The 72,089-nt window shown below is 37.9% G+C and overlaps 3 protein-coding genes and 1 pseudogene across 3 annotated transcripts; 2 read left to right on the forward strand and 2 right to left on the reverse strand.

The window, feature by feature from the left end:
* The first annotated feature begins 38,379 nt into the window (after positions 1–38,379).
* LOC145120063 (large ribosomal subunit protein eL13z-like) lies at positions 38,380–40,186 on the forward strand. Its single transcript, XM_079055849.1, has 5 exons — positions 38,380–38,487; positions 39,070–39,185; positions 39,272–39,402; positions 39,501–39,659; positions 39,746–40,186. Exons 2-5 carry the CDS (start codon positions 39,077–39,079, stop codon positions 39,965–39,967), a joined length of 621 nt encoding a protein of 206 aa, XP_078911975.1. The 5' UTR covers positions 38,380–38,487; positions 39,070–39,076; the 3' UTR covers positions 39,968–40,186.
* Positions 40,187–42,744: 2,558 nt separating this feature from the next.
* Positions 42,745–44,464, reverse strand: LOC145119249 (tyrosine--tRNA ligase, chloroplastic/mitochondrial-like). Its single transcript, XM_079054873.1, has one exon. The coding sequence runs from the start codon at positions 44,370–44,372 to the stop codon at positions 42,882–42,884; it is 1,491 nt and encodes a 496-aa protein (XP_078910999.1). The 5' UTR covers positions 44,373–44,464; the 3' UTR covers positions 42,745–42,881.
* Positions 44,465–44,827: 363 nt separating this feature from the next.
* LOC145119250 (ATP-dependent Clp protease proteolytic subunit 4, chloroplastic pseudogene) lies at positions 44,828–45,768 on the forward strand (annotated as a pseudogene).
* Positions 45,769–46,121: 353 nt separating this feature from the next.
* On the reverse strand, positions 46,122–49,486 carry LOC145120664 (pollen receptor-like kinase 4). The gene is made up of 3 exons (XM_079056463.1): positions 48,678–49,486; positions 47,328–47,930; positions 46,122–47,007 (listed from the first exon to the last, which is right to left on the reverse strand). Exons 1-3 carry the CDS (start codon positions 49,315–49,317, stop codon positions 46,328–46,330), a joined length of 1,923 nt encoding a protein of 640 aa, XP_078912589.1. The 5' UTR covers positions 49,318–49,486; the 3' UTR covers positions 46,122–46,327.
* Positions 49,487–72,089: the final 22,603 nt, after the last annotated feature.

Consider the following 72,089-nt stretch of genomic DNA (forward strand, 5'->3'; position numbering starts at 1 on the left):
AGGCTCTCCCGCGAGCCTTCGGTGCCTCGGCCTTCACTGTCTGGGGCTTGGTGGCTCTAGTAGCAGCAGGTGCAGATCCCTGAGTTGATCCTTGAAGTAGCTGTGGACACTCGGCCTTCCGATGGCCAGTCTGGTTGCAGTGGAAGCAAACTGCAAACCCCTTGGGGCAATCCCTCTCTAAATGCCCCTCCTTGCCACACTTGTAGCACACCCCTTCTCTGCACACTCCCTCATGGCTCTTGCCGCACTTCCCGCAAGTGCGGCCCTTCGGACCTCCAGATCTCGAATCAGCGGGCTTTGCCCGCTTGGCTGCCGGCTGAGACTATGCCGGTCGCCTGTCCCTCATCTGAGACTCGGCCTCCTCCCTGGCCTAAGTCTCTAGCTCAATCTCCCTCTTCCGGGCATTTGACTGGATCTCGGAAAATGTCCGGTATGTCGAGTTCGCCACGAACTCACGGATGTTTATCCTCAGTATGCTCAGATATCGACTCATGCGTGCCTGCTCAGAAGACACATGTTCAGGGCAAAACAACGCCCTCTCGTGAAACATTCGTGTAATCACAGTCACGGACTTCGTCCCCTGCTTGAGGGACAAGAACTCCTGGGCTAGACGTTACCTCTCCACAGGGGGGACATACTCATCTCGGAACATGGTGGTGAACCTCTCCCAGGTCACCGCCGTAATCTCTGCAGGAGTAAAGTCAGCCGTCACAAACTTCCACCAATCCTTCGCTCCCAAGCGAAGCTGGTTCAGCGCGAACCGTACCCTCAGATGCTCCGGAGAGGAACATGTGTAGAAGCATCCCTCAATGTCATAGATCCATCTCATCGCGGCTATCGGATCCTCAGTCCCATCAAACTCTGGTGGCTTCGTGTTGCTGAACTCCCAGTACAGCAACGAGTCACCCCCTTGCGGCCTAGCAGCGGCAACGAATGTGGTGGCCGCAGCAACAGCAGCATCGGTAAGAGCAGCGTACCACTCGTCAAATGTCTCAATCAGCACGGTCTTGATAGACCCAAACATCTCCGGTATCTCAGCTCGAATGGCTGCAACCACCTCATCATGAATCATCCTGCGAATCTCATCATCGCTAACACCGTTGCTCTCTGGAGTGTGGCGCGTACCCACCATAATGTCTCTGAAATACAACACAAAAGAAATCAGAGACTCGCTCGACCATTCTAGTACTCTATCACTCAATCCTACTTGCTCCTTAGTACCCCTAAGGATTCTTACTTGGGGTGCTCGTTGATCCAGTGTTTCCAGTAGTACGGGCCCTTATATTACCTTCCACACCACATCGGTAATCACCCTAAGTCCTCCTCCTAGTATTCTAGTTCACAAGTACTCTATATCTCACTGAGCGCAAACTACCACCCAGTAGACCTCTCATAAGCTCCTCCCTGCTACCTACTCACACTCAAAGAAATTCACAGTAGCAGTAACTCCTAGGCTAAGGCATCACAAATCAGGCCTACTCTAGTCCTAAATATGAATACCTAGCCTACTCTAGCATGCATAACATATCACATAATATCTCATAACACATTATGCAAGGGTATTTTGGGAAATCGCCGTTCGGGCGCTGGCTGATCGTACACACTGCTCCGTTCTGCTTTCCTCAAAATCTTTTACTCTTTTTAGAAAAATTGTTTTTTTTATGAAAAATTCTCTCAAATCCTCAGTTTGAGTTCAGATACGCCCGAAGGTGCATCCAAATCCCTCAAACCAAGGCTCTGATACCAACTTGTAACAACGTAAATTTTAAAACAATGAACTCTTGACCTTCTTCTTCAAAGAAATGAACTCCAATTAGCCTCTTTCCTCTCTAGCTCACAATAACTCTAGGGTTTCTATCAAGGGACGAAGACACTGGTGGGAAGGGCCAAGGAGGCTATAAGTGCCTTTAAATAGGCCCAATCCTGAAATAATTAGGGTTTCTGCCAACAGCGCTGACTCGGCGAGTCAGCTTGTCGACTCGTCGAGTCCATTCATTTTCCACGTCACCAAGTCGCGATCCTACTCGACGAGTTAAGGCGCCAACTCGTCGAGTCACTCCTCATAACTTAGAAAATATTATTCATTTTAGCATACCTGGAAATCCGGATGTTACAATTAGCTCGGCATGGGGTGCCAATATCCATAGTGTCAGATCGGGATGTGTGATTTACTTCCAGATTCTGGAAGAAGTTCCATGAGGAGTTGGGTACGCGATTGCATTTTAGCACAACCAACCACCCACAGACAGACGGACAGAGTGAGCGGACGATTCAGACACTTGAGGACATGCTTCGAGCGTGTGTTATGGACTTCGGTGGAAGTTGGGACACATACCTACCCCTGGCTGAGTTTTCTTACAACAATAGCCACCATTCCAGTATCGTCACGCCTCCTTTTGAGCTCCTTTATGGGAGGAGGTGTCAGACCCCCATTTGTTGGGGAGAGGTAGGGCAGCGAGTGATGGGTGGCACTGAGATAGTGCTCAAGACGACTGAGCAGATTCAGCAGGTCAGACAGAGGTTACTGACGGCTCAGAGTCGCCAGAAGAGTTATCCGGACAGGCGACGATCCGAACTTGAGTTTCAGGTTGGAGATTTCGTTCTCCTGAGGGTATCCCCGTGGAAAGGGGTAATACGGTTCAGAAAGAGGGGCAAGTTGGGGCCCCGATACATCGGTCCTTTCAGGGTAATCGCTAGAGTGGGTAAGGTAACATACCGCTTGGAGCTACCTGCGGAGTTGAGCCAGATCCATGACACCTTCCATGTGTATCAGTTGAGGAAGTGTGTGGCCGATGAGACGGCAGTAGTGCCACTAGAGGACATTCAGGTGGATGCGAGCCTGAATTATATCGAGAGATCGATCGTGATTATGGACCGAAAGGTGAAAGTGTTAAGGAACAAAGAGGTGCCACTGGTTCAGGTTCAGTGGCAACATCGGAAGGGGTCTGAGACGACTTGGGAGCCGGAGTCCGAGATGCGGGAGCAGCATCCGGAGCTATTTGAGGAACATTACTTCGAGGGCGAAGTCTGATCCTAGTGGGGGAGAATTGTAACATCCGGATTTCCAGGTATACTATTTTAATTATTTATTTTTGAGGATCATTGATTTACTCGACGAGTTGGCTCTATGACTCGCCGAGTAGAAGCAGGTTTGACACGTGAGTTTAATGATCTACTCGACGAGTCCGAGAGTAGACGTGCCAAGTAGGCGCTGGAATGAGAAAACCCTAAATCCCCGGGTTTAGGACCTATTTAAAGGCACTTATAGCCTCCTTGGGCGGCCACACTTCACAGAGAGAAACCCTAACCTGCCCCTTTCGTTGTGTAGAGAGAGAGAGAGAGAGTCCATTTTGAGCATTCTTGTGCATTTTTGGAGGAGAGATTGGAAGAGCTTGGTGGATCTAATCAAGAGAAAGTTGTGGATCTTGCATTCTTCTGTCATTGGCTTCTCTTCTAAGGTAAAAAGCTCTTACCTTGACCACATACTCGTTAGTTCTTATTTTTGGGAGTTTCTAGGGTTTTCTCCCAACTCACCTTGTGTCCTTGAGTTATTTGAGCATGGTTGAGGTTAGAACCTCAGATATGGACTAGAGAAGGTCTTGAGAGCCCAAAGATTTGAGCTTTACTGAGCTGGAGGCAAGCTCATGAACATATTTATGGGTTTTAGACAAACAATCCTATGTGTGCATGCAACCCTAGAATTGGATCTATGTTTTGCTATTAGATATACAACATTATGAACACATGAAGAACCCTAGCAAGCTCCTAGTAATTTCGAAAAACATAAAGGAGAATGGAATACATACCTCTTGTTGTTATGTTGCAATAACAACTTGTATCTTGAATCTTCTTGTCTTTGAAAGCAAGTACCACAAGTGTAGTACCTCTAATGGTTTACAAACACCAAGAGCAAATGGAGAGGCAAGAGAGAGAGAGGAGAGGTATGAAATTCGGCTCTAGGAACCCTAGGTATCAAGTGGCCGAATTTCTTATGCCAAGGGGTCCTTATATAGGTGTAGGAATTAGGGTTTCAGTCCTTATCCTTATCTGGTTGCTTAGCCACCAAGCAACCCAAAGGATAACCCTAGAAACCTTATCATGTACGAATTCTAAGGCCTTATCCCCTTGAATTCGTCCACCCTATCATATAGGGCATCATTTGCCCTACTTTGCAACTATCACATAATTACAGTTCAGTCCCCCTAGTTCAATTAACTTCTTTTGATCACAAAATTAATTTTTAACTAATTCTTGACCAATGTTAACTAAATAAATATGATTTCTCTTTGAATATATTATTCTTATAATATATTAATAAACCATAATAACCTCTTTCTCTATTATTTCTCCAGTCAAGTTGCTTTGGTGAAGGCAACCCAAAAGGACCATGCACAACCGGGTCAAGTACTTACCAAATATGGTTACGGGCTTAGACACTAATCCAACAGTCTCCCACTTGGATAAATGCAAGTAGAATCCAATTAGCAATCGTAGCTCTCAAATACGTTGTCGAACTCTGATCTTATCAGCAACCTGTCCTTTAGATAAGGGATCATATATTCCTCCATTATAGATATCGTATAGACATGAGACATGGATTATAATCATTCTCTCAGTCTATGTGTTGTTTCCCGATTTCCGATTTATGACGACTGACAACAGACTACAGTTGAACACATCAACTTAGTCCCGGCTTGGCCAAGCGCTTAGGGTGTCATTATTAAATCATCGAGGGGCCCACAAATATCGCTTTTATCCACTTTGGGTAAAAGGAACGGATAAACTTCGACTCGAATGCTCGCTTGTACCTACTCATCAAATCACACACAAAAATATGTTTTATAACACCAAGTTACTGGTGCGTTTACATATTATCAATGTACAACCGACTTGCAGAATACAACTCACACATCTCGGTTTTAAGAATATATGATATTATCGTCTCACCAATCACTCGTGATAAAATCCATGAAGCGATCCAAGTGAGCGTGGGTTTAATCCAATACTCTAATCTTATAGCAGCACTCATGAACTCTGCAACAAACTTGTGCTATGTCTAAACGCTTTAGACAATCTACAGACGGATTCATGACAGTCTTCTTTCATACCTACTTCCAAAGTATGAGCGACTGTGGAGGATTTGAATAATCTTATTATTCGGGAAGTCAAAACATGCAAAGTGAAACACAAGAATAATACTAATCTCATATGGCCCCAAACTTTGGGTATAAATAAAATACCTTTTATTTAATCACCATATTGATTACTCATTATTTGTTGTTTCGGGTAATCAACTTATTACTTGAATTATAACAACAGTTGTCCCATGCACCAAGCATGCACACTATGTTTACCTATGGTCCTAACTCTGTAAAATAGATCAAATGAACACATTTCCAATGATGCTCATTTCATAATTCTCAATCTTAATCAATTAGTGTAAGAATACAAATTCTCGCCACTACTAGAATATGTTAGATTCTAACATTTTATGCAACGGTCCTTTCGTAATATCACAGCGCCAAAGTCACCAAGACTTTGCCAATGAAATTACAAAGTGCTCTATTGGATATTGTTCCAAGACAATTCCATAGTCATGAAGTCTCATATTCAATGTACATTCCTTTGAACATCCTTCTTGAATAGAATTTTCTAATCTAGACATAGATTCTTAACGTCCAACTCCCAATAATGAAACATTTCCATATTTGTCATACGACAACTCATTCCAAATAGAATCTTATCTATTCATAATAATGCCAATATGGTCCATCCATGACTATACTTCCAATTGTCCGCAAGCGACCAATCCTTGGCGAACCTCAGATTGTCTTTGACGGTTGTTTAATTATTTTAGTCAAACCGGTTCTAGTCCCTTTTCCCTCTTAATGCCCTAGGCATTTGAAAATTTTAGAACGGTCGAATATTACAGCATATGCAATCGATCCTATACCCGAAGCGTGTGGGATACGATTCATAATGAAAAACGTGATACTTTACCAGTTTCTTGCTATAATATTGCCATAATATTTTTTATTTGCCGTGTTCTCAAAATTCGAACTATCAAGAGGGGTGCCGTAATCATAATCGAACTTTGAGAATGCAAATAATAAAAGTATATCCTTGACTAAATTCAATTAAAATTTCTCGATCTAAGCTTTTAGATTGGAAACGAAGTACAACATTCTCTCCCTTAATTATAGCAAAAACAACTTTTCAACCCCTGCAACTTTGCCAAGTGAATTTTTTGTTTTTTTTCTATAATTAATATTGCCAACTTGCAATACTTAAAATAATAATCATGCTCCCAATAACATGATGATTATATCCATTCCAGCATAACATTTATACTCCCACTAACTTTGACACGTATTCAGAAAACAATTGGACTTCTAGAAGACAATACTTATTGACTTCCAAAGTTCATATTTCCAATACGATGTGCTTCGATAAGCCTTTTACCTAAGCTTCTCAAACTCACACACCTTTCCTTAGACAGCTCACATGTGTGTCTAAACTAATTCAGAACTTATATTACTAAGTCCCAAATGTTCAGACTAATTGCCAAATCTCATAATTCGAACAATGAAGAGGGATGCCGTAATCATAATCGAATTTGAGAATGCAATTTACATAATCGCTATCTCCTTAAAATCTATCTTAGTGAAAGCGTTTCCTCACAATCGTTTTCATGAAGGAGAGAAACCTTATGACACTTAGATTTTATGGTGCATGTGTTCCTATCCATGCAAATTTGTCATAAGCATAATTATAAGATAATGTTTGTGACAAATTCAAACTTTTATGGACATAACTTGTTCATTCTTAATTTCTTGCCATCAAGGGTCCCACCATTGCTTCCAAGTTATTTAGCAGCTTACCTATGCTAGTCAATGTACTTTCATTGAACAAGGTGTTTGCCCTTATGCAGTCAATTGAGAACTCGTAGAACTCATATGCATAAGTGACTTAACTGGAATGGCATAGAAATAAAATTTTGTCAACACGATAGGTTATAAACCTCAAGTCGTGTGCTAGCGTTTAATAGGTTTACTTCTTGATTTGTTCTTGAAACTTTTCAAGATCTTTAGACTCCCACTGACCTCTTGACATATTAGATTCTCTTATCAAGAAACATTTCTTGACAAAACAAATATCCAAGAGTTAGTGTGTGTCTATATCAAGACAAAACCTATACACAAGTTGGTACTAGTTGGTCTTTGTCTTATTCAAGACATCACAACTTACCAAAACGTGCAAGTGTAAGAACATTCCTACTTAAGATTATGTCACTCAAGTCACAATCTTGGAGTATAACTCTAAGACTTGATTTTGGAACGAAGTACGATACATCTTATTGACTTAACCACTTCAACAATTCTCAATTCCTCTTTTTAGCCATACTAGTGCACTAAGGCGTCCTTAGAGGATGAATTGTGATATGGTTCTTAATCATTAAGATGATCATAAACATGATACAAAAGTACTCTCCCTTTTTCTTAGATTGGAGAAACTTTTTATCTTTTTGCCTTCATTGATTCTACTTATTCGTTCTGCCATTCATTGAAACTTTTCAATGATTCAGAATTACACTTAATCTTGTAAGTATAATCACCTTTACTAGACTTTTAGTAAATCATGACGAATAATGTTATTGTTCTTTGTGGTGGATTTGACTAGTTCACAACATTGTGTACTAGTTCTCCTAGTCCTTTACTTGACTCTTTGTCAAAGAATTAGTCTTAATTTTCCAAATATGAAGGTTCTCATTCATCATACAATACAATTTCTATGATTCCAAGTTTCTGTCCAATTGAAACTCGGGCGACAAGAATCTTTCCTTATTTGGTAATTCTTGACATTTCCACAAATAACATAACTAAGAATCACATCCATTTCAACATTGCTAAAACTAGAAATACACAAACGTCAATTTTTCATACATGCCATTGCAAGGAAATAAATAAATAAGACAAAAACAAAATTTTATTTTATTTATAAAAGATGCGGAAAAACTTGTCCTTACAATGCAATTCAAATGAAAAACTACACTATTACATATTCCTAAGCAATCTATCATAACTCTAAAAGTAGCCGCTAAAAAATCTGATCTTCGAATCCATGCGATCGAAATCCATTTTTTCGCGATCAGACTCAGCTCACTTCTTCCTTTAAGCTTCCTTTCTTTTCTTCGATTCTACAAAACATCAAAAATGTAATCTTATCACATAATGTATCAAGAATCAAAAATAGGAACTTATAGAGTTAGTTAATGGATTTTACCTGAAGTAGAGCAATACGTCTTGACTCTCCCATCTCTTAGATCTCTCAGGTAGACATGGAAGTTTCGTCTCCAATGCCCATTCTCTTGGCAATAAAAGCAAATTGACTCTTTTGGAACAGCACGCGAAACTACCTCAGACTTTGCCTTTCTCTTATGATCAAACTTTTCGACCATAGCATGCCTTTTGTTGCCATTGCCTATGTCCATAGAGGTTTGGAAGGCAAATCCACCAATCAACTTTGCTTCTCTAGTGCGCCAAATCATTGATGATTCAACAGCAACAAGCAAATAGGTGAGATCGATGAGGGTCACGTCGTGGTCTATCATATAGTACTCTCTTACGAACTCACTATATGAGTCAGGAAGCGACTGAAGAACCCAGTCAACAGCCAGCTTCTCACAGACAACGACTCCCAACATTCTTAACCTATCAATGTGTGACTTCATCTCTAAGACGTGTGCACACATTGACTTGCCTTCTTCATGTTTACTTGCCAAAAGGGCTTGAGTGAGCTTGAACTTTTCAAGCCTTTGAACTTGTGGGTTAGGGAGAATAATAGGAGGAGGTGGAGGAAGTGAAGCATGATCTCTTGTTCCTTGATTGAATCGTGGAATATCATCTTCATGTGGAAAGCTTGTTCCAAGGGATTTGGGAAGACCATAGTTAGAATCAGACATCTACAAAACGGGAGAAAATTCAAGTTAGTTGATTGATTGAGTCCTTAATAAAACACCCAAATGAGATATTAAGGCTAGGACCCAACACAATAATCTACAACTTGGAAGAGGGATGTCGTAACCCAAATTGCAGAACATTTGAAGGTAAGTGAATGACGATTCACTAATTTTACACCATGAAAAACGAAAAAGAGATTAAGTTTTAAATGTATTGAAAACTCCTAGATCCTTTGAGATCCATTGAACTTTTCAATGGCATGTTTAAATCTAGATATGCCCCTCGATTTGTGACTGGGATGCCGAGGATCACAAAACAGGGTGTGAATAACCATGCAAACTTACATGGTGCCCCAATGTTACAGTCATCTATTCGATGTGCCGGTTAACCACACACGCTCCACCGAACTATGACAAACATCGAGTCACCCTTTGCTACCTTTGCTTAGAACCCATTTACTGTGTCGGTTAACCACACACGCTCCACTAACGTCTTAGCAAGGGTACAAAGTGTAATTTCATGGAATTGCATCAAATTCACTTTTGCCTAAAGTAACTAAGATTTGGGAATTTTATAAAACATTTAGTTACTTTATAATTCATTATACTTTTAATGGGAAGGGTTTGCCCTATCCTACCCGTTCGGCTAACGACCCTCCACCAATCAAGGAAGCGGTAGGTGAGAGTGGACACCCATTAAACAACCATTTTATAGGCCATAACCTTATACCCCCCTTATAGATCAGCTTCATGAATGAGGCCTACTAACGGTAAGACTAGCATTAAGTTATACATATATAATATTAGACTTTTAATGATATATATAGTATAAGGGTGCATTTTACACTTTTAAAATACTATGTGGTCTAATTTAATAAATTACACTTTTAATTTAATTAAATACAAACCATATCATTATGGATTTAATAACTTTATTTTAATTATACACTTAATTAATTTAATAAAACCATAAGGGTGTAATTTGAACTTTTTAAAAAAACTAGGGTTTTGATCAAATTTAAAATTTCTAAAATTTAAACCTTTTAATTTAAAATTTTAAATATTAAAACTTTGATTTAATAATTATTCCAAAATTAAACAATTAATTTGAATTATTAAATCTTGAAGGATTATCTTATTAAATTAAATAATTAATTTAACCTAATCCCTTAGATCCCCTAAAATATGGGATGAGATAATTCAAAATCTTTAATTACCAAATTAAACTATTAAAGAGATAATCAAAAGATATGGCAATATCCAAATCCCTAAAATTTAGGAATCTTATCTTGGGGAGGAGGCAAATTCCGAAACCCTAGGGTTGGATAACCTTAGAATTCGAAATCTTGGAGGCTAAGCAAAGGGTTTGGGAAACCCTTATCAATTTCGAAATTTAGGGTTCAAGAACCCTAATTTCGAAATCTTGCCTCCTAGGGTTTATTGGCCATAAACCCTAAAGTGTCCAATTCATACTTTTGTATAAACTAATTGAAAACAATAAAACCAATGGCTCTGATACCACTGATGGGTTTTAGACAAACAATCCTATGTGTGCATGCAACCCTAGAATTGGATCTATGTTTTACTATTAGATATACAACATTATGAACACATGAAGAACCCTAGCAAGCTCCTAGTAATTTCGAAAAACATAAAGGAGAATGGAATACATACCTCTTGTTGTTATGTTGCAATAACAACTTGTATCTTGAATCTTCTTGTCTTTAAAAGCAAGTACCACAAGTGTAGTACCTCTAATGGTTCACAAACACCAAGAGCAAATGGAGAGGCAAGAGAGAGAGAGGAGAGGTATGAAATTCGGCTCTAGGAACCCAAGGTATCAAGTGGCAAAATTTCTTATGCCAAGGCGTCCTTATATAGGTGTAGGAATTAGGGTTTCAGTCCTTATCCTTATCTGGTTGCTTAGCCACCAAGCAGCCCAAAGGATAACCCTAGAAACCTTATCACGGACGAATTCTAAGGCCTTATCCCCTTGAATTCGTCCACCCTATCATATAGGGCACCCTTTGCCCTACTTTGCAACTATCACATAATTACAGTTCAGTCCCCCTAGTTCAATTAACTTCTTTTGATCACAAAATTAATTCTTGACCCTGTGCCAGACGCCGCCTCTGGCTTCCTCTTCTTCTCCATCTACAAATCTATCTCTCTCTCTCGAGCCCTCGCAATCATGTCATCCAGCGTTTTACAGCTGGACCGGCTCACAAACTGGCGGATATCACTCCGCAACATCTCATTATAACGGACCTTCTTCATTTCCTCATCAGTCGCGTACTGAGGAACGAGAAGAGCCCTCTCTCTGAACTTGGCGATAATCTATGCCACTGTCTCTGTAGTCTGGGTGAGATCCTGAAACTCCCTATCTAACTGTTGTACCTCAATAACCGGTGCAAACTCGGCTCTGAACCTGGTAGTAAAATCAGCCCAAGTCATCGCATCAAGTGCTGCGTCATCCCCTATGACATGCCCGATCTCCTCCCACCAATCTCGTGCCCTATCCTTCAGAAGACAGGATGCTAGTCTGACTTTGTCCCCCTCGGGACATCTGCTGGTGCGGAATGTATTGGCGACATCTGCCAACCACCTAGTACTCGCTATGGGGTCCCGCGCCCCATGATAGTTTGGAGCTCCATAAGCCCGGAACTCCCTCAAGGTGAGTGTGCGCGACCCCATCATGGCCGCCACCTCAGCACGAAATGTGCTCAACCTCTCATCCATCAGCTCTAGAATACCCTCCTTGATCGAACCGAAGATCACAGGAGTCTGCTCGAGTATAGTGCGAGTAACCTCTGATGTGAGGAACTCTCTGGTCTGCTCCTCTAGATGCTCGGCCCCCGAGCCTGATTCTGATCCCTCGTCGGCTCCTAAACTGCCGACTGTTGGCCTAGGGCGTAAAACCACCGTTCTGAAAACACATCATCATAAACGTTAGAAACACTGATATATCTCGAGGGATCGCTACTACTTACAAATTTCCTGGTCTCATCTCAGCCTTCCTTGGTTCAAGTACGGATCCTCTGCTTTCAGTAGTACGGGCCCATACTACCTTCCACATCTATCCGTACTTTCCTCAAGAACTGCCTCGACTCCACCAAGTCACTTCTACTGTTACTGATCTCAGTTACTCTCATCCTAGGCTCGCCCTAGGGAAATCTCTGACTCCACCCAACCCAGTCCTCAGCTGCTGAAGGCCTCCTCGTAATGCCAATTAGCCATCACCTGAATACCATCACATGTGACGAGGCTCAAATAATCCTTCAAGTACAAGACTCGTCCCTACAACGGTTAGACTCAAACAAGAGCTGCGCAATAGGGCCAAATCCATCACTCTGAGATTATTCAACCCTGATCATATGTGACGTGACGTATTCACCTAATGGCTAACTCCCATCGCTCAGAGTTCCACAAAGCACAAAGCAAGCAGCATTCAGACACAGAAACTACTCAAGCAATTCTATCCTCCTAACGAGAAATTGTACTAGCATACAATGCTAAGCTCATACTATCAGGCATAACCTAAACAGGCTATCCTACTACTGTCTACTCAATACTAGCATGCAATTCTCGTGAAGCTGAAACACATATAACAGGCACATAAGGCATCCCCCTAGATCCTTAGTCCTATTCTAGCATGCTGTTCTACTGAAACTGAAACTGATAATCATAACATAAACTTGTATGGGTAATTTGGGAGTACTTACTTGAGCTCGGCTGATCGCATGCACCACACCCTTTTCTCTTTTTCAAAAACTCTTTTCTTTTTAAGTTTTCTTTTTCAAAAAATTTCTTTAGGAAACATTTTTCTTTTGAAAATCTTTTTACCATTTCTTTAGTTTGAGTCCAGTCACACCCGAAAGTGTGCCTGAATCCCTCAAACCAAGGCTCTGATACCAACTTGAAACATCCCAAAAATGCAACCAAAAAAATTTTGTTTTAATATTACTAAAACCCACAATATCAAATGCCATACAATAAAACCATGAATCGTATGTCTCAAAACGCCATAGTAAAAGTATCAAATCAAACTAATGTCACTATCATATCAAACATCTGAACAAACTCCCAGGATAAGAACTGTGGTGTGTGCCATGCCATCATCCCGAGCTCTTTCCCTTGCTAGCGGAAGTACCTGAAACCAAAAACTGAAACTGTAAGCACGAAGCTTAGTGAGCTCCCCCAAACTACCACATACCATACAAGCATATACACACATATTGGGCCTTGCCCACTGCATCGGACCGAAGTTCAGAAACTGCATCGGACCGAAGTCCAGAACTAACCAGGGCCTTGCCCTCTACATCGGACCGAAGTCCGGAAACTGCATCGGACCGAAGTCCGGAACTAACCAGGGCCTTGCCCTCTGCATCGGACCGAAGTCCGGAAACTGTATCGGACCGAAGTCCGGAACTAACCAGGACCTTGCCCTCTGCATCGGACCGAAGTCAGGAAACTGACTGAACATAGCATAGCATAATCGTAACTACTAGCATGAACACATATACTGCATACTACATCGGACCGAAGTCCGGAACACATAACACAAAGACATGCTTGAATCACAAAGACCTCAAGCACACTGAACTACTGCATCGGTCCGAAGTCCGGAACTACTGCTAACTAAACGGGTCGGCATTGTGGCCGTAGACCCGTTCCTACTAGAAAGGAAACTCACCTCGTAACGCTGGCTGCTGAGATGCTAAATCTGAAACTGGCTGACTGCTGCTCCGGAACTCCCCGGCTACAAATTTCCATAAACACTAAATCAGATACTGATAACTGTTCTCAGGGTAAAATGACTAATTTACCCTTGGTCCAAGTCAACCTCCTGGTCAGAGTCAACTTTCAGTTGACCGGACTCGCCGAGTTGGGCCGCCAACTCGCCGAGTCCCTAACACATTTTCTAATCCTCTACTCGCTTCAATTCGTCGAGTTTGGCAACAACTCGACGAGTTCTTCTCCCGCTCTATCGTCGAATCTAACTTCATCCGACTCGCTGAGTTGTATGAACAACTCGTCGAGTCCTCCTTCATATATGAAAACGTCCAGACTGTGACTCGCCGAGTTGTATGAACAAATAGTCGAGTCTGTTCTTGAGGCAAGAAGATTGCCTTGGACTCACCGAGTCACGACATGGACTTGCCGAGTCTCTTGCATGCATTCTCATACAGTCGATACTAGTCGATTTCAGTGCATCCAATTCATAGATCTGGGCTTCTAGGGCTGGTTTTGCACGTAAAGTTTCCAACTTTACATGCATGCACACGAGAATGGGGCTAAAACACCAAAATCATCCTACACTAAGCACTTAGGGTTTGGAACAAGGCTATAATTGCATAAAGGTAGCTATATTGAGTTCCTAGAGCTCAATAACATCCAGATCTATGGTCTCCATCCTAAGGAGAGCTCAAATCTCGAGTTGAATCATATAAAGCTCCAAAAGAGACATAGACAAGCATAAAAGAGGGTTTAATGGAAGAACAAGCAAGGTAATAACTTTATTACCAGAATATGAAGCAGATGGAAACTAGCTCTTGGATCTCCTTTCTCTTCTATTGATCTTCTTTCCTTCCTTCTCTTCTACAACTCCCAAGCTATCACAAAACACTCAAGCTCAACAATGGGGACTAGGGTTTTACAGAGAAATGCTCTAAAGGTGTTGGAGGCTGGGGTGGGAGGCTATAATGACGTTTAAATAGGGTACAAACCCTGGGATTTAGGGTTTCATCCAGACTCGCGGACTCGCCGAGTCGGGAATAACCGACTCGTCGAGTCGGCACGCCCAAACCACGTGCAGACCCGCTGCTACTCGACGAGTTAGGGCTACTGACTCGTCGAGTAGCTTCTAAAACAAGAAGAATAATAATTAAAAATGCGAACCAGGAACAGGGCGTTACAATTCTCCCCCACTTATCCTAGACTTCGTCCTCGAAGTCTGCTGCTTCTGAATCCAAAAATAAGTCCGGATAATGCTCCCTCATCTCCTCCTCGGTCTCCCATGTCCATTCTGAACCTTTCCGACGCTGCCACTGCACTTTCACTAGCTGAACCACCTTGTTCCTAAAGGTCTTCATCTTCTGATCCAAGATCGCAACTGGCCTCTCAATGTAATTCAGGCTGCTATCAACCTGAATATCCTCCAATGGTACCACTGCTGACTCATCCACCAAACACTTCCACAACTGAGAGACGTGGAAAGTGTTGTGAATCTGGCTAAGCTCTGCTGGAAGATCCAAACGGTAGGCAACCCGACCCACCCGGGTCAAAACCCTAAAGGGACCAATGAACCTAGGGCCCAACTTGCCCCTCTTCCGGAACCTGATGACACCCTTCCAGGGTGACACTTTCAGGAGGACCATATCGCCTACCTGAAACACCAAATCAGAACGCCTCCTATCGGCGTAACTCTTCCGCCGACTCTGAGCAGTCTGGAGCCGGCTACGAACCTGCTGAATCAACTCTATGGTCTTACGCACCACCTCTGTGCTCCCCATGACTCTCTGACCGACCTCGCCCCAATAGATCGGGGTCCTACACTTCCTCCCGTAAAGCATCTCGAAAGGAGGGCGGTCAATACTGGCGTGGTAACTGTTGTTATACGAAAATTCCGCTAATGGAAGATACGTATCCCAACTGCCACCAAAATCTAGAACACATGCCCGAAGCATGTCCTCGAGAGTCTGAATCGTTCTCTCGTTATGCCCGTCCGTCTGAGGGTGGAAAGCGGTGCTGAAGTGAAGACGAGTCCCCATCTCGTCATGGAACCGCTTCCAAAACCTGGAAGTGAACCGGACGTCTCGATCTGATACTACTGATACAGGCACTCCATGCCGTGCCACTACCTTGCGCACATAAATATCGGCTAGCTTCTCAGCCGATATGCACTCCTGAATTGGTATGAAATGCGCGCTCTTGGTCAGCCGATCCACTATAACCCAAATCGAATCAACTCCGCGTGCGGTCCTGGGAAGCTTGGTGATGAAATCCATAGAGATATCCTCCCATTTCCACACGGGAATGTCTAACGGCTGCATCTTGCCGTGGGGTCTCTGGTGTTCCGCCTTGACCTTCCTGCAGGTCAGGCATCTCTCCACATACCAAGCTACGTCCCGCTTCATGCAGGGCCACCAATAATCGGGTCGAAGATCTCTATACATCTTTGTCGCCCCTGGGTGGATGGAGAACCGAGACTTGTGGGCCTCATCCATCAGCACCTGCCGTACCCCTCCCCAGTACGCTACCCAAACTCTCCCATGAAGGGTCAACAATCCTCGACTGTCATAGTCAAAGGAAGCTACTCGGCCAACAATCCTCTCACACTCCTGCCTCTCCTCCTTCAGGCCCTTAACCTGTGCCTCTCTAATCTGCTCCAACAATGGAGTAATCACTATCATTCTCAGACATATATCCCTGATCGGGGCTGCTACCGCCTTGCGGCTCAGGGCGTCGGCCACTACGTTGGCCTTGCCCGGATGATAAAGAATCTCACAATCATAATCCTTTACCACGTCTAACCATCGGCGCTGCCTCATGTTCAGATTCGGCTGATCCATGAGGTACCTCAAACTCTTGTGGTCCGTGTAAATGGTACAACGGACCCCATAGAGGTAATGTCGCCAAATCTTGAGGGCAAACACTACTGCCCCCAACTCCAAATCGTGTGTAGGATAGTTAGCCTCGTGAGGCTTCAACTGTCTAGAGGCGTAAGCTATCACATGGCCTCGCTGCATCAAAACCGCTCCCATACATGTGATCGAAGCGTCACAGTAAACTACAAAATCCTCTACTCCCTCTGGCAGGGTAAGAATCGGCGCCTCACACAATCTCTGCCTGAGGGTCTCAAATGCCGCCTGATGCTCAGGCCCCCAGCGAAACACCACCGACTTCTTGGTCAGTCTGGTGAGCGGAACTGCTATCTTGGAGAAATCCTGGATGAATATCCTGTAGTACCCTGCTAGTCCTAGGAAGCTCTGAATCTCAGATGGAGATCTCGGGACCTCCCACTGCATCACGGCCTCTATCTTGGCCGGATCCACTAGTATACCCTTCTGGTTGACGAGGTGTCCAAGGAACTACACCTCGCGCAACCAGAACTCGCACTTGGAGAACTTTGCTAAAAGTCTCTCCCTCCTCAGCGTCTCTAGCACCTCTCTCAGGTGCTCCTCGTGCTGCAACTGAGTCTTAGAATAAACCAAGATGTCATCAATGAACACTATCACTGACCGATACAGCATCGGTCTGCATACGCGGTTCATGAAATCCATGAACGCGGTCTTCTGCCCGAACGACATCACCACAAACTCATAATGACCATAGCGGGTCCTAAAAGCGGTCTTCTGCACATCCTCATTCCTGACCCGCATCTGGTGATATCCTAACCGTAGATCAATCTTGGAGAACCAAGATGCTCCCTGAAGCTGGTCAAACAAATCGTCTATCCTCGGAAGTGGGTAACGGTTCTTCACCGTTACCTTGTTTAGCTCCCGGTAATCTATGCACATACGGTGCGACCCATCCTTCTTCCTTACGAACAGGATCGGGGCTCCCCAGGGTGAACTACTCGGCCTGATGAAACCCTTGTCTAGCAGCTCCTTCAGCTGCGTAGACAACTCCTGCATCTCTGGAGGAGCCAGCCGATATGGTGCCTTGGCTATCGGATGATGGGTTTTTACGCATTCTAACACTCCTAAGTGTACATGCAACCCTAAATACCTTGGATCTATGTTTTCTCTATTATACATGCAATTATGAACTTTCCAAGGTATTACCCTATCTAGCATACAATATTTGATACTTGGGTAATCAAATGGATATAATACATACCTTTGTTTGATGTAGCTTGTCTCCATGAAGCTTGAGTGCCTAGTGCCCCAAGTGTGACACCTCAAATGGTTCACACAACACCAAATGCACATGGAATGACTTGAGAGAAATGGAACACTCCTTGAAATCGTCTAGCCCTCATATTCACACATTAGTGTACGATTTCTTGAGCCATGAGATTCTTTTATATGGTGGCTATTAGGGTTACACCATGTAACTCATAACTTTACCCATTCCTTATGCTCCATGGATTTTAACCTCCATGGAGTATCCATGGGTCACCCCATGGACTTAGTCCAACATAAGGAATCTTGGATCACAAGCCCACATATATAAGAATGAATGATTTACACAATCAACCCATATATTTAATTAGTCTCCTTTTGATCACTTAATTAGTTCCAAATTAATTCTTGATCAATACTAATTAAATAACCTTATTAATATATTAAAACTTATAATATATTAACCAACCTTAAGTGTTATTTCTCTCATTATAGTATATCCAAATGCATGATGCCATGCAACCCAAATGGACCATGCCGGGTCGGGTCAAGTCTTACCAATTATAGTTATGGACTTAGACATTAATCCAACAGTCTCCCACTTGGATAAGTCTAAAACTATTATTGCGTATGACTTCAGGAACCGATCAGCAATCGTAGCTCTCAAAAGCTTCTGTCGAACTCTGACCTTGTCGATGAACTCTGACCTTTGTCAATGACTTGTCCATTAGATAAGGGATCATATATTCCTCCATTCTAGATATCATATGGACTGAGACATGGATTATCAATCATTCTCTCTGTCCATTTGTTGTTTCCCGATTTCCGATTCATGATGACTGACTGATTGAACAAATCAAATCAGTCTTGGCTTGGCCAAGCACTCACATGTATCATCTTTAAATCATCGAGGGGCCCACAGATATCGCTTTTATCCCGAAGGTAAAAGGAATGGATAAACTTCGACTCATATGGCTTGTTCTACTACTTGTTGAATCATACACAAAGGCATGTTTTATAACATCGAGTTACCGAATGCGTTTTCGTGCAATCAATGTACAACCAACTCATAGTAACAACTCATATCTCTAGGTTTGAAGAATATAAGATATTATCGTCTCATGATCACTCGTGATAAAATCCATGAAGTGATTCAAATGAGCGCGGGTTGAATCCAATACTCAGAACTTATGAGCACTCATGAGTGTTGTAGCACCACTTTGTCCACCAACTTGGACCTCTACAAACCAACCCATGACAGTCTTGATTCATATCTACTTCCAACATATAACCGACTGTGGATGGTTTGAATAACTTAATCATTCAGGAAGAGCGACTTAGTTATTCTGGAAGTCAAAACATGCAAAGTGAAACACAAGAATAAATGAATCAAATATGGTATCAAACCCTATGAATATAAATAAACACTTTTATTTATCACCATACTGATTACTCATTATTCATTGTTTCGGTTTTATCAACTTTATACTTGAATTAAAAACACTAGTTGTCCCATGCTCCAAGCATGTACACTATGTTTTTCTTAAACAATAGTTTTGCCATACACCAAGTATGCACTCTATGTTTGTATATGATCCTTACTTTGTGAAATAAACCAATTGAACATAATTTCAATGATTCTAATTTCACACTCCCAAATCCTTATCGAAAAATGTGAGAATTTCAAATTCCTATCATTTATCGAAATCTGTTTAGATTTTAAACTTATATGCACTGACCCTCCTGTAATGAATATGTACAAAGTCACAAAGACTTGTCAACAGTCATTATAAGGTATTCCAATGGAGATCAACTCCATGGAAACTAAGTCTCATATTCAAAGTACATTGCTTTGGACATGCTTCTTGCATTAAGTTTTCTAATCTTACACAGATAACTTCCACCTATGGAGACAACTCCATATTCTCATTTTGACTATCACTTCTGAATAAGAGATGCCGCTTTTCAGAATATGTCAATATGGTCCTTCCAAAATTAGCACTATACTTCCAACTGTCCCTGAGCAACCAATCTTTGGTAAACCTCAGATTGTCCTCGACAATTGCTTAATCATTTTAGTCATATCCAATTCTAGACCTTTTCCCTTCTTAATGCCTCTGGGCATTTGGAAAAATTTAGAAATGACAAATATTATAGCACATGCAATCGATCCTGTACCCAAAGCAAATGGTACACGATTCATGATGTCTCACATAAAGACATGATTCTAGACCAGTCTTTTGCTACAATATTTTTATTTGCCATGTTTTCAAAATTTGACTATGAAGAGCGATGTCGTAATCATAATCGAATTTTGAGAACGCAATATATAGAATTTCCTTAAGTTGAACCAATCCAACATGAAATTCATATATATATTCTTGACTAATGATGATTAAGGTCTCAATCTAATCCTTTAGAACTGAAATGAAGTATATCCTCTCCCTTAATTATAGCAAAACAACTTTTTCAATCCCTGCGGCCTCACGAATTGAAACTTTTGTTTTCTATAATTAACATTGCTAACTTGCAACACTAACAATAATTATCATGCTCCCACTAACATGATGATTATTAGCATAACACTTATGCTCCTACTAGCTTTGACATGTACTCAGAAATCAGCTGGACTTCTAGAAATCAATACTTTATTGACTTTCTTACCAAAGTTCAGATTTCTGATACGAGATGCTTTGATAAAACTTTATCAAAATCATACACCTTTCCTTAGATAGCATGCATGTGTGTCTAAACAATTTCAGAACTATGAAAAGGGATGTCGTAATCATAGTCTCAATTGTTTAGACCTTTTGCCATCTGCTTCAAATCTACTTGGTGGAAGTGTTTCCTCACCATCATTTTCATGAATCGGAGAGAAACCTTATGACCCTTAGATTTTATGGTGTATGTGTTCTTATCCATGTGAATCGTCAAAACCATAGTCACAAGACAAGGATAATGACAAATCCAAACTCATATGGACTGAACTTATGCAATCTTAACTTCTTGCCACCTGGCAGTACAGGGCCTGCCATTGCTTCCAAGTTGTTATGCAACCAATTGAGAACTTTCAGAACTCCTATGCAAAGCCAACTTTAACTGGTATGGGCACAGAATATGTCAACATGATAGGTTATAAACCTCAAGTCGTGTGCTAGTGAAGAACCTCAGGTTTTATTCTTGATTAGTTCTTGAAATTCTTTTTAGGATCTTTAAGACTCCCACTGTCCTCTTGACATATAATACTATCTTGCCAAATATTCAAGAGATAGTGCGGATTCTTTATCAAGACAAACACTTCACACAATTGGCCTTAGTTGGTCTTTGTTTAATCCAAAACATCACAACTTACCAACTTCAAATGTACAAGAGTAGGACACTTTTACTCTTACATTTGACAAGTGTTATAAACCTTTCTTTAAGATATGCCACTCAACTTATAGTCTTGGAGTATGACTCTAAGACTTGTTTTGAAACGAAGTATGACTCATCTTCTTGATTTAACCATTTCAACAATTCATGACTCCTCTTCTTACTTATAAGAATGCACTAATATGTCCTTAGAAGACCAATTGTGATGTGGTTCTTAAATCATTAATATGATCACAAAACATGATACTAAAGTACTCTCCCATCTTTTCAGATTTGAGAAAACTTTTATCTTTCTGCCTAATTTGATTCTTCTTATTCGCTCTGCCATACATTGGAACCTTTTCCAATGTCTCAGAATTACACTTAAGCTTGTAAGTATAACCATATTTACTGAGCTATAGTAAATTATGACGAATAGTCTTATCGATCTTTTGTGGTGGACATGACCAGTGCACAAGAATGTGTACTCGATCCCTTTAGTCCTTCACTTGACTCACACATCCATGTGAACAAGTAATTAGTCTTGATTTTCCAATGCTTGAAAGTTCTCATTCATCATACTATTCAACTTGCATGATTCCAAGTTTCGGTCCAATTGAAACTTGGGCGATGAGGAACTTTCCTGATTTGGTAAATTTAGACACTACCACAAATGAAAGAATCAAATCCATTTTCCAATATTGCTGTCAGTGGAATCATATAAGCAACAATTTTCCACAAATGCCATTGTAAGGATACTTCAAATAAATAAAATTAAACAATTTTTCTTTTATTTTAAAACTTTGCGGAAAAACTTATCCTTACAATCCACATGGAAAATTGTTGTTATCTATTCCTTGCTCAAAATTCTGATGCGATCGAAATCCGCCTTCGCGATCAGAACATATACTTCCTTTAAGATTTCTCTCTATTCTTTTATTCTTAAAACATCAACATGTGACCCAGTCACATCATGTAATGAGGATCTCAGAATAGAACTTAACAGAGTTAGATAATGGGCTCTACATGATGTAGAGTCAAACTTATTGACTTTAACATCCTTAGGTAAATTTGGCAGCTTTGCAATCAACGCCCCTTCCTTTGGCAAAATAAACATATGGACCCATTGGTAATGGGACTATCTCAGACTTAGCCTTTCTCTTTACCATTTGGTCAACCGAGTTGACTATGGCCAATCCCTTTCCATTGGGAAGAGAATGCTTTTTCTGGATTTCCAGTGTCACCATTGTCACTGTCCATAAAGTTTTTGGGAAGTTGATCTTCTAATCAAATTTGCTTTACTATCGTTCCAAATCATTGCTGATTCAGCAGCACCAAGCAAATAGATATGATCATTAAGGTTCATGTCATAGTCTGTTTCATAGTAGTCCCAAAGGAACTCACTATGTGACTTAGAAAGTGATTGAACATCCAACTTTCTCAAGACTTTGACACCCAACTCTCCCAGCTTGTCAATATGTGACTTCATCTCTAAGATGTGATCACACATAGACCTTGCTTGCCATTAGGGCTTGAGTGACCTTGAACTTGTGGGTTAGGGAGAATAATTGGAGGAGGTGGAGGAAGTAAAGTTCCAAGAGATTTGGGAAGATCATAGATGTCTGAACTAGACATCTTTTGGGAGATATTCAAGATAGTTGATCTAAAGTCCTTAATATAACACCCAATATGAAATATTAAGGTTAGGATCCAACAACCTATTTATAACTGGAAGAGGGATGCCGTAATCCGAGTTATAAAATAGTTGAAGGTAGGTAAATGACGATTTACCAATTTCCACCATGAAAAACGAAATAATGTAATTAGGTTTTTAATTGGATTTGAAACTCCTAGATCTTTTGAGATTCATTGAACTTTTCAATGGCATGTTTCAATCTCGAGTGTGCCCTTCAGGTTTTGTGACTGGGATGCCGAGGATCACAAAACAAGGTGTGAAGTAACCATGCAAATATACTTGGTACCCTTAATATTTACCCCTCAATCGATGTGCCGGTTAACCACACGAGCTCCACCGATACTATGATAAATATTTAGTTACCCTTTGCCTACTTTGTTAAATCCAGGTTAGTGTGCCGGTTAACCACACACGCTCCACTAACGGTTTAAACAAAGTGCAAAGTGTAATTTCATGGATTAGCACCTTATTCACATTTTCCTAAGTAACTAAGATTGGGAATTTATAAGTGTTTAGTTACTTAGTATTTATCATTAATACTTTTAATGAAGGGAGAATTATAGTCCTTGTCCTACCCGTTCGGCTAACGACCCTCCACCAGTCAAGGAAGCGGTGGGTGAGAGTGGACACCCATTAAACTGCCATTTTATAGGCAGTAACCTTATACCCCCCTTATAGACCGGCTTCGTGAATGAGGCCTACTAACGGTAAGACTGACTTGCTCTTATACATATATTTATTATTAACTTATAATACTATAAAGTATAAGGGTTGAATTTTAACTTTTAAAATTCTAAGGGCTAACTTGGAATTAAAGTATTCATGGGGAAAACTTTACAAATTCCAAAAATTGAGGGCAAGTTTTGAAAATATTCAAAACTAATTAATTCCATAACTTATGTGTTTAAAGTAGTTTTAATTAAAAAAACTCTTCAAGTTCCATAACTTGAGGACAAGTTATGGAAGACTTTAAACTAATAAAAGAATGTAACTTTTCTTTATTTTTGTAACTTATGGAACTAATTAAGGTTACACATTTTATCATTTAATGAAGTGACTCTTGAACCTCCATAACTTGAGGACAAGTTATGGAGTCATAAAACCATTTAATGAGGACAAGACTCTTCATTTTTGTAACCATTGCCAAATTTTTATGAGTTTTATGAAACTTAAATGTGACTTTTCATATAACTTGAGGACAAGTTACAAAAACACATTTTAGAATCAACTCTTATATTAAAATGGATTGAAAACACATAATCAATTAACTTTTCTATTAATCTAATAAACTCATATGAACAAAGATAATTCACATCAAATTTTTTTCAAGTAATTAGCATAACTTTTAAACTAATACAATTCGATTTTTCAGCTAATTTTGCAAGTATAACAAGAAAACAAAAACTGGCTCTGATACCACTGATGGGTTTTTGCGCATTCTAACACTCCTAAGTGTACATGCAACCCTAAATACCTTGGATCTATGTTTTCTATATTATACATGCAATTATGAACTTTCCAAGGTATTACCCTATCTAACATACAATACTTGATACTTGGGTAATCAAATGGATAGAATACATACCTTTGTTTGATGTAGCTTGTCTCCATGAAGCTTGAGTGCCTAGTGCCCCAAGTGTGACACCTCAAATGGTTCACACAACACCAAATGCACATGGAATGACTTGAGAGAAATGGAACACTCCTTGAAATCGTCTAGCCCTCATATTCACACATTAGAGTACGATTTCTTGAGCCATGGGATTCTTTTATATGGTGGCTATTAGGGTTACACCATGTAACTCATAACTTTACCTATTCCTTATGCTCCATGGATTTTAACCTCCATGGAGTATCCATGGGTCACCCCATGGACTTAGTCCAACATAAGGAATCTTGGATCACAAACCCACATATATAAGAATGAATGATTTACACAATCAACCCATATATTTAATTAGTCTCCTTTTGATCACTTAATTAATTCCAAATTAATTCTTGATCAATACTAATTAAATAACCTTATTAATATATTAGAACTTATAATATATTAACCAACCTTAAGTGTTATTTCTCTCATTATAGTATATCCAAATGCATGATGCCATGCAACCCAAATGGACCATGCCGGGTCGGGTCAAGTCTTACCAATTATAGTTATGGACTTAGACATTAATCCAACATCGGAGCCGCACTCGGAACTAGGTCAATCCGAAACTCGACCTGTCTTTCCGGAGGTATCCCAGGAAAGTCCTCCGGGAATACGTCCAGGTACTCTCGCACTACTGGTACATCGTCAACTGTCGCCTTACCCTTCTCCCGGGCATCTATAACATAGGCGATGTACCATGTGCAACCCTGCTGAACGTAGCGCCTCGCTCTCGCTGCTGAACAAAGAACTGGTCCACGCTGTGGCCTCTCGCCCTGAATCACTAACTCTCCCCCACTGGGAGAGAGAACCCTCACTAACTGCAGCTCACAATCAATCACTGCCCCATTGGGGCTCAGCCAATCCATACTCACTATAACCTTATTCCCTCTCAGGGGAATAGGAACCAAGTCCACTGAAAACTGCTCATCAAATAACTGCAGCGAACACCCCCTATGCACTCTCGCGACCCTGACGGTCCTGTCATCAGCTATCTCAACCTCGAGTGGACAATCCAGCTCCCCCGGAGCTCTACTAAACCTCTTGCTAAGCGCATGTGAAACAAATGATCGGGTGGCCCCCGAATCAAACAATATTGTAGCTGAAATGTCGTTCACTAAGAACGACCCTATACGAAAATATATAACTATGAGAAACAATCAATATCAAATAAAAGACAAGAGTAAAATACATACCCGTCACCACATCAGGAGTCGCTCGCGCCTCCTCTGCTGTAATGTAGCAGGGGCAGGTGTCGCCACCTTCCCTGCTGCGGCCAAACTCGGACACTGGAGTTTTTATGTCCCCTCTGATTGCAATGGAAGCAAATCAGATCAGATTTTGCGGTAACGGTGGGAGTAGCTGTACAATCTCTGCTCATATGCCCAGTCCGGCCGCACTTGTAGCAACCGGGACTCCCTGCCTTGCACGCCCCATCGTGCAATCTCCCACACTTGCCACACCGACTGTGGCTCTGCTGTCCTCTATATCTGTGATCCGATACCTTGGGATTTTTGCCCGAACTCCCTGTGCCAGACGCCGCCTCTGGCTTCCTCTTCTTTTCCATCTCCAAATCTATCTCTCTCTCTCTCGAGCCCTCGCAATCATGTCATCCAGCGTTTTACAGCTGGACCGGCTCACAAACTGGTGGATATCACTCCACAACATCTCATGATAACGGGCCTTCTTCATTTCCTCATCAGCCGTGTACTGAGGAATGAGAAGAGCCCTCTCTCTGAACTTGGCGGTAATCTCCGCCACTGTCTCTGTAGTCTGGGTGAGATCCTGAAACTCCCTAGCTAACTGCTGCACCTCAATAACCGATGCAAACTCGACTCTGAACCTGGTAGTAAAATTAGCCCAAGTCATCGCATCAAGTGCTGCGTCATCCCCGATGACGTGCCCGATCTCCTCCCACCAATCTCGTGCCATGTCCTTCAGAAGACAGGATGATAGTCTGACCTTGTCCCCCTCGGGACATCTGCTGGTGCGGAATGCGTTGGCGACATCTGCCAACCACCTAGTACTCGCTATGGGGTCCCGCGCCCCATGATAGTCTGGAGCTCCACAAGCCCGGAACTCCCTGAAGGTGAGTGTGCGCGACCTCATCATGGCCGCCACCTCAGCACGAGATGTGCTCAACCTCTCGTCCATCAACTCTAGAATAACCTCCTTGATCGAACCGAAGATCACAAGAGTCTGCTCGAGTATAGTATGAGTAACCTCTGATGTGAGGAACTCTCTGGTCTGCTCCTCTAGATGCTCGGCCCCCGAGCCTGATCCTGATCCCTCGCCGGCTCCTGAACTGCCGACTGCTGGCCTAGGGCGTAAAACCACCATTCTGAAAACACATCATGATAAACGTCAAACACACTGATATATCTCGAGGGATCGCTACTACTTACAAATTCCCTGGTCTCATCTCAACCTTCCTTGGTTCAAGTACGGATCCTCTGCTTTCAGTAGTACGGGCCCATACTACCTTCCACATCTATCCGTACTTTCCTCAAGAACTGCCTCGACTCCACCAAGTCACTTCTACTGTTACTGATCTCTGTTACTCTCATCCTAGGCTCGCCCTAGGGAAATCTCTGACTCCACCCAACCTAGTCCTCAGCTGCTGAAGGCCTCCTCGTAATGCCAATTAGCCATCACCTTAATACCATCACATGTGACGAGGCTCAAATAATCCTTCGAGTACAAGACTCGTCCCTACAACGGTTAGACTCAAACAAGAGTTGCGCAATAGGGCCAAATCCAGCACTCTGAGATTATTCAACCCTGATCATATGTGACGTGACGTATTCACCTAATGGCTAACTCCTATCGCTCAGAGTTCCATAAAGCACAAAGCAAGCAGCATTCAGACACAGAAACTACTCAAGTAATTCTATCCTCCTAACGAGAAACTATACTAGCATACAATACTAAGCTCATACTATCAGGCATAACCTAAACAGGCTATCCTACTACTGTCTACTCAATACTAGCATGCAATTCTCGTGAAGCTGAAACACATATAACAGGCACATAAGGCATCCCCCTAGATCCTTAGTCCTATTCTAGCATGTTGTTCTACTGAAACTGAAACTGATAATCATAACATAAACTTGTATGGGTAATTTGGGAGTACTTACTTGAGCTAGGCTGATTGCATGCACCACACCCTTTTCTCTTTTTCAAAAATTCTTTTCTTTTTAAGTTTTCTTTTTCAAAAAATTTCTTTAGGAAACATTTTTCTTTTGAAAATCTTTTTACCATTTCCTTAGTTTGAGTCCAGTCACACCCGAAAGTGTGCCTGAATCCCTCAAACCAAGGCTCTGATACCAACTTGAAACATCCCAAAAATGCAACCCAAAAATTTTGTTTTAATAAAACCCACAATATCAAATGCCATACAATAAAACCATGAATCGTATGTCTCAAAACGCCATAGTAAAAGTATCAAATCAAACTAATGTCACTATCATATCAAACATCTGAACAAACTCCCAGGATAAGAACTGTGGTGTGTGCCATGCCATCATCCCGAGCTCTTTCCCTTGCTAGCGGAAGTACCTGAAACCAAAAACTGAAACTGTAAGCACGAAGCTTAGTGAGCTCCCCCAAACTACCACATACCATACAAGCATATACATACATATTGGGCCTTGCCCACTGCATCAGACCGAAGTCCGGAAACTGCATCGGACCGAAGTCCGGAACTAACCAGGGCCTTGCCCTCTACATCGGACCGAAGTCCGGAACTAACAAGGGCCTTGCCCTCTGCATCGGACCGAAGTCCGAAAACTGTATCGGACCGAAGTCCGGAACTAACCAGGACCTTGCCCTCTGCATCAGACCGAAGTCCGGAAACTGACTGAACATAGCATAGCATAATCGTAACTACTAGCATGAACACATATACTGCATACTACATCGGACCGAAGTCCGGAACACATAACACAAAGACATGCTTGAATCACAAAAACCTCAAGCACACTGAACTACTGCATCGGTCCGAAGTCCGGAACTACTGCTAACTAAACGGGCCGGCATTGTGGCCGTAGACCCGTTCCTACTAGAAAGGAAACTCACCTCGTAACGCTGGCTGCTGAGATGCTAAATCTGAAACTGGCTGACTGCTGATCCGGAACTCCCCGGCTACAAATTTCCATAAACACTAAATCAGATACTGATAACTGTTCTCAGGGTAAAATGACTAATTTATCCTTGGTCCAAGTCAACCTCCTGGTCAGAGTCAACTTTCAGTTGACCGGACTCGCCGAGTTGGGCCGCCAACTCGCCGAGTCCCTAACACCTTTTCTAATCCTCTACTCGCTTCAACTCGTCGAGTTTGGCAACAACTCGACGAGTTCTTCTCCCACTCTATCGTCGAATCTAACTTCATCCGACTCGCCGAGTTGTATGAACAACTCGTCAAGTCCTCCTTCATCATATGAACACGTCCAGACTGTGACTCGCCGAGTTGTATGAACAACTCGTCGAGTCTGTTCTTGAGGCAAGAAGATTGCCTTGGACTCGCCGAGTCTCTTGCATGCATTCTCATACAGTCGATACTAGTCGATTTCAGTGCATCCAATTCATAGATCTGGGCTTCTAGGGCTGGTTTTGCACGTAAAGTTTCCAACTTTACATGCATGCACACGAGAATGGGGCTAAAACACCAAAATCATCCTACACTAAGCACTTAGGGTTTGGAACAAGGCTATAATTGCATAAAGGTAGCTATATTGAGTTCCTAGAGCTCAATAACATCCAGATCTATGGTCTCCGTCATAAGGAGAGCTCAAATCTCGAGTTGAATCATATAAAGCTCCAAAAGAGACATAGACAAGCATAAAAGAGGGTTTAATGGAAGAACAAGCAAGGTAATAACTTTATTACCAGAATATGGAGCAGATGGAAACTAGCTCTTGGATCTCCTTTCTATTCTATTGATCTTCTTTCCTTCCTTCTCTTCTACAACTCCCAAGCTATCACAAAACACTCAAGCTCAACAATGGCGACTAGGGTTTTACAGCGAAATGCTCTAAAGGTGCTGGAGGTTGGGGTGGGAGGCTATAATGATGTTTAAATAGGGTACAAACCCTCGGATTTAGGGTTTCATCCAGACTCACGGACTCGCCGAGTCGGGAATAACCGACTCGTCGAGTCGGCACGCCCAAACCACGTGCAGACCCGCTGCTACTCGATGAGTTAGGGCTACTGACTTGTCGAGTAGCTTCTAAAACAAGAAGAATAATAATTAAAAATGCGTACCAGGAACGGGGCGTTACAACATGGGAAGAGTTACTCAAAGCCTTCAATAGAAATTTTTATCCCACCTCCCGGATACCAAGTCAAAGAAGTGACATTTTGGGGATTCGTCAAGGGGAGAATGATACTTTTCATGATTTTTGGGAGCGATTCAACAACTTGTGTACAAGTTGCCCTCAACACAATATACCCGAACAATTACTTCTTCAATAATTTTATGAGGGTATGAATGAAAAGGATCGAAGAATGATTTATGCTTCAAGTGGTGGTGACATCTTCAACAAGACACCTCAAGAGATAAGATCACTTTTTGGAACCATTTCTCAAAATCAAAGGAACTTTGGAACTCGAAATGAAATGAAGAGAAATTCTCCACAAGTGTTTGGTGAAGTTAGCAACACCCAACACTTGGAATCAAAGCTTTTGGGTTTGACTAATGTGCTAAGTCAAATGGTGGTGGGAAGTGGTCAACAATTGATGGTATGTGGTATTTGTGCCATGACGAGGCATTATACGGATAAGTGTCCCTCACTTGGTAGTGAACCGGAGGATGTTAATGCAATTGGAGGATATCAAGGTCAACCAAGACCCATTGGCTTTCAAAACAACTACAACCCAAATTAGAGGAATAACCCAACCAACCCATACCCACCAAAGCAAAACCCACCACATGTTATGATGAGACCCCAATTTTCTCAATACCCATCACAAAAACCTCCATATCCCCAAACATCTCATTCCACTCCAAATTACCAATCAAGTGGTAACCACCAAATGAGCCTTCAAGAACTCGTTACTTATCTTGCTCACAGCCAAACCCAATTTCAGCAAGAGACCAAGAACACTTTCTCCAACATTCAAGCACAAATTGGAGACTTGGCCACCGCTCTCAACAACATGGAACAAAGGGGTAAACTTCCATCTCAAACCGGGAAGAATCCTAATGTGAGTGCAATAACCTTGAGAAGTGGGAAAACACTTGGAGAAAGCAACCCTAAAAGAGTTTCAAGAGAAGATGATGATGAAGTTCTTATTGTTAAACCTTCGAAAGTGGTAGTTCCTCCAAAGGAACCGGTTGTTCCAAACATTAAGCAACCCGAATATTCCAACAAGCCTATCAAGTCATTGGTCATACCACCACCATTCCCTTCCAGGTTAGCCTTTTCCAAGAAGATAGAGGAAGAAAATGAATTCTTTGAAACTTTCCGCAAGGTCCAAATCAACATTCCACTATTGAATGCTATTAATCAAATTCCAAGTTATGCAAAATTCCTCAAGGATTTGTGCACCATGAAGAGGAAATTCAAAGCGAATGAAAAGATTCAAGTCAATGCAAACATGTCTGCGGTTATCCAAAAGAAGTTACCTCCCAAATGCAAGGATCCGAGAATATTTGCTATCCCTTGTACCATTGGTGATTTGCATGTCGAAAGTGCCATGTTAGATCTTGGAGCCTCGATCAATGTGATTCCATATTCGGTTTTTCAATCTCTCAATGTTGGACCTTTGGAAGAAACCAGAGTAATCATTCAATTAGCGGATAAGTCAAGTGTGTCTCCAAGAGGAGTGTTGGAGGATGTGTTAGTACAAGTTAATCAACTTGTTTTTCCCGCGGATTTTTATGTCATTGATATTGAAGAGAAGACTCCTTCCAAATCATCTATGATCCTCCTTTGAAGACCTTTCATGAATACCGCTCACACGATCATTGATGTTCATAAAGGGAAAATTACTATGGAGTTTGATGGAGAGATCATTCACTTTAACATCTTTGAGTCAATGAGGTACCCTAGCAACATTTCTCCATTGTACCGGGTTGATGTGATTGAGCCAATAAACGGGATAAGCCCTAATGTATGCACACACAAGATTCTTATGGAAGATTATTGCAAGCCTAGGAGAGAGGCTCAAAGAGGATTGAATACTCCAATGATGGAAGTGGTCAAGAAGAAGATAATTAAAAGGTTTAAAAGGTGCAAAGAGAAGACAAAAGCGTTTCATGACAAGCACATAAACCAAAAGCACTTTGTTTCGGGTCAAAAAGTTCTTCTTTATCATTCGCGTTTGAAGTTATTCCCAGGAAAATTGCGATCTCGATGGCACAGACATTTCATTGTTTTAAAAGTGTTTGATCATGGTGCGGTTGAAATCAAGAGTTTGGAAACGAATCAAATCTTCAAAGTGAATGGAAACTGTTTGAAACCATTTTATGAAGACTTTGACACGGGAGAATTCGACAACGTAACATTGGAAATCCCGATTTATGAAGATTGACGGAAGCGGGGCTATGTCTTGGCAAAAACGTTAAATAAATGCATTGTAAATAAATAATCTTTCTTGAAGTTTTGGTGTTTCTAAGCTTGAAGTTGGTCAAAAATAAGCATCTTGAAGTCTAGCAATGATCTTGGTAAAGTTTGCAAATAATGTCAAAATCTGCAACTTGCGCTGGTACCCGCGCAAACGTTGCGCGACCCAACCCTACCCGCGCAAAATCCGAGCTCAAAATTCCCCCAACACAGGATACATTCTGATGTATGCGCACGACTACCCCCCACCCGCGCAAAGTTTGCGAGGGTACTCGCGCAAATATGCCACTTCATAAGAAAATTTCGAGCCATTTCATATGCTTCCTTTGCGCGACCAAGCTTTCATCCATGTGTATTTAGGCGGCCAAGAACTCCACCCACACATCATTGTACGACCCATGTGTTGCTTTCGTACCGTCCTCGTGGGCCTCCTCCACCTTGATCCCGGTATGATCCTTCCTTACTCTCATCCTAAGCATTGAGGACAATGCTTCATTTTAAGCTTGGGGTGAGGTATTCTTATATTTTATATTTTATTTTTATTGCATTTAGGTTGTATTAGTTGCATTTAGAGTAAGTCATTTAGGTCATTCATAAAAAAAAATCAAAAATATTGCATATTTTGTTTCTTTCTTTTCTAAATTTCATGCTTTTTAGATGCATCCTACTTTAAAGTTCATGCATTTTTGTTCTCTCTTGTCTTCTCATCCCTACAGGTACCAGAGCACCGAGCCATAAGTATTGAATCATAGATTGATCCCGGGTTTTGATATGCAATTCCTTGTATTTGATAAATGGGACACGTTTTGAACCTCACATACCACTTTGAGACCGCTTGTGTGGGGGTCAGATGCAGTTGGGTCTAGGTGCGGAGGGATGTGGTTGGTCAAACCGATGTGTGCGAGCAAAGATTAACCCGGTATGGTATTTTGAAGACATTGAAGATATTGAAGACTCGCATCTTGGTTTTAGGGGGGGGGGGGGGAGTACCCCTTAGTACTCCCGAGTCTCGTCCGAGCCTTACTTAGCTAGATTCTCACCACCTTTTTAAGATAGGTTATCTTTTTTCTAGGGGTCTAGAGTAGATAATTAGATAGATTTTGTTTATCACACCTTGCATTGAGGTGCTTGATGAACTTTGAAGTGGGTTCCCTAATTCACATCTTTTGGGACCAAATTTGGTGGTTGTCGAGGCCAACAAAATAAATACCCTAAATATTACACACTAAAATAGTGTATAGTGGTAAAGGGATCGTATCCACGGAGATTGGTTCAATTTTATATCTATATGAAAATCTTGTTCAAGTACTTGTAAAACAAAAGTAAAAGTAAATATGGGGGATTTAATTCTTTTTGATTGTTTGACAGAACTAAAACTAGCTAGAATGTAAATATGACAAGTAAACAAGTAAAAGATTTGATTAAATTCAATGAAGTGAAATTGGTTGATTTTGGGATACACCACATGGATGGCATAGTTGACTTATCGTTAGACTAAATGGAGTAAATATTGTGAATTAGTTTAACTTAGCTATAACAATTCATAAGCACAAATTACCTTAACTCTTCATTGTTATTAAAATGGCTAGAGGAGCTCTAACACATTTCCTTAATTAAAGTCACAAAATCAATGAAGCATGTAATCTTGTGAAAATCAATTAGCTTTAAGTTCTAATAGTTACCAAGTCCAAAACATAATCAAATGCTTACATTATCATTATGGAGGAAACATTTACATGGTCTAAATGAAATGAAAACAAACATATAAACCATTTGTTGCTTACTAATTTGAGGGTCTATTACTTAACCAAGAAACCAGTCAACAAAAATAAGCATTCATTCATCTAAGCTCATGATCAAAAATAAATAAACACAACAAGATGTTTAACTAGAAAACATTTCCATAAACTTCAAACACAAGATAATAATAAGTCTTCAAAGCAACTAATCATCCATGGGTTAAACCCTAATCAACCAAATGAAAGTTTAGCCAAGCATGGCCAAAGTAAAAGAAATGCAAGATGGTTTAGAGATACCAAACATGATTCAAAGTGCAAGATAAAACACTAATCTTCAAAATCTTCAAGTTCTTCTCAAGCCTTCTTGAGAGAAAATAGAGTTGTTCTTCATGAGTTGATAATGAATCTCCCCCCCCCCCCCCCCAAATCTCCAGTAAAAGTGGTCAAAAATCGGATCCAAAAGTCTCCCAAAAGCATTCCACCAACCTTCCCAAAATAGAGTCAGAAAGTCAAAAATTCGGATTCTTCACAGTGCGATCCACGCGGACCATTTGTAAATCCACGCGGACCGCGTGGATTCTGGGCCATTTGGCCCATCTGATTGGCCTTCTAGTTTTTGCTCCTTTATTTCTTGGTCCAGCCCACATGTAAAGGTTCTTGATAGCCCAATTGTGTCTTCTTGACTCTCCCAAGATGGGCCATTGCTTTCTTTATCTTCTATAGCTCAAAATTCTCTTCACATCATCATCATTATTCATCTAAAATTAAGCCCAACTTGATCATTTGATTATGTTGACAACATGCCTAATCACACCACTTCAAGTCCACAAGCAAACCGCAAGCCTACAAAAGTCCCGCACTCCTTCCATACCTCCAATGACAAATAGTCTTCGATAAATCCTTCAAATAAGCTCAAAAGACTGGAAAACACCCGATAAAGGAGAAAAATAACAAAAAGAGAAAATATGCATGAAGATTAACTAAAATGAGATGGAATGTGCTAAAATAAACTATAAAAAGAAGTAAATAAAATGAAACTATCAAAAGAGAAGACAAAAGCGTTTCATGACAAGCTCATAAACTAAAAGCACTTTGTTTTGGGTCAAAAAGGTCTTCTTTATCATTCGCGTTTGAAGTTATTCCCGGGAAAATTGCGATCTCTCCACAATTATGTTATTATAAATCACTAATGGTTTAAATGAAAATACTCCAAAGATTATATCCATATAGGTTGTTTAAAGTCTATAATCTTTATTACACTTGGGAATGTTATCTCATTTTGCAAGTTGTTTAGGTTTTACTACATAAACCGATCCTAAAGTTGTTTTTATTTAGTGACATTTGATAAGGCACATAAACATTTTAAAAATATCAATAATGGGCAAATGATTGAAGTTTTGTAATGATGCATAAGAAGGAAACAATCGGCTTATAAGGATTAATATATTTGTAGTCGTAACGCGACATATAATCTAGAATTGCAAGATACTCATAATGACGATTACATGAAATCTTTAATGCTTATGGGTTGTTTTCATGAGTGCAAAGAAAGTGGGCTCATTTTCAATAGAAATGAAGAAAAAAATAAATATAAAAATATAGCAAAAGCCAAAAATCACACCGCATAAAACAATAGATGAAGAAAACCATAATGGAAAAACAATAATCAAATCCTGACACTACTCAGCCCTTGTGGCCATGGAGGTTCGCCTGCAGTGACTCCAGGGCATGAGGCAAAGCCTCATGTTTGCAGTGGGGATTAGTCGGTGCGCGAAAGCTGGCCCGGAAACCCTCGTTAGGGAAGTTCCCTTTCCAAAAAAAAAGCCGAAAAAACTGTAAATTCTTACTTAATGGTATAATTTAGGGATGAGCATTAGAACCACCGGAACCGGAACCGGAACCAGAATTGGTAATAAGTTCCGGTTACTGGTTCTCTATTTTTATGAAAACCGGTATCGGTTCTAAAAACCGGAACCGGTTTCACATTTTTTTTCGTTTTTTAAAATGTACATAACTCACTCATATGAAGTCGGAATTATTTGATATTTTTCGAACATGTAATTTGAACTTTGTAATTCATTTTTGATTGTACAAACATATATTTTGGTTAGATATTGAATTAGATAAATGCACGAAAGAAAGAATATTGATGTTGCGTTTTTATTTTATTTTATTTCAACAATTTTTTTTTATTTTTTTAAATCTGTCATGTTTTTTTAAATGTGCATAACTCATTCATATGACGTCAGAATTACTTAATTTTTTTTCCAGCATGTAATTTGGTGTTTGTACTTCATTTTAGACTGTACAAATACATATTTTTGTTAGATATTGAATCAACTATAGACCTCGGAAGACAACATATCAATGTTGCATATTTTCCGTTTCAACATTTTATTTTTATTTTTTGGAGTTGTCCCACTTTTAAAATGCGCATAACTCACTCATATGAAGTCGGAATTACTTAATTCTTTTTTCATCATGTAATTCAGTGTTTGTACTTCAATTTAGAATGTAAAAAGTCATAATTTGGTTAAATATTGAATAATTTAGAGGCTTCGAAATATAACATATCATCTAGAACAATTCAACCGGTTCTAATTTGAAAAATACCCGAAAAACCGAGACCGAAACCGGAACAGCGCACTGGCGGTCCGATTTCCGGTTATTGTAATATAGGAAAACCGGTTCCGGTTCCGAACCAGTCCGGTTCTAAAGCTCATCCCTAGTATAATCTATAGAAATATAATCGTAACACTCATTATGATATTCAAATGATATTTTAGACATGCTCGACATTTATGATGCTAAGATGGTGTTTGTTCTTTTAAAAATAATAACTTTCACCAATTTATGGGTGTTAACGGATAAACATGTAAAAAAAATATAAAATATGTTTTTAAAGTTAATAAAACTATTACTCTTGGCTTTTAAGTTTGTCTTTATTCAATTTTTTTTTCTTTTGATTTGGTTTTTTGATTTTTTAGTGATTTGATTATTTTATCTATTATTTCCTTGATTTTTTTAATTTGTGTATTTTAAGAAATTTTTTTCAATTACATGTTAACATTTGGACTTCACGACACCTTCGGGCAACGAGACACTATTGAACTAGATAAAACTGGACAACATTGAATTGGATTGGACTAAACAGATTATCGTATGAGATATTTTGAGGAAAACTCACTAAAATTTGTGCTTACACAGTTGTTTATGTTTTTTTAGGTTTTATCGGTGATCGTAGGAAGGCAAATGCGAGACTATACACATTCAACAACAACATTGAGAATTCTACATTTCTTATATTATTCTGATTTTCAATAAATGTATTTTGGAGTAAACGGTTTTCTTACTAATAGATTTATAATTGGGAAGTTTACTTTAATAAAATGAAAATTTTTGATTGTGAAAATGATACGTTACAAGATAACCCCATTAAGGGTAAGCTAATGGTTGAGAGATAACATGACCGTAGATGAATGGTAACTCCCCACTCGGAACTTCATATTACTTTTATTGTATATGGTCCTTTTGCTAATTTATTGTATTCAGCTGGTTATTATAAGTGTACACCAAACTATTTTATAAAATAAAAATGAAAAGTTTGGGTATACCTTGTATTAATTTATTGGGTGTTACACTTTATCTATCATCATTTCCATATCGACCACCCACCCTTACAGAACTGAATACTATTCACGTCTCATCTCTTATAGTTTACGCTTCAATACTCTAAATTAGTGAAACACTGTGGCAAACACTCACCATTATTAGACCATTGGTGTTAACCATAAACCTTCATTACAAAAAAAACCCACAAGTTTAGATCTCTACAGGAAAAGAAACAACATAAGTTTGATATATGTCTCTTTAGATCTACACCGGAAAAAAATGAACGTGTCTTATCTCCCCTTCTCCCCTCTCATCTTTTACATGCTAGAAAAAATGCAGGTTTCAGATCTACGTGTTTATGTTTTTATATGCGTTTTATAGGCTATAATCTTGGTATTTCTTGATTTATAGATGGATCCAATTGTAGGTTTTGGGACGATACAAGACATTTAGCACACTCCGGATGGGGTTATATATGAGTTTATGATGAATAAACGGAAGAGAAAAGAGAAAGATTTTGTTGAAATTCATATGTTGTCGGTGATGAAGTTCAAAAAAGCTAGAGAAGATGAAGTTAGGGGAAAGGTGAAGGGGTGGGGTCTATTTTGTTTTTTATTTATAGATGATAAACAAATAAAATAGAAATATATAAGGTCATCATAGTCTTTTTAAGTCGACAAATATGCAAGTTTCAAACTAACTGATTCGAATGAAACAAAATATAAAGACAAAACATTTTATTCGACCAAACATGGACGAGCGATTCATGTAATTTACTCTATTGTTTATTAAACTTTAATCAAATTACCTAACATTAAACACTTATAAAATTATAATTGTAACCCATATCAGGCCTACTTTTTGGACTTTAGAGACAATGATCTAATGAATCTAAGGTTGGGCTTATCCATAAGCAAAACATGAGGCCCAAGATAAATAATTCGGAGCTCATTTAGGTCTAGGGTTTTACTTCCCTTCTGATCCTTTTAATAGTCTCTGCGCATCTTCTTTCTCAAATTCGCCGCGTTGCCATCTCTGAAGACGAAGCACTCTGCCTCGCCTTTAACTCAGGTATGATTGAGCAGATGCTTACCGAACATTTTCAATGGTTACGCTGTGTAATTCGTGAAAGATTGTAATTGGAGTCGTGGTTATTTGTGAAATTGTATCCATCGATGAGTATACATCTGTAGCTGTTGTGCTAAATCTGTGTGAACTTTAAAGGTTTAGATCTCATTTTTGGAAGATTTGTTTGTGAGTGTTTAAGAATGTGTATTATCATGTTACGAAGTTGTAGTTTTCTCGTATTGTGTGAACGTTCTTGTCTGTTATCTATTCGTTGGCCTGGATTTATCCTCTGAATGCTGTTGTGCTTTCTTTAACTTTTATTGTTTCTTCACAATCAAATCACCAGGCGCTGTATTCCTTACAAATCCTGTGCTTTTTCGGTGTATCTTTTAAGGACCGATTTGCTTTGGTTTCATTAACAAAAGTTTTAGTTTTTCGTAGGCTTTAATCATTTGCTATAACATTCAAAGTATTACTTTGCTATTTGAAACCATGAGCCTCATTACTCAATCCCTTTCGAAGCGATACTAATCTATTTGTTTATTTTTATTCGTTACAATTGAGAAGATGTGATGTCTTTTGCAGAGTAACCATGGTTAAGCATAACAATGTCATTCCAAATGGTCACTTCAAGAAGCATTGGCAGAACTATGTCAAGACATGGTTCAACCAACCTGCACGCAAAACAAGGAGAAGAAACGGTCAGTTGTTTGCTATTATGATTTTTAACTTATACATATGTCAATGAGATTTTAAAATTTTACTTTTTATTTTTGATGTCTTTTAGCTAGACAAGCAAAGGCTGTGAAAGATTTTCCAAGGCCAGCTGGAAAGCTTCGTCCCCAGGTTCATGGACAAACCCTGAAATACAACATGAAACTTAGGGAGGGAAGAGGATTTTCTCTTGAAGAGCTTAAGGTAAAGACATGTTATCACCATAACTTTGGGGGTTCAAAAGTGTAATTTGTAGTTTTGTGAGGGGCTGAAGTGTAACTTACATTGTGTGGTGTAAACAGGCTGCTGGTATTCCCAAGAAGCTTGCTCCAACCATTGGCATTGCTGTGGATCATCGCCGCAGGAACCGTTCATTGGAGGGTCTTCAAGCTAATGTCCAGAGGCTCAAGACATTCAAGGCTAAATTGGTCATTTTCCCAAGACGCGCAAGGAAGATTAAGGTAAATCTTTATTCTATTTCATTTTGTGTTTTTCTAATAATCTTGAAATTTATTTTCAAGAGCTAACAAATGAAATTTTGTTTCAGGCTGGTGACTCTACCCCAGAGGAGCTTGCAAGTGCTACACAGGTTCAAGGGTCAGTGTTGCCAATTGTTAGGGAGAAGGCAGCTGCTGAGTTTGTGAAGGTGACTGAGGAAATGAAGTCATTCAGTGCTTATTCCAAGCTGCGTGTTGAGAGGACAAACAAACGCCATTTGGGTGCAAGGCTCAAGAGGGCAGCTGAAGCAGAGAAGGAAGAGAAGAAGTAGGGAGAGACTGTTTTTGGGTATTATCATGGAAACTTATGTTGAACCAATTTTGGATATTGTTTTGTTTGATATGTTGACGTTGGGTATTATGTGTTTGGAATTGTTATGTTTTAGTTTTTGTAGCTGTGACATGGCTTCAGTTCTGTTGGCTTATTACCAAAGACAAATAGTATGCTTTTCATCTTCTAAACAAAGTTTTTGAATCAGCGTTTTTTTTAAGGTATCGCGCCTGTTAGCTTTTAACTTAAATATGAAAAGCTTTGCCTTTTTAATTAACTATTAAAAGATATATATGATGAATTTTCTGTGTGTTCAATGTGGTTTATTACAATTACCTCATCACCAATGTTTTAAAAACCGGTTTTGTAGTTGAACCGGTATGGTTTCCGGTTTAACTGGTTCGACCGCCGGGTCAATCGGTTTCTATAATTTTCATATTTTTTTCTTATTTTTCTCCGCATGCATAAGTCATGAATTTGAGGTCTACAAGTGAAAACATTAAAAATACACATAAAAATAAGTTATAGATCAATATAAATACATTAAAACAACACATAACTATAAGTTTTATATCAATTCATATATGTAAAAAAGAAAATAAAATATAATAACGAAACAAAATATAGTTTTAAATGAATATAAATGCATCAAAAAACATCATAATATTTACCATATGTTTTTATTTAGAGAAATCTAAATAGATGTGAAAAAGTCCACATTTATTATTGAAAATGTTTTTTTCCATGTATTTTTATTTAGTTTAACCGGTTCAACCGATTTATTTTGACCGGTTGAACCGGTTTTTTCTAAAAACCAGCCGGTTCAATCCGGTTCAGAAATTGATGTAAAACCGGTGATAGTTTAACCGCTCTTTTCTCCGATTCCCGGTCCAACCAATTCGACCGACCGGTTCAAACCGGTTTTTAAAACACTGCTCATCACCAAATCATAATGGTAAAACTCAATTGATTGAAACTTGAGAGACCGATTTGTATAGACAAAAGGGATACCCTAAATTGTGTAAACTTTAAATCAATATACATTGATGGCTGAAAACCATTTATGAATTGGGACGTTGATGACTGAGGTAATCCACATTCTTAGAGGTCTTATGTATAAGTTTAGAGAAAGAAATGAGGATCTATTGACTTAGAAAAAAACCAAAACCTGACTTCCAAGGGAGACGACCTGGAGGAATTTTGGTAGTTAGAAGTTTCTCAATGTGTTTTGTTAAAGCTATTTGTGACATGTATTGTCGGTAGATGACTTCTGTCCATATTGCAGTTGGTGACGCATAGACTTTCTCTGATGGAATAGGGCTCCATTAGGGTTTGACACTAAACCCCTATATCTTCGCAATGATTATTGATGATATAATTTGCAAGTTACAAGGCAAGGTACCATGGTGTATATAGGGTCTATGATTCATAAGGGAGGAGGAAGCCCTTCCCACAAACGCATTGACACATAAGTTTTTTTCTCTTGATCTTTATTTCAACTCTTCCAACCTATATCACATGAAAACCCTATTTTTTTCAAACCGCTTAACCCTTTCAATTTTTAATTTTAAAACAAATACACACTAATTAAAATTATTCAAAACTAATTAGCAAAAACATACAAAATTAATTCACAAACTAATAAAAAAAACATACAAACACAATTTGCTACAAATTTTAAAGCTTGAGGTACAATTAATAATATAAACACAATTATATATGTTCTTGCATTGTTTTATAAAATAAAAAAAAGAGTAAAGAAAAAAACGTAAAACAAAAAATGACCATAAACCGGGTCAAGAATCACACGTTGGGTTATAAAAAAAAACTAAAAGAGCTAGAAAGAATAACAATGTAACATCAACCTGAAAAACATTAAACTACAAACAACCTAATCCACATTCTATTTAGATTTTAATTGATTGATGTTTAATTACTTTGTATGACATTTTGTATTTGGATTTTTAAATGATTATTGTGTAATTTTGATTTTGTATTATAATTTGTATGTTTTTATAATTATTCAGCAATTTCATCAATCACAGTATAGAGCATTAGGGTAATATGGTCATTTTTCATCATTCAACACAGTCAATCAGATGTACAATCAAACAACATGGTTTTTTCCCAGTCAGAAAACTTTTCCAGACAACACTTTATCAGACAGAAACTATCAAACGATACCTAGGTTGTTTCTTGGTTCTTGTTTGAATGAGGGTGCTGACCACTCGACGTAACGTCAACTTGTAAATTTGAGAACAAAATGTCAAGATCTATATGGTCTCAACTTTTGAAATTAGGTGTTTTTGGATAAAATCACAGATTAGGATATAAGTTGTAATTTCATTACAAACTTCATATTTTAATATCAATGTTAGAATATGATCAAGAAATCATATATATTTAATGATAAAACTATAAGTATTATAAAATCTCAAATCCGGTCTCATAACCATTTACCCATGCCAAAAGTTTTAGGGCTAGACAATTTCATATTATTGTAAAAGTTGTATTGTTATAAAATGTATACGTTTGAGATCTTTCGTGGAAGTGCTTTTCGTGTCCCTAGGCACCCTGCATAATCACTACCAGTGTAAGCTATCAAAACACTACTTGCCTTCTTATACATAATGCCAAAATCGAGTCCCTTTTACATATATCTCAACACCCTTTTCGCAGCCATATGATAGAAGTTCTTTAGGTTGAGACATATGTAACTTAATAGTCGACTCCGAGTGACTTGCTTATAAAAGGCATCATGGTGCAAAAAATCATTCGTGTGAAAAATTGAAAAACCATTAAAGTTCATTTAAAATTCCTCTAGGGGCATTGCACAATAACTCAAATTTATCTTTCTAGTCAATCCAATGTAGAATGTACCAAAAATGGAAAGAAAAACATATGTGCAATAACCCTCATGCAATTCTTACAACCATCTTGTTCTTCTTTCCAGCAGACAACAACAGAACTTTCCCATCCACAATATCATCAACACTAATCTTCTTTCCTTCATTATCAACTCTCCCATTATTCAAATACAATCCCCCTTGCTTCAACAGCCTCCTTGCAGCCGATTTACTCTCAATCAATCCAGTAGAAACTGATAAATCAACAACACCAAGATCCAAAACCTCATCATAACTCAAAGAACAACAAGGAACATCTTCAGCAATACCCTCAATCGTCTTCCAATCCAATCGGGTCTCAGACCCTGGTTTCAAAGCCTCAGTAGCCTTAATCGCCTCCTGTAATCCATCTTCCCCATGAACAAATCTCGTCACCTCTTCAGCCAACCTTTTCTGTGCAGAATTCTGCAAATACCCGGTTGATTTCATCTCGATTTCAATCTCCTTGATCTCATCCAAGCTCAAAAACGTAAGAATCTTTAAGAATCTCACAACATCGGAATCAGGAATTGAGAAAAAATACTGGTAGAATTTGTAAGGTGATAGCATCGATGGTGAAAGCCAGATTGCCCCGTCTTCTGATTTCCCGAATTTTGTGCCGTCGGATTTTAGTAACAGAGGGAATGTGAGACCATAAGCAGAATCGGATTGATGAAGCTTTCGAATTAGTTCAGTTCCAGCAGTGATGTTTCCCCATTGATCTGATCCGCCGATTTGAACTGTGATGTTTTCGGATTTGAACAAATGAACGAAGTCATAGCCTTGTAAGAGCTGGTAAGTGAACTCGGTGTAGCTTAGACCTTGATCGGAGGCTTCTAATCTTCTTTTCACACTTTCTTTAGCCATCATTGTGTTAACCCTAGCGAATCTCCCGACGTTTTTCAAGAAATCGAGCAATTTCACGTCTTTCCACCAATCGTAATTGTTCAAAACCTTGATTGAATTGTTATCGGTTGATATATGCCCGAGGACTTTCAGGATTATATCGGAGATACCCGCGATGTTTCGTTCTAGGGATGCAATATCGAGTTCAGGGCGTTCGAGGGACTTACCGGATGGATCACCGACCCGACCGGTGGCGCCTCCAACGAGGGCGACGGCGGAGTGGCCGCATCGGAGGAACCATGACAGGACGATGATTCCGATGAGGTTACCAAGGTGGAGGCTTTCGGCGGTAGGGTCGAAGCCGCAGTAGACCCGAAGAGATGAATCTGTGCAAATTGAACGGAGGTTATCGCCGGTGATGGCTTCAAGTAGGCCTCTTTCTTCAAGTATTTCGATGACGTTGGAGCGACTGGTGTGGGATTGCTCTTGGGTTAATTGTGAAGAGCAGAATTTGCGGGTCAATTGGTAATGCCGTCGGTTGTTGGAGTGTAGGGTTCGTTTGTTGGGTATCGATCGGATGAAAGGCGATTGAAACAGAGAGGAGATTGGGATTTTGTATGTGGGTTTAAGGATGAAGAAGGTTGTTTTCAGCATGGAGGCAGCAGCCGCCGCCATTGATTATGCTGTGCCGCTGTGTAGAGCAAAGAGTCGAACAAGGAGTGGCCGGAGGTCTAAATCCAGATAAGATAACACTTGTATTTTGGCCACCATAGATTTCATTTTGATAAAATGGCCACTAAACAAAATTATTTAAAAGTTTTGACTTTTGAGAACGGGTATCCGAGTCCGACTATCCGCCACCTCTTCGAGAGCTCACTCCTACAAAACCACCTCAAGCTCAATTCCTCTCCCTCCGCGGCTCCGCCCTTCAGTGCCGCCGTATCAATGCAACAAATGCTCAATTGCTTCCTCTGCCCTTACCATAGGAAGCTTAAGATTGGATTTCGAGCGAAACCTAAAAATTTCGGCTTCTTCGCCGCAAACGCCGGTGACGGCGATGAGAGGCGCCGAAACCGATGCGATGGGGCTGTTGTTGATGGAAAGGATTGTGTTCTTAGGCAGCAGTCAGATCAATGATTTCGTTGCTGATGCCATCATTAGTCAGTTGCTTTTTTGGATGCTCAGGATCCTACTAAAGATATCGGGTTTTTTTTTTGTGAATTCCACCGGTAATTGCTTCATCAATATCTTATATGAGATTGATTATGATCGAACTTTCTCGCTGTTATTTCATCACAATTTGCTGTTTAGTTTCTCTGACGCAAAATTGCTGTTACTTCATCACCAGCGCTTCAATGGCAATCTACGATGTTTTGAAGCTTGTTAGGGCTGACGTTTCAACAATTCTTCTTTTTCTAATTCCATTTTAAAAGTTCAATACATATCGATTGAAGGCAAACGGGAGCTGCGCCGCTAGCCCTTTCTGGATGGCAACAGCATCTATAATCCTTGGTGGTGGAACTAAAGGTAAACGCTTCGCTATGCCTAATACAAGAATCATGATTCACCAACCACTCGGTGGTGCTAGTGGCCAAGCCATAGATGTTGAAATCCAGGCCCGAGAAATGATGCATAAGAAGGAAAATGTCACCAGAATTATAGCAGAATCCACTGGTCGATCTTTTGAACAAGTAAAAACATATTGACAGGGAGCGATATCTGTCTCCAATTGAAGCAGTTGAATATGGCATAATTGATGGTGTTATAGATGAAGATAGCATCATCCCACTTATGCCTGTTCCAGATCGAGTTAACCTACCCTTAGTTATGATGCAATTAGCAAAAATCCTGACAGATTCTTGAATCCTGATATACCTGATGATGAAATTTACTAGGAACCAGTTTATGTTCTTTATTTAGCTTTCTGTATTCACCATTCGTTATCCTACTGGAGACTGTTTTATCTTTTAGTTAACCAAGATAAAGATGACACTGAGTGTGATAAATCTGACTTTATCTATTAAGTTGTTTTTTCTGCATTAAGTAATTAGGAAACACACATTTATTTCTGTACCATACAGTATTTTCATTTTTTTTTCTCATTAAGACATCGTACTTTGAAATTGTATCCAACTATAGTATTATAGTTTCAACTATTTTTCTTTTTTTGGGCATATTATACTTTGAATAATCTACTAAATTATAGCATAGAATAATGATTTTTTTTTTTTGTATTTGGGTTGCTATATCTGGATAGATTTTTGAAATCTAATAGCAAAAAATACAAGTAGGATGCTAGAATAAACAAATAAATAGAAGTACGTTGCTATTTTTAGCATTTAACGCTTTACCTTTTTAAACAAAACTGTAATGCTGTAATAGGAAGAAATGGAAGTAGCATGACATTTGCTACAATTGGATAAATTATACAAAGTATGATGCTGTATTAGGAAGAAATAAATGTGGAATGTTGTAATAAACAAATCAATGAAAGTATGTCTAGCATTCAACCCTTTATGCACTCTAACTTCGTGCGAGAGAACCCAATATCCGTGACTAAAACAAATTGTAACAAATTTGTTTTATAAATTACAAGATATCATATAGAAAAGCAAGTCAGCATCAACAAATTAGGTTGGTTTAAGGTTAGCCGAGAACGAGAAATCGTCATCTGTCATGGCTCTCGAAGAATAAGCATCTCCATCACTTGTATAAGACGAATACTCTTCATCACTACCTCTCTCCTTCAACTCACTAATCTTCTCAACAGCCACCTTTAAATCCCACCTTTTTTCAATACTCCATTCACAACAACACATTCCAATCTTTAAAAGCTTCAACATCTCCCCTTCACAGTTCTTCGTCCCTTTCATTTCTTTATCAAACACTTCACCCGTCCACTCTTCTCGAACCACCGAGTTTACCCATGTCTCCAAATCCGAACTCCCGCCTTTCCCTTGTTTCAAATAGTTCGCCGGAAACTTCCCCGTCAACATCTCTAGAATAAGGATTCCGAGGCACCAAACGTCTGTCTTGGTGGTGGTCCGGTCATGGTGGGTGAACTCTGGCGACTTGTAGGCTACCATGAACTCTTGACCATGGTGCTTGTTGACTACTGGGGTTAGACCGTAATCTGCTAGAAGGGGATTGAAGGTTTTGTCGAGAAGCACGTTGGATGATTTTAGGTGGCCATGGGGTAGTGATAGGTTAGGAAGCTCCTCGTAGAGATAGTCGAGCCCTTGAGCTACACCCTTGATTATGTTTAACCGTGTTGGCCAGTCTAACCCCGGTTCATTTGGCTTTCGTTTACCTATAATTTTCCAAAACAAAGACAAATTTTAATATAAATCTGCTAACACTAAAATACATTTCACGAGACATGACTGACATTGATGTCAATGAGACATAAAAAAGGTGGGACAAGGACAAGAATGGGGCAAATTTGGCATTTAGGTCTTTTACACAAATGAAAGATCAAGCGGAGTCCATGCCCCACCCTTTTTGGCAATATAAAAGATTGCAATTTTTATCCCATCGATATTAGTTTTGGTCCCAATCTAATGCACAATAAATGCAGAACAACATGTTATGTCATGTCATAAGTAATAAATAGGGTAAGCTGTAACATACCATGGAGATGACTAGCCAAGCTACCATTTTCCGCAAAATCCGTGATCAAAAGTTTTTCGTCTTTCTTGTAATAAAAGGCCACAAGGGGAAGCAAATTAGGGTGAGAAAGGTTTCCAAGCCTCCTCATATGATCATAAAACCCTTCTTTTCTCACATTGTTCATTTCCCTAAACCTCTTCACCACCACTGCCGGACCACCCAACAATGACGCCTTATACGACGATCCAAAGCTCCCACCTCCCAAAACCTCAGCCGAGGCCCGTAAAAGGTCTTGTAAGTCAAACCGCTCTCTACCACCCCTCACAAACTGAAGTTTTTCTCCATTTTTGGTTCGTTTAGGGTTCTTTTCTTCTTCGTCTTCGTGGTGATGCAATTGGATTTCATTTGTGTTGAATTTGTACGGATTGTTGTTGAGTTTTGTTGTTTGTTGGTATTTGTAATTGTTTTTTGGTTTTGTTTTGGATCGAATAATAAGTAAAGAGAGTATGATGATGGCTAGAACTATGATGATGGCGACAATCGTGATGATGAAGGTTTTTAGAGTGTGTTTGTGCTTTGAGATTTTACAAGGGTTGGTAAGTGGTTCACCACATAAATTGTTACCTACATTGACCAAATAAAATAGTTAAAAGTTGCAACTAACAAATAAAACATTAAATATGATATTAATATAACTTACAATTAAAATATGAAATCCACATATGAGAACATAGAAAGCACGTATAATAATATGATATTTCATTTAGTAAATATTAAATATTAAATCGACATATTATTAATCATGCCATTTTAAAAATGATTGATAGAATCGAATTAGACGCGCACTAATTGAGAGCAACGTGCATGGCACTTTCCAAGCTTTTATTAATTTTGAGATAAAAAAATGCTTCAACTTTTTATCACTTTGAATAAAGAAAACATAACATTTACTTTATAACAAATGTACATTTTAATTCGACCGTGACTTGATTATTTTATCCAAAAAATATCTTATAGTTACTGATTGATTTAGATTTATTCGAGTAAGACTCGGGTTTTGAATTTGACAGAGTAAGAGGCATTTTAGACATTTTAGAGGAGTCAAGAGCAAATCAGACTTCCAACAAATATGGTAAGAAGAAATATATCAAACAACACTAACTTTGTTACGATACTATCTATTTATCAACCGGTCCTGTGAGAAACATATCAAACATCACTAACTTTGTTACAATACTATCATAGTTATCAACATGCCGTAACCTTTCATAATTTCCACAAATAAAAAAATAATATATCATTGTAATTGCAGTTTCGTTAAAAAAAATAATAATTAAAAAAAAACAGTTGAAAACGAATGAAGACACTTACCTGCAAACGAGGTTGCATTCTGGTTCATGAGCCCACGTGGTATTGGCCCATTAAGTCTATTGTTGGCAAAATTCACCTTCAATCTTTTCTGTTCAAAATTTGGTATCTCACCTTCAAATTCATTATCTTGCATCTGCAAATCAACAAGAATGCTCATCCCTGTAAGCGATTCAGGAATCCGACCACTAAATTTGTTACTCTGAACTTCAATCTTCCTCATCGAACTCATTCCAGCAAACAAATCGTTCCCAATGACCCCTGAAAAGTTGTTGTTCGATAAATAAATACTCCTCAACAGCCCAATTTTCCTCACATCAGGCATCGATCCTCCAAAACCGTTGTTCGCAAAACTTAGGGTTCGAATGCTTGGTATTTCAGCCAAAATGTCCATGTCGATTGTCCCTGTTAACCCCATGTTCTCGAGCTGTAACCCTAATACACTCCCGTTTTTCCCGCAGATAATTCCGGTCCAGTTCTCTTTATCCAGGTTACACGGTTCAACATCCGGGTTCCAGTTGGACAGCGGTTTCGGGTTTCCGAGTGAGTTCTTGAACGCGATTAGGTTGGTGATGTCGGTGGTGTCAGATAACACAGTTGTGAAGAGAAAAAACGCGAGTAAGAGCCATTTTTTTGAGGCCATGGTGGCCGGAGGTTGAGAGAGGAGGTGGAAGTGAAGAGGGATGGCTGAAATATTGAAGGATATGGAGATGAAGACATTTGAGATGGTGACATTGACGAAGTCGTTTGGATGATTAGCTGTTGATGAATGAAGGCCGGCTTTGAGATTTGGGATGATTTTGCCAGTTTGATGCAACTTACAAGTCCAAGTGTCAAGGAGTTAGGGTTTTTTTAATAAAAAGAAAGAAAAAACAAATAAAATCGAGGTTTGACTATATATGCAACGTGTAAATGATTCTTATTATTTGGAATGTTCTTTTCATCTTGATGAGTTTCAAGGTTTGTGGTTACTGGTTAGGGGCCAAATTTGGTGTATACAAAAATCTTATACATGTTTATTCAAATATATATACGTTTATTGATATATAGATGTTGATCATGAGTTATATATATATGTGATAGCATGCTATATGAGTTATTTAATGTTTAATGTTTTATATATATATATATATATATATATATATATATATATATATATATATATATATATATATATATATATATATATATATAAAACAAATAATAACATCCCGCGAATAATCTACCTATAGGGTATTGTTAGGGTATAGATTGACGCATAAAATTAAAAATTGCGAAGGAAAATAAAGTATAGTTGATAACATCAGAATAATCTTATTATATATGTTGATTTCATAGTTCGATTTACTATTATATTGAAATCCATAAATAGATTTTTTTTGGGGGCTTAAAAATGAATATATTCTAGGCCTAAACAGCTAAACCCACAGGTCTTGAGGCAATCATACTCCATAGCCACATAGTTATTTGTTCAAAATTCAATTAAAATTTGGACGGTATCAATTTACAATAACAATTGGTTATTATGAAAGAAACCAGGAATAAGTTAAGAAGCAGGGTGGTTACTATTATGATATTCAAGAATTATGTGTTGTTTTGAATAAAGTATCAAAATAACAAAATGCACGATCATATATCTATTAATATTAAAAAAAAGTTTTATATTTTGTTTATATTTAGAAAAACCGTTGGCATTTTCAATTACCTTTTGCATTAACCCAAATATCTGATTTTTCTAAGAAATTACTAATTGTTTTGTGACATGATATTTATCTTTTTCTTTTTGAGTTTAACATGAAAACAAAAATAAGTGATGTTGCCTCTTGTCTAAGGTAAAACGTGAAAAATATACCGTTTACTCGAGCAAAAATAAGTGATTTTGCTTATTTTTTCAATGTCAACCTAAAAACAAACAAGATAAATGTCATGCCACAAAACAACCAGTGACTTCTTATAAAAATAAATATTTAGGTAAATCTGAAAGGTAAACGAAAATATAAGGGCGCGTTGGTTGGCAGGAAATGAATATAATTCGAAGGAAAATGATTCAAATTCCCTTGAATTCATGTGTTTTGTTGGACTTAGAGGGGGGGGGGGGGGAATGGATTCCTAAATGAAATAAACTTTCCACCGTATGGAGGAAAGTGGATTCCTCCCAAAGTTGGATGAAAAACATTTATTTTCATCAAGGAAAGTGACAGATTACAAAAATACCCCTTGTACTTATCAGAAAATGTAACATCCGAATTTTGTGGTACTTTGAAACTATTTTCTTTTATGTTGAGGGCTGCCACGACGTGGCAGGTCAAGATTAAACGCGTGTTTCATTTTAGCCGCCACGGCGTGGCAGCAACCTTATGGCAAAAACCCTAATTTTTCGGGTTTGCTCCCTATTTAAAGAAATGAGGAGGCTAGGGTTTGCCCATCCTCAACCTCCATCAGCATCCTCAAGCCTTGAAGAAACCCTAATCTTTTCCCTCCATTTTTGAAGCTCTTTTTGGTACTATTGGAAGCGTTTGAAGGAAGAAAGAGAATTATTGAGCTAGGATCCAACAAACAAGTTTCCATTCTTTACCTTGGCACTCTTCTAGACCTCTGTGAGTGTCCTAAACTCGAATTTTACCATGTTAAGATGCTAGATCTTGAGCCGTGTCCCATAAACTTCTTATTCTAGTTATTCAGAATGGTGGGGTTTCATAAAGTTTGCAACTTTATGAATCTTTGGGTCATTTGGTGTAGTTTGTGGCTTGGATATGAAGTTTGGTTGTATTTTGAAGTCATGCATGAGATTTAGGTCATAAACTCTCATTTTGACCTAATATGGGTTCAAGACATGCATTCGACATGTATGTCTATAAAGCACCAACTTTCATGTTGGTTTTAGTGCTAGAAACACTTCTTGAGAAGATGGACTTTAGACTTAAATGAATAAGTGCTTAATGGTTAAGTTTATGTATTGTGGAACCTAGGGTTTGAGTTTTGGACCTCTTTGGATGGTCCTAATGGGTAAAGTTAGAAACTTTATCCTTCTAGATCATGTTTTGAGTTACATATGAGCTTTGAACCTCATGGGGTTGAAGAAAACAGCTTAATCAATTAAGATGTTTGGAACCCAGTTACCACGATGTGGCGTCAGGTCACCACGACGTGGCAACTAGGTTAGATAGTCTGTTTTGTCCTTTAGGGACCGCGACGTGGCCAAGGATGGCCACAACGTGGCGATTCAACGTTGACCGTTGACTTTGACCTTTGGTTTATGTGGACTTTTGGTCAATCCCTAGTCTTGGAAGAAAAGCTAATGGTGTGCTTTATATGGCTGTATAGGTGGTTGGTTGCATCTGTGTTCGCAGCAGTAGTAGCAGTTGCAATTGATCATCGTTTGATATGTGAGTCTCTTCACTGTACTCATAGGTCGAAGGCACCAATGCCGACCCACTGGATTATGTTTGTAGGAGGATAATTGTCTTTGTGACACTTACTATTATGCCGGTATGTACTTGTTGTCTTTGTGACTCTTGCTGATGTGCTTGTATGCTTAGCTGTAGGGGTGAAATAGACCCGATACCGCTTGAAAGATAGCGAAAGGGGTGAAATAGACCCAATACTGGTTGAAAGAGACCGAATGGGGTGAAATAGACCCATTACCGGTTGAAAGAGACCGAATGGGGTGAAATAGACCCAATTATGTTTTGACTGTTATGTATGTTTGGTATGGGGTATTTTGGGGAAACTCACTAAGCTTTGTGCTTACAGTTTTATGTTTATGATTTCAGGTACTTCCAGTTCGAAGGGTAAGGGCCCGACATGATCGCATCGCATCCACCAACATTCCACATTTTATGACCTGATTTGTACTTTGATAACTATTTTATACAATATCACGTTTTGATGGGTTTTGAATAACCAAATGATGTTTCTGTTGGTTTTAAAAGTGAAATTTTTACTTATTAATTTTTGGGACGTTACAAGTTGGTATCAGAGCCTTGGTTTGAGGGATTCAGGCACACTTCCGGGTGTGTCTGAATCTCAAATTGAGGAATTGATAATCTTTTTGAAAGAAACAAGAGTTTTCTAAATAAGATTTTATAAAGAAAAGGGGGTGCGATGCGTACAATTAGTTGAGCTCATGTAAGTATTCCCAAAAGACCCATGCATGTTATTGTTTCAGTGTACGCATATATGTATAGCATGCTAGACTAGGGCTAAGGATTTACTCATAATTACATAGTAGGATGTTAGGAGAGATGCCTTTATATGCCAATTGTATGAACCCTTAGAACTGCATGCTAGTATGGATTTCAGATGATTAGATAGAGTGGCTTGGTTAGGTAGTGCTCTGGTCTAGAACTCAATGTTCGAATGTTGATTGCTTTATGCTTATAGGGACTCCAACTTAGAATTCAAGGGGTTTCCTCTGATATCAGTGTAGCTCTTTTGACGACTACGAGCGGTCTTTAAACGCTCTCGTATTTGCAAAATCTTCTCAGTAGTTTCATGGATGATTTATGGGTCTGTTAGCAAGGTATCTCATGTAAATTCCTTTACTACTTGCATATCTCCTACTTCTACCCAACATATTGGTGATTGACACATATGACCATATAGAGTTTTAAATGGCATAACCTTGATGCTAGTGTGATAGTTATTATTGTATGAGAAATCGATCAAGGGTAGATGAGTATCCCATGCATTTCCAAAATCTATCACACATGCCCTGAGCATATCTTCCAATGTTTGGATTGTCCTTTCACTTTGACCGTCGGTCTGAGGATGATAGGTAGTGCTCATGTTTAGACAGGTACCAAGAGATTTCTGTAGGCTTTGCCAAAATCGTGATATGAATCTACTATCTCTATATGAGATAATGGATAATGGGACCCCATGCAATCTGACTATCTCTCGGAGGTACATCCTAGTCAACTTTTCCATTTTATCCGTCGCTTTGATTGGTAGGAAGTGGGCGGACTTGGACAATCTATCGACCACTACCCATATAGTGTCAAAACTACTAGATGTTCTTGGTAGTTTCGTTACGAAGTCCATCGAAATCTGTTACCACTTCTATTATAGTATTTCTGGTTGTTATAACAACCATGATGGCTTTTGGTGTTCTGCCTTGACTTTCGAGCAAGCCAGACAATTGCCTACATATGTAGCAATCTCTTCCTTCATATTTGGCCACCAATAAAGCTTCTTCAAATCTAAGTACGTCTTATTTGCTTCGGGGTGAATGGAATATTTCGTCTTATGAGCTTCATTCATGACTAGCTCCCTAGTATTACCAAATTTTGGAACCCAAATTCGGCTCATGAATTATCTTGCTCCATTTTCCTTAACATCGAGTTGCTTTTCCATTCCTCATAGATCCTCCGTACTTATGTTTTCTCCCGCGAGAGCATTCATTTGAGCATCCAAAATCTGTGTGGTCAGATTAGACTAGATAGTCATGGTGAGTGCTCTAACTCTTCGGGGTTTGATTCGCTCCTTTCGGCTTAAGGTATCAACCAATACATTTGCTTTGCCTGGGTGATAACAGATCTCACATTCATAATCATTCAGCAACTCTAACGACCTTCGTTGTCTCATGTCGAGCTCCTTTTGATCGAAAATGTGCTGAAGACCCTTGTGATCCATGTGGATTGTGCATTTGTTCCATAAAGGTAATGACACCATATCTTCTGGGAAAAAAACTACAACTCCCAACTCCAAATCATGGGTGGTGTAGTTGTTCTCATGCACTTTGAGTTGTCGTGAGGCGTAAGCTATAATTTTCCCTCTTTGCATCAATACCCATCCTAATCCATGATGTGAAGCATTGCAATACACAATGAAGTCTTTGGTGCCTTGTGGAAGGGATAGTACCGGTGCACCACACAACATTTCCTTTGGCTTTTGGAAAGCTGCTTCTTGTTTGTCTCCCCAAACATATTTTATCTCTTTCTTTGTTAATGTTGTGAGGGGTTTGGCAATTCGGGAAAAGTTATCTATGAATCTCCTATAATATCCTGTGAGACCTAGGAACTGACGCACTTCGGTTGGTGTTTGATGGGTTTTATATGTTACAAAAAAATCTATTTTTGGCGGAAAAACAAAACCCTAAGTTCACATGCACCCTAAATGATCTATGTTCTCACTGTGATTTGCAAACAACTATTAAATATCAAGAACCCTAAAAGTATGTTGCTATTTTTGAAATTAATAAAGGGTTATTAGAAAATTCATACCTTAGTTTATTATAGAAAACAAAGTAGTAATCCTTCATTGTTGGTCTCCAGAAAGCAAGCATCAGAAGTCTTGTGCCTCTAATGGCTCACACCCAAACCCTAGAAAATTGGAGGCTAAAGAGGAGAGAGGAGGAGGAAGGGAATTTTCGGTTTTCTCTTTTAAAAAAGGGATGGCCGAAAATCATAAACCTTATGAGGGTTTATATAGGTGACTAGGGATGCTATAGATATGACAGTTTCCTTGGATACACCTTATCCCTTTTCTTGCTCCTAAGGATTTCTAGGCTTCCTTAATGCCCAAGAAAAGAACCCTTAACCATCTAGAATTCTCCCCCCTCCTATGGGAGGTTCTAGAATTGGCCAATGTTCAACTTTTGAACATTGTCACCTTTAGTCATTCCATTTTTAATTAATCCAATTAATCCTAAAATTAATTCCAATTAATTTTTGATTAATTTTCAATTGAATAATACTATTTCTAATTAATATATTATTCTCATAATATATCAATAAATTATTTATATTGATTTCTAATTAATTTATTAATCATATAATAAATTAATAAATCAGTCTCTTTCTCAAAATAGCATTCCAATCTATTACTAGGTTTGAGGCCAACCCAAAAAGACTTTGCTAATAATTCAAGATTATACTAATTTAGTTATTAGCTTAGATAACTAATCCAACAGTCTCTCACTTGGATAAGTCTAAAACTAAATTACTGGTATAACTTCTAAATTAAAAAGCAAATGGTGCTTTCCAAAGCAACTGCCGAACTCTGATCCGATCAGTTATTTGTCCTTAGATAAGTGATCAAATATTCCTCCGTTCTGCATATGGATATGATACATGGATCAAAATCAATCTCATTATCCAAAATTCTGTTTTCTAATTTCCCGATTTATAACGACTGAATTCAGACTACTAATTAAAACAATCAATTTAGTTCGGGCTCGGCCAAGCACTTCTGATGTCGACATCAAATCATCGAGGGGACCAAATATAGATTTTCCTATTAGGGCAAAAGGAAAGAATAAAGTTCAGCTCATATGCTTGTATCTTTTACTCACCAAATCATGCATGACACTACGTTTTATAACATCACGTTACTGATGCGTTTACGTAACACCAATGCACAACGACTTGTAAATTACAACTAATATATCTCCATTTCAAGAATATAAGATATTATCATCTTAGTATTACTCGTGATAGAATCCATGAAGTAATTATCTGAGTGTGTGTTTATCCAATACTCAAAATCTCCATTTTATAAGTACTCATGAATATTGTAGCAACACAATTGCTATGTCTAAACTCCTTAGACAATCTACAATCCAATTCATGACAGCCTTAATTCACTACTTACTTCCAAAAATATAAGCGACTGTGGAATTTCGAATAATCAAATCATTCAGGAAGTAAAACATGCAAAGTGAAACACAATAATAAACTAATTAACTATGGTCTCAAACTTATTGAAAATAAATAAATCTCTATTATTTAATCACCATAATAATTTTGACTTCATTCATTGTATAATGTTTTGAGTAATCAACTAACCACTTGAATTAAACATTAGTCATGTCATGTTATGAACATGCATACTATGCATCTCTATGGTCCTTCCTTTGTGAACAGATCAACTGGACATTATTCCAATGATGCTCATTTCAAAATTCAAAATTCTTATCACTATCCAATATATGATGGAATTCCAACTTATCATGCATTCATCTCCTGCGATATCAAGATTCCATAGTCTCAAATACCGAGTCTTTGATATTACAGAATATCACATTGGAACTTTGTTACTAGAAACAATTCCATGGTAATGAAGGTTCTAATTCAAGGTACACTCCTTGAAAACTTCTCTTGCACTAAAGTTTACAATTCACATATAGTCTTTTCAAGTATCTCCCATTATGGAACCATAATAATTCAGAATCATGTCACTATGGTCCATCCAAATTAATATCATACTCCTAACTGTCCACAAGCAACCAGTCTTTTGGTATAACCTTAGAATGTTCTTGACAATTTTTTTAACAACTTTAGTCACACAAAATTCTAGTTATTTTATTTCACAATGCTCTGAGCATTTGAAAAATTAGAATAAGTGAATATTATAACATATCTAATCGATCCTTATCCGGAGCATATGAGACTCGACTCATTATATCTTATATAAAGATATGATATCTGTTCAAGCTCTTGCTATAATCTTTTCGTATATAGAATTTCCTATGTTGAACCATTTCAACACGATCTTCATATACATCTATGACTAAGTTGTAGTAAACTATACAATTACGCTTCTACATCCGAAGGTATGTCCTTATAACATGTAGAGTTAAGGTAGGTTGAATTAAGTTCTTAATAGTTCTTTTGAAAAAGTCCTTTAATAGATGCATCATATAGAAGAACTACCTATATGAGTGTGAAGTGTTGCCACTTCAGAAAGCTTGGGCTAACTTTTATGCACTAATGAATGGATATGACACATGGTTGTAATAGTGTCAAGTATGGAACATTAGAATTTATGTAAAACTTATGTGTATAATATATTTAGTTACTCAAATGAGTTGAAAGGTTCAATCATTAGGACACCCTGATTCTCAATTATTTGAAATGTTGTTATGCTAAAGTGAAAGGTCAATCTTCAAGACATTTTCATTTATGCATAAGTTTGGTTTTGTGTTTGCTTTTAGTTAATAAAGGATTATACTAAAATAGGGGAGGAATGTTGGTGATTTTATTGTTATCAACATATGTTGCTGTTGTTATTATTATTATTGAGATAGGTTGTTCAATTTACTATATGAGGCTGGAGGTGCGGGGTGCACATTTGAAATGATAAATGTGGACTCAGAAATAAAGATGTTATTTGGTCGGGAACTGGACCGAACCAGACCGTAACCGAATAAACTGAAAACAAAATAAGCCTCAAACTAAGAACCGAAAAACGGGATCAAATACCACTATTCGGTTTCGACCAGTTCCGGTTCGGTTTCATTAAGAAATGTGTCATCTAAGAAGGTGTTCAGAATCATAATTGAATCGAACCATACTAGAACCAAAAAAAACCAAAAACCGAATAAGCCTTAAACTAAGAACTAAAAATCGGACTGAATACCACTACTTGGTTCCAACCAGTTCCGGTTCGGTTTTTCGGTTGAAAAACTCATCCATACTTAGGAATACAAGGATCTGGGTGTGGCACCCCTAGGTATAAGGTTCCAAGGGGCAGATCCCATAGTGGTTTTGTATAAAAGGAAAGGGTCTGAACATATCTTTCCTGCCAAAAACATATTGAGGATATCATAATGATGTAGGATGCTATTTTGTCTAATAACTACACTCAACCAACTTTTTGGCGCCAATTTGGTGTATAACCACCATTTAACCGCATTCTTCCTTATATAAAAGGAAGATGAATGTTTCAGAAAAAAAAAGGTTACAACATTCATACTCGAAATTTGATCATTAGCATCTCTATATCTCTCTGAAAACATATCACAACATGTATTGTAGACTCTAGAGACAAATTACAAATTTCGAAAAATTACACAATCACGATCCTTAAAACATGAAAGTTATATTGTTATTCCAAATTCTTAAATTCTAAAAAATATGTCATCTTGAACATGCTCTTAGATATGTCCTAAGGAATGAAGAAAAGACTTGCAATTGGTTCCTATATAAATCATCAAAACATGTCATCTTCTCATTTCTTTTCAAGGAGGCGGTAATTGAGGAAAAATGTAAAATTGAGATAAACACCTAAATATGAAGACTTTTCTCATAATAAATCTTTAATTATTGATAACATATTTTTGTTTTATTATTATGCCAAGTCTTATGTCGTATTTTCTTAAACAAAAACTTACAAAAATTAAAGTTTCGTCGTTTTAATATATATTATCATATTAATTAAAAATATCAAACAAAAAAGTAAATATTATCTTAGTACTAACTTTTTGTTGATCGAACCAATAGAAAGGAACTAATTTTCGTTTTCATACTTTAAAGTTTAAAGTCTCAAACGTGTATTAGCACTATTCATAAATCATAGATACATTGCAGTTGTTTTCATGATTATTATATGATAATTATATGATAATCAGTGATAATATTTTTAAGAGTAAATTACACGAATCGTCCATCGTATAGGTGTCAAAATGCACGTTTAGTCCCTATTTTCAAAAATTAACTCGGACCATCCATTGTATCGTAAAAAGTTGTATGCTTCATCCCTCATTCGCTTAAATTTGCACGTATCATCCCTTGTGCGACATAAAATGACTAGAATGCCCTTTTTTATTTCTTTTTCATTTATTTTTGATATTTCTTATTCTTTTTAATTATTAAAAAGAACTTTTATTTCCTTAAACCTAACATCTGTATCTTTCCTTTTTGTTGAAGAATAGTTAACACCATCTATACCCAGAACCCCTCTTGCAGACGCCATAAATACCACCAACTCATTTCTTCTCTTAATTGTCATTTTTCTCAATTCCGACAACTACCGGCCACTACGTTTCACCTCCGACGACACAACTTCTCAAGGTCCTACCCTTTCCCCTGCTTTCATCTTTCTCGAGTTAAAGTGAAGAACATATGCAACCATGAAAGGAAATATGCTATGCCGAATATGCAACTCCTGGGATCGAAAGAGACCGGAGGACGGAAGGTATCGAAGCATTTAGAGGTCGAATAGAGAAGAATCCAAAAGCTTCGTGAGGAAGAAAAACATGAATCCAAAAGCCTTTGTCAAGATCAGAATCGAAACAATTGTAACTCCTCAGATCCTAATTCCTCCTCCAACCCTAACTTTAAACTCGACTCTTCAAAGTCCAAACCAGAATCCGGCTTCGATTCGTCTTTGATAACCCCAGTAAGTGAAGAAAAAAGATTGGCACTCTAAATTTACCAAAACAAGATGTTATTCGTGGCTCCGGTTCTTGAAACAACCAGTTACGATGTTTGGGGAAAATGGTGATGATTGGTTGGATCGATTGAAGTACCTGTTGAATGTAGGGTTGTTTGAGGTGGACGATGATGATATGACGGGGGAAACAGACGATTTTAGGCTGGTTAGTGTCGCCGGAGAAAGAATGAGGAGGGGGGTGGTTGTCGGGAGTGCGTGTGAAACCGGAAGACAAAGTGGGAAACGGGGGAAAGGGAAAGAGGATGGGGATATTTACTTTCAATTCTTTTGGTTTTTTTTTTAATTTAAAAAGTGATAAATAATAATAGAAAACTAATTAATAAACTATTAAGGGTAAAATAGTCATTTTATGTCTTCAGGGACTGTCTGAGTGAAAAAATAATAATATAGGGACGGTCCAAGTTAATTTTTGAAAATAGGGATTAAACATGTGTTTTGACACTTACACGAGGGACGATTCGTGTAATTTACTCTATTTTTAAAGATATAACTAAGAGTTATATATGAAATTATGTTTTGTCGTTTTAGTTGTATTGTTTTTTATAAGTTTAGCATCGATCACCATGTACATGCGTTAGATATTTTATTTTATTTTTTTATTTTTTTTAAGTTTGAAAGAAAACGACCGAGAAAAAATTATTATATAATAATATCCGTATAACCCGTATACTGTACGATTGACAAAGTAAAATAAATTAAAACTTCAAAAACATAATCATTAATCATATATTTGCAACGATTATTTATTTACAACAATAGTTGTTTTGTCCGTAACTTTATAGCGGTTAATTCAAATTAACATGTAAAATAGTTTAAAGATACAAATGGCATTCTTTATATACGGATTAATGATAAATTGATCATGTTGTACAATGAAATATAAAAATGAATAGACTGAAAAAAAAAACCCAAAGACAATCAAGAATAGAAATATCATTGTTAATTAGGCAAATTATAAAATAAAATAATATAAGAAAGATACATGAACACTAAATAAATTAAAAATTAAAATGATGAATAAACTATGTTTTACTATTAACAAATAAAATACGTTATAAATAATAAAACGCTATTAATTTTTTACAAATTTCTAAACACTTCTTTATAAACATTGGAAGATGAATTTGTAAGCCTTCGTATCTAAAATTAACAATTTTAATTATTTTCTACTTTAAACTTTAGATAATGCAATATACAATTGACCATGTATAAAAACAGGTTGTTAGAGAAATAAACCATCATTCGATAATGATTGTCTTTGACTCTTATTAATTGTCATTGTAAAACATATAACTATTGTAAACTGTATCCTTTGGAATTTGAATGATTTTTCTTTTCAGAAGAAGTAAAGATCTTCTTGGAATAAATGTATGATTTCCAATATTACTTCCAGATATGATAATTGTTTCAATAACACGCTTGCATAAAAATATCATATGTAGTTTAGTGCCATTACATAAGTTATTTTTCTGATTAATGTTTCTCAATAGCATAACTAGAACCCCGATTTTTCTTTGTATGTTCATTTTGATAAGTATCATTTCGATTGAATAAGGAGTGTTTGGGGGGTTTCTTTGGTTTTGGTTGCCATACACGGAGTATGTGACCATTGAGTATGAAATTATCCTTTAAATTATCCATTTCTCTTATAAGAGTAATATTTTGTGTGATCTAAACTCTTGGATCACACAATCTACATTACCCACATCCAAATGGGTCTAAACCTCTTTTTCCCAAAGCCCGAAGCCTTATAATACTTAATCTTCGGGTCACGACCCTGAATTATGAAACAACTCGAAACAGGGTGTTACACCTATTCCCTGACATTTGAAACAACGACTTAATCAGGCTGGAGTGGTTGTTGGAGCAGGTGGGGGTCCTCGCGAGGTATCGGTTTTGAATAGACTTGTTGTGCTTCCACTTCCAGGTGAGAAATTGTTAGGAAAACGTGTTGATTCGGTTTTGGAAGTGTTGAGTGGGGTCGCTTTTTTTATTCTTTCTTTGTCTCTCCATCTTTAGTGCTAAGCTACACACATCTGTGAAGGTCCAGTAATGTTGAAGCTATACAACATCAGAGACTTCAGACCATAAAGCACCTAAGAATCGGGTAATTACTTGTTCTTCTTGTTCATAGGCTCCACAACGCATTCTCAACCAATCAAATTTAGCAATGAACTCCTCAACGGTAGTGTTCCGTTGGAACAAGTTGTGATATTCTAAAAAGGCCTCTTAGCGGTAGTTTATTGGAAGAAATTTGGCACAATAATAATTTCTTCATCTTTCCCCAAGTTTCCACTTTTGATTTCCCTTCTTGTGTTTGTTTTTTTTTTCAAAATTTCCCACCATAATGATGCATAATTACATAACCTAAGGCTAATATCCCGTTTTTACCTTATAATTATCGGGAATGTCTTTCAGGTCAAAGAAATGCTCCACTATGTTGATCAAGTCAATAAAGTCATCAAGTTGAGCCTTCCCCTCGAATTCAGGAATATCAATCTCCATTCCTATATTGCACATCGGGTATGTTTCATACCGCCTATGTGGTTGGTGTCGTCTCCCAAAAGGGTTTCGACCATCACCAACACCGAAAAAACTGATGTTTGATTCGGTTTCTTCTTCTTATTCTTTTTGTTTCAATTCCATGTCTCGGACTCGTTGTCGCAACCGTGCAATTTCCGCAATATCATGTGGATCTCGTACGTTGGCCTTGTTGCCTCTATCATCATCTCTACAGGGTTGTTGTCGATGTCCTTATTGATTGGCAACCATTGCGATTTGTGAGCTCTGATACCAACTGATCCAGTTTTTGTGGCAATTTAATTGGCAACAGAAAATACAGAGAATTCCCAGGAAATATACGTTTAATCAATAAGAAAACACTCCTCATAAAACATTGATCGGACAAATAAAAACCCAAAGGAAATCCTAAAAAGTAGCTAACAACCAAACGAGATAAAAACCAGTTCTTTTAAACTTAAAAACAAGTTAATTATTAAAATTAAGACTCATCTAAACCCGTAATGGCCTGGGTCCATTCGGATGGGTTGGATCTCCATGTTAAGCGGGGCCATCTACATCAAAATCAATTTTCCATTTAAACCTTATATGTGAGTATAGAGAAGTGCATACAAGGATAGATGTGTCGAGAATCACAATAAAAGACTAATACATCTGCATTTGAAGTTTTGTTATACTACATGTATGTAGGGTTTAGACCTTTTATTATAGGGTAAATTGCATATTTTTTAATGGAGTGTCAAAATTATAAAAGATTGAAAAGTTAGTATGAAAATCGCAAAAAAAAAATGAAAACATAGTGTCTTTTGCATCATTTTTTTCCGCTTCTGATACGTCGTCATGCCACTTCAGCATTATATAACCAAATAGTGTTAAGTCAATATGCTGCGTCAACACCTCCATGCCACGTCAGCAATGACAACCGAGTGACTTGAAGTAAACCGATCAACTAGTCAGAATTGCAATAAATTAAAAACATAGTGATTTAACTAGAACAAAAAAACGATGCCAAAATCTTAAAAAAATAAAATAAAAAATAAAAAAATAGTGACTTTTGTATCATTTACTCATAGTTTATACAAGTAATAAAATGAGAGTAACATAAATGTTAGCAAATATGATATTTAATAAAAACATATGTTCTTTTTGTTTTTTAATTGCAACTAATGTGATAAAAATATAATTAATTATTTTGAACCATATAAATCAAATAGATGTATTGACTAATATATATATATTTTTTTTATTAATAATAATAATAAAGATTAATTTGTTATTTATGCGTGTTAATGAATATAAGAAAATAAGAACAAACTATCTTCTTAACATTTTTCCAAAAATGAAATTCTCAAACCACATCATTTTGAAAATTTTGTAGTAATAGCTTCGGTTTTGCATGAGATCTTTTGCGAAATGTTCCCGTTCTGTATAATCCACCAACGAAATAGACTATTCGACTTGCGAACTGGATTATATGGGCCTTTGGCCCGTGAAATATATACTCTAATAAATAAAGATCTTTTTGCCACATGTCACATTCTCATTCATTTTGCCACATGTCATTTTGTGACTATTTTAAATTAATTTTTATTCCACATGTCATTTTATGAATTTTCCATTTTATTAAATTCCATATATTATTTAAATATAATAATAAATGCACATTAATTCCATTAATGGACTTTCATTTAATATCAAAATTACTAAATTAAAGGCTCATTAGTTTTATTTGTTTATTTATCTAAATTCTTTGTTTAAATTTAAAAGAGAAAAAAAAACACTTTAATTTTAATAATTCAGTATTTTTCTTATAAATCCAAACTTCTCAAATGTTTAAAATTTCATATTTAATTTTTGTTTTAAATAAACTCATGTAATACATGAGTCTTACACCTAATAATCTAACAAACAAAAAAATTATAAATTCACTCGTCTATTTGGTTTTATAACTTTCTAGTTAATATTGATATTAAATATTTACCAAATATTGGTATTAAATTAACCCAATAGTTTTACTGTAACGTCCGCAGATTCGGACTAGTCAATTTAAAGACAATAAGCGTCAAAAATGACTTTTTGATGGAAGATTATTTAGAAGGAGTAATCTTAACCAAGTGGTAGTATATGTTACAAGGGTCTTGTACATATAAAGAACGCCGAAATCCGAGTTATAACGAAGGAGTTATGACCTGTCGAAGTTTCGCGACAGAACCGACACGGCACCGGGAGACGTAAATAGTGAATTTACGATAGAGCGACTTTTAGCCTTAGCGATCTAAATGAAAGTCGTAGAATACGTTAAACCGAGAGCGTCAATGAAAAGAACGCCCAAATCTGACTTCGTATGAGGAAGTTATGATTTTTCGAAGTTTCGGCTTAGCAGTGTACAACCTGAAGTTCGAATATTAGATCGAGCGGTTTTTAGCCGACACAACCTAAACAAGAATCGGAGATCTCGTTAATAGTAGCGTAACGATAAAAAGACATACGAAAACGGACGTCGGATGAAGAAGTTATGAATTTTTAACGGACCAATCTTGTCCCGGCCTGTTAAAAATAACTTTAAAAATAAAGTCAAAATTAGCCGACGGAGTCTAAACGAAAGTTGAAGAATACGATCCCACCTAAGCGTGGATATAAATAACGTCGAAAACGGAGCTCGTATGCGAAAGTTACGAATTTTAGAAGTCGAGTATGCGATTTGCGAAGCTGTTGCGAGATTGATGACGTGGCGCGATCCCAGCCGTCCCTTGTTGCCCATGCCTCGCTTCGGATGGGTGACACCTGGCCTCGCATACGCCCAACGTAGCCGATGAACGCCCAGCGTCCGAGTACGCCCCGCGTCCGAGCTCAGTTACGCCCAGCGAACTAGCCTCCTGCGGTCCGAAGAGTGCCGCGTAGCCCCTGCTGTTTTCCGATGCGTGTCTCGTACGAAGCCTCCTTACGCCCAGCGTACCTCGGAACTTCTCCCAGCATAGACCGAGGTCAATGCCTATAAAAGGCATGCGAGGGCTGCCACAAATTCACACCATTCAAACCTTTTCTTTCTCTCTCTAGGTTCTCTCTCTAGCCCTAACCCCCTCCTAAGCCTAGGTAAACCCCCTAGCACCCGAAGGAAGCCCCGAGGCTCCCGGAGTCCCGAGAAAAAGAGCCTTTCGGCTCGGAAACGCTGCTCCAAGCGAAGCCCGGTTTTTTAGAAAACCCGCTATAAGTGAGCTACGCCTACGCTTAATATAACTTTTAATTAATTATAGTAACATTATTAGGACCTTATAATAATTATTTGAGCTATTATTATGAGTTATATAAGTGTCGTTATAATATCTTTTTAACTACTCGCGGTACGGGGAATCTGGTTTAAAGGGCCGCATAGGGTTGTTGGATTTCAGAAGTGCTATATGCCAAAATGGTCCTGCCCACCGGTGTTTTATGTCTGGCCCCTGTCTGTAAATAGTGGTTGGAAAATATTGTTTAAACGCTTATATAATAATAATAATGCTAAGACTAATAGTTAGTCACAATGAATATTAGACTAAAATCTAGTGGTAATAATACTAGGTTTCGTCGAAGGAAATCATATCGTTAAGAAGCGAAGCGCTGCTCGAATTTCGAGTCATTACTGTAGCAAGTGAGTGCATAGTTACTTTCATCTTACACATAGATATGAAGTATTTTATATAAATTACGGGCTATGTGTGCATATTGTCTGAATACTTGCTGTCTATGCTGAATGAAAGATTTTATACATGTTTTAAATGATTTAAACTGTATATGTATTTTATATCTACAAAATATGTTGGGTAAAACACGGGTAGATGAAATATGAATTGAATGTTGAGATAAGAGGTGATATAGACCATGAGATAAGGGTGAGAGGTGAACAATGAGAGAAGCCTTTTACCCAAGCGTGGCCCCGTCATCTAGCAGAGTATGGATGACAACCACAGACTATTCTAGACAGTCCAGTGGAACACTAGCAGGCTCGCAACCTGTAGGTGTTGTGAACGATGTGTTCACCCGGTGTACTCTAAACCCTGGCGATCATGCAGACTTGGTGCCTAAAACCCTGGCGACCATGCAGACTTGGTGCCTAAACCTTGGCGATCATGCAGACTTGGTGCCTAAAACCCTGGCGACCATGCAGACTTGGTGCCTAAACCTTGGCGATCATGCAGACTTGGTGCCTAAACCCTGGCAACCATGCAGACTTGGTGCCTAAACCTTGGCGATCATGCAAACTTGGTGCCTAAACCCTGGCGACCATGCAGACTTGGTGCCTAAACCCTGGCGACTATGCAGACATAGTGCCCGTTGTGTAAACCGTGGCAACGATGGACTTCGTGCCGATTCCTTAGGATGATCCTTAGGAATGAATGAATGAGGAATAACTGATTCTTAGGGTAGATCCTTAAGAATAAAGAAGATAATGGGGATGGGTAATTGGGTTGATTGTTTGATGTTTAAACATAATAATTATATTATTGTGGGTTGAAAACCCTATGTACTCACCAGGTTTCCCAACCTGACCCACTCAGTTTATTTGTATCACAGGTGTCTATATGAAGTTACATTACACTGAGGGATTAAGGAGATATAAATCACTAGTGATAATGAGTGTAAGTTCTGTTTATGCTTATGTTTCTGTATTGACGATGACATCCGAATGTTTTAAAATGAATAAAAATACATTTCTTTGAAAATGCTTTGATAACGTATTTATTATGTTTTTCTGGGAACAAATTCCGCAACATTTTTATTAAAAGAGGTACTCTGATTTTTATAAAGCATAAACAAAACCAGTCTTTTCTGGCCGTGAAAATGGGGATTTCACATTTATAAATATTGCTATTACTCTCCCACCTTACATTGATATCAAATATCTCACCTAACACCTTATATAAAGATGTTAAAACACTAACATAACTTAAACTAAGTCTGATAAAGGGAAATCAGTTGCAACATCCTTCATTAAACCTGTAAATGATGTGTATTTTATTCTTATATATTTTATTCCATGTGACATGCATCCATGTTTATAATGAAGCAATATAGGACTTGGTTTCTTGTAAGCGGCTTGTATGACAACTAGAGGATGGACTTGAAGATTAGCATGAGAGAAATATTTAGACGGCACTTTTGAACTTATGGTATTTTGAATTGCATAGCTTCTTTATAGCATGTGATTGGTTTTAATTTGTAACCATGTTTTGGGAAAGTCTTTGTTAATTGTTTATGTTGTATGTTGGACCGACTTTCGCTTTGGACTTGACATTATCGAATAATTTTCTATTATGTATGTTAATTCATGCTGTAAGATGTAGAGTGTTATAAACCATTTGATAAAAGAGACATCTACTAGAACCACAATATCTTAATGATTTATACCAGTGGTTACACATAAATAAATTTGTTGAAACATACAAGACAAACTTTACCAACATCATCATTTCTCATATCATTTGAGGATCAAGAAACATATGGTTTTAAAGCTACTTACAACTCAAAACTCACTACAAAACACCTATTCTACTCTCAATTTTGTACACTCATCCTAAACTATCATATATCAGAGAATATCAACCAAGAGTTATGTAAACAGATTGATGTATACAAAACCCTAATCTAAACAGATGAAGATGATGAAACAAGACGAAGAACACTTGAGAGAGAAAACCCTAAATCTGATCTGAGTCACGACTGAATGACGAATGCACCTTCTCTCTCTTTCTTTATACTTCAGATATCAAATATGGATACAACCCGAACCTAACTTGACCCAAGCTACAACCCGCGTGTTCCTTCAACCTGCAAAATACTTCTAACACCCAGCAGAATACACTCTTTACACAAAGTACCCTTCAACTATATATCACATTTTATTTCAAATAATAAATATGAGATTGCAAGGATAGTATATTTTCAACATCCCCCCTCAATCGAAATATTTATTTTCCTTTTCTGAAAACATCAATAAGACCCATTTTATTTATTAAAAAATCATGTTGTTTCACACTCAAAGACTTCATAAGAATATCAGCATTCTGTTCAGAAGAATCTATTTTTACCAATTTCAATACACCATTAGCAATTTTTTCCCTAACAAAATGTAGATCAATTTCAAAATGTTTTGTCCTTTCATGAAATACATGATTAAGTGCTAACTTAATCGTTGAATCATTATCACAAAAAATAGAAACATGAATAAGATTTTTAACTTCTAGTTCAAACAAAATCTTTAAGACCCAAATTATTTCATAAGTAATAGAACCAAGAGCTCTATACTCTGATTCAGTAGAAGACCTAGAAACAGTAGACTGTTTCTTACTCTTCCAAGAAACCAAACAATTATTAAGATAAACCATATAACCTGATACAAACCTCCTTGTGGCTAAACACTTAGCCCAGTCTGCATCAACAAAACCTTTTAATTCAAATACACTTGACTTAGTTAAAGCAACCCCTTTTCCAGGACTACTTTGCAAATATCTCAACAATCTGAAAGCAATGTTTAAATGAGATTTTCTAGGTTTGTGCATATATTGACTAAGAACCCGAACTGCATAAGAAATATCAAGTCTTATAACTGTAAGATAAATAAGTTTACCTATCAACTTTTGAAATTCTGTTTTATTTTCCAACAATCTATCTTTTTCATCAGTATCACCTGAACTTACAATAAAATTTGTTTCCAAAGGTGTACTTACAGGTTTACAACCAAGCATCCCATACTCATGCAATAATTCAAGACAATACTTTCTTGGATTTAAACATAAACCATCATCAAAATTTATTACCTCTATTCCAAGAAAATATTTAAGGATTCCAAGATCCTTAATTAAAAATTGACTTCTCATAAAATCCTTGACCTTTTGAATCTCAATTTCACTATTCCCAATTAAGATAATATCATCAACATACACTAAAAGTACAGTTATTGAATTATCAGATTTTTTAACAAACAGAGAATAGTCACTAATACTTTGTTGAAAACCAAACATAAACAATGATGCACAAAGTTTTTCATTCCACTTCCTAGGAGCCTGCTTTAGGCCATATAAGGACTTAGTAAGCTTGCAAACCCTAGAATCATTGTCTGAATAATAACCAGGTGGAAGAGTCATATAAACATCTTCTGTAAGATCACCATAAAGAAATGCATTATTTATATATAACTGATATAAAGGCCAAGAATTATGCACAGATAAAGAAATAACAATACGCACAGTAATAATTTTTGCAACTGGAGAAAAAGTTTCTTCAAAATCTATTCATTCTCTTTGATTATATCCTTTAGCAACTAACGTGCTTTATACCTTTCTACTTCTCCATTTGACTTATACTTAATTTTAAAGACCCATTTACATCCTATAGGTTTTCTGTTTTTAGGCAACTTTGTTATTTCCCAAGTATGATTACGATGAAGAGCTTCCATTTCTTCATTCATTGCCCTAATCCAATTTGGATCAGACAAAACTTCTTTGTAATCTTTGGGTTCAATAGACTTATTGAGATTAGAAATAAATCACTTAGTTTCATTATCAAGACAAGAATAATTAACAGACCTCTCAATACCATACTTATATTTCCCTTCAACAACATAATCAACAAACTTAACAGGCATATGTGACTCATGCCTAGTCCTAGAAGCACCTATATACTGTTCCATAGAAGGGGTTAGGATAGAATGACTACTTTCCTCAGACACACTTGAAGATGAAGGAGCAGAAGAACCAGTAGGAGGCACAAGTGCCTCGCCACCATGGTTGACAGATTCACCAGAACTGACGTCATCCAAACTAATGGTTGCATCAGTACCATCCAACTGGGACTCTACTCTCAGCTCATCAAGATTAATAGAATCATTTATATATTCATTTGTGTCAAAAACATCATAGGAAAAAAGATCACTAGGGCCAGAATTATTTAAAACATTATCAACAGTAGTTGATTTTAACTTGTATGGAAAAACAGACTCATAGAATTTTACATCCCTGGATACAAAAGAAGAGTTAGTATCCAAACTAAGAAGTTTATAAGCCTTTTTATCAGAACAATATCCTAATAAAACACATTTTTCAGCACGTTCAGACAATTTATCAGTAACATTTTGTTTAACAGCAAAACATAAACAACCAAAGACCCTTAAACGATCAAAACTAGGAATTCTTTTAAAAACAAGTTCATAAGGAGACAAGCCATTTAAGATAGAAGTAGGCATTCTATTTATTAAAAAAACAGAAGTTAAAACAGCATCTCCCCAATATTTAACAGGAACTCCCGATTGAAATAAAAGAGATCATGCTACATTGAGAATATGACTGTGCTTTTTCTCCACAACCCCATTTTGTTGTGGAGTGTAAGCACAAGATGTTTGATGTATTATTCCTTTTTCAAAACAAAAAAACTTCATTTGATTATTAACAAACTCAGTACCATTGTATGAACGTACAACCTTAATATTAACATTAAACTGGTTTAAAAGAATATTAACAAAAGACTTAAAACAATCAAAAACCTCAATCTTAGATTTTAAAAGAAAAGCCCAAGTGGCCCTAGTAAAGTCATCCACAATAGTCAAGAAATACTTAAACCCTTCAACTGAAGCAAGTCTATAAGGTCCCCAAACATCTAAGTGAATCAATTCACCTAATTTAGTTGAAGTATGTTGACTATGTGGAAAAGATTCTCTAGTCTGTTTTGCTTTATGACAAACATCACAAGGAGGAAGGGAATCATTACCAAGATTTAATACTTTCTTTAAAGAAGTCAGAGCTTGGTCTGCTGGATGACCAAGTCTACTATGCCAAGTTAGTTTAGAAACACAACATCTAGAAGTCACATTAGTTGGAATACCTAAGGGAACACAATCAAGATAATACAATCCCCCAGATTCTCTACCATTCTCCACCATCTCCTTTGATAGTGAATCCTGGATTCTACAATTATGTTCAGAAAAAAAAACTTCACACCCACTATCCTTACAAAGTTTATGAACAGACAAAAGATTAACATTGAAATATGGAACAACAAACACATCAAATAAGGTAAGATGTGAAGACAACTGAAGATTTCCTATTTTATTTATAGGAGCTGGAGAACCATTAGGATGTTTGACAAGAAGGTTAAGTCTAGACACATCTACAACATCTCTAAGCTGTGACTCAGAAGCTATCATATGTTGATTTGCTCCTGAGTCAACAATCCAGCTTTGAGAATTATTGGAATTAACAAAATAATTACAGCATTGAAACACTGATATACCTGCCATATTTGCAGTAGCAGACACATCATCACTAGTAGAATTCTCACTAATAAGACGAAGAAACTTAGAGTATTGTTCACCAGTGAGAAAGTAAGCATCACTTCCAAGAACAATCTCAGAAGAAGCTGAAGTATTACTGTTAGATCCAACAGAAGAGGAATTCACAGAAAAAGATTTATTTTGATTATTATTGTCATTTCTAGGTTTAAAATCCTTTGTATAACCAATCAATTTATAACACCTTTCTATTGTATGACCTTTAAGGTTACAATGTTTGCATTGTAACCCTTGATTTCTAGACCTAGTTTGACCTTGTCCCCATTTAAAATCATTAACTTTATTATTAAAAACAGAGACCTGTGGTTTTGAGGAAACAGTAGGACATAGAGATCCGTTATTTTGAAGAGACTATTCTCTAGAAAGAATAGAGAAGGCAGATTTAACATTTGGTAAAGGCT

The sequence above is a fragment of the Lactuca virosa genome, chromosome 6, assembly GCF_052849685.1.
Source record: "Lactuca virosa cultivar CGN04683 chromosome 6, Lactuca_virosa_CGN04683_v6, whole genome shotgun sequence".
NCBI lineage: Eukaryota > Viridiplantae > Streptophyta > Magnoliopsida > Asterales > Asteraceae > Lactuca > Lactuca virosa.

Excerpts from the sequence above, each read along its gene's own strand:
- LOC145120063 (XM_079055849.1), top strand. The coding sequence starts at position 39,077 with ATGGTTAAGCATAACAATGTCATTCCAAATGGTCACTTCAAGAAGCAT. Across the intron at positions 39,403-39,500 it reads TTTCTCTTGAAGAGCTTAAG|GCTGCTGGTATTCCCAAGAA; the intron begins GTAAAGACATGT and ends TGGTGTAAACAG. Across the intron at positions 39,660-39,745 it reads GACGCGCAAGGAAGATTAAG|GCTGGTGACTCTACCCCAGA; the intron begins GTAAATCTTTAT and ends ATTTTGTTTCAG.
- LOC145119249 (XM_079054873.1), bottom strand. The coding sequence starts at position 44,372 with ATGGCGGCGGCTGCTGCCTCCATGCTGAAAACAACCTTCTTCATCCTT.
- LOC145120664 (XM_079056463.1), bottom strand. The coding sequence starts at position 49,317 with ATGGCCTCAAAAAAATGGCTCTTACTCGCGTTTTTTCTCTTCACAACT. Across the intron at positions 47,931-48,677 it reads GAATGCAACCTCGTTTGCAG|GTAACAATTTATGTGGTGAA; the intron begins GTAAGTGTCTTC and ends TGGTCAATGTAG. Across the intron at positions 47,008-47,327 it reads CTTGGCTAGTCATCTCCATG|GTAAACGAAAGCCAAATGAA; the intron begins GTATGTTACAGC and ends GGAAAATTATAG.